Source organism: Ambystoma mexicanum, chromosome 9, assembly GCF_040938575.1.
Source record: "Ambystoma mexicanum isolate Mex_15411 chromosome 9, UKY_AmexF1_1, whole genome shotgun sequence".
NCBI lineage: Eukaryota > Metazoa > Chordata > Amphibia > Caudata > Ambystomatidae > Ambystoma > Ambystoma mexicanum.
In genome coordinates, this window is record NC_090931.1 from 1,487,856,635 (window position 1) to 1,487,927,383 (window position 70,749).

The window sequence follows — 70,749 nt, forward strand, 5'->3', positions numbered from 1 at the left end:
CCCATTAGCATTGGCCCTGCCCACCAGAGGTGTGTGAGCCGTGTCAGCGTGGCCTCTGAACCCCAGCCACCCATTAGCATTGGCCCTGCACACCAGAGGTGGGTGAGCAGTGTCAGCGTGGCCTCTGAAGCCCAGCCACCCATTAGCATTGGCCCTGCACACCAGGGGTGGGTGAGCAGTGTCAGCGTGGCGTCTGAAGCCCAGCCAACATTAGCATTGGCCCTGCAAACCAGGGGTGGGTGAGCAGTGTCAGTGTGGCCTCTGAAGCCCAGCCACCCATTAGCATTGGCCCTGCACACCAGGGGTGGGTGAGCAGTGTCAGTGTGGACTCTGAAGCCCAGCCACCCATTAGCATTGGCCCTGCACACCAGAGGGTGGTGAGCAGTGTCAGCATGGCCTCTGAACCCCACCCACCATTAGCATTGGCTCTGCACAGCAGGGGTGGGTGAGCAGTGTCAGTGTGGACTCTGAGCCCCAGCCACCATTAGCATTGGCCCTGCACACCAGGGGTGGGTGAGCAGTGTCAGCGTGGACTCTGAAGCTCAGCCACCATTAGCATTGGCCCTGCACACCAGAGGTGTGTGAGCACTGTCAGCGTGGCCTCTGAACCCCAGCCACCCATTAGCATTGGCCCTGCACACCAGAGGTGTGTGAGCAGTGTCAGCGTGGCCTCTGAACCCCAGCCACCCATTAGCATTGGCCCTGCACACCAGAGGTGGGTGAGCAGTGTCAGCGTGGCCTCTGAAGCCCAGCCACCCATTAGCATTGGCCCTGCACACCAGGGGTCGGTGAGCAGTGTCAGCGTGGCCTCTGAAGGCCAGCCACCCATTAGCATTGGCCCTGCAAACCAGAGGGTGGTCAGCAGTGTCAGCATGGCCTCTGAACCCCAGCCACCAGCATTGGCCCTGCACACCAGGGGTGGGTGAGCAGTGTCAGTGAGCAGTGTCAGCATGGCCTCTGAACCCCAGCCACCCGTTAGCATTGGCCCTGCACACCAGAGGTGTGTGAGCAGTGTCAGCATGGCCTCTGAACCCCAGCCACCCATTAGCATTGGCCCTGCACACCAGGGGTGGGTGAGCAGTGTCAGTATGGCCTCTGAAGCCCAGCCACCCATTAGCATTTGCCCTGCACACCAGAGGTGTGTGAGCAGTGTCAGCATGGCCTCTGAACCCTAGCCACCCATTAGCATTGGCCATGCACACCAGGGGTGGGTGAGCAGTGTCAGCGTGGACTCTGAAGCCCAGCCACCCATTAGCATTGGCCCTGCACACCAGAGGGTGGTGAGCAGTGTCAGCATGGCCTCTGAACCCCAGCCACCATTAGCATTGGCCCTGCACACCAGGGGTGAGTGAGCAGTGTCAGCGTGGACGCTGAAGCCCAGCCACCATTAGCATTGGCCCTGCACACCAGAGGTGTGTGAGCAGTGTCAGCGTGGCCTCTGAACCCCAGCCACCCATTAGCATTGGCCCTGCCCACCAGAGGTGTGTGAGCAGTGTCAGCGTGGCCTCTGAACCCCAGCCACCCATTAGCATTGGCACTGCACACCAGAGGTGGGTGAGCAGTGTCAGCGTGGCCTCTGAAGCCCAGCCACCCATTAGCATTGGCCCTGCACACCAGGGGTGGGTGAGCAGTGTCAGCATGGCCTCTGAAGCCCAGCCAACATTAGCATTGGCCCTGCAAACCAGGGGTGGGTGAGCAGTGTCAGTGTGGCCTCTGAAGCCCAGCCACCCATTAGCATTGGCCCTGCACACCAGGGGTGGGTGAGCAGTGTCAGTGAGCAGTGTCAGCATGGCCTCTGAACCCCAGCCACCCGTTAGCATTGGCCCTGCACACCAGAGGTGTGTGAGCAGTGTCAGCATGGCCTCTGAACCCCAGCCACCCATTAGCATTGGCCCTGCACACCAGGGGTGGGTGAGCAGTGTCAGTATGGCCTCTGAAGCCCAGCCACCCATTAGCATTTGCCCTGCACACCAGAGGTGTGTGAGCAGTGTCAGCATGGCCTCTGAACCGTAGCCACCCATTAGCATTGGCCATGCACACCAGGGGTGGGTGAGCAGTGTCAGCGTGGACTCTGAAGCCCAGCCACCCATTAGCATTGGCCCTGCACACCAGAGGGTGGTGAGCAGTGTCAGCATGGCCTCTGAACCCCAGCCACCATTAGCATTGGCCCTGCACACCAGGGGTGAGTGAGCAGTGTCAGCGTGGACGCTGAAGCCCAGCCACCATTAGCATTGGCCCTGCACACCAGAGGTGTGTGAGCAGTGTCAGCGTGGCCTCTGAACCCCAGCCACCCATTAGCATTGGCCATGCACACCAGGGGTGGGTGAGCAGTGTCAGCGTGGACTCTGAAGCCCAGCCACCCATTAGCATTGGCCCTGCACACCAGAGGGTGGTGAGCAGTGTCAGCATGGCCTCTGAACCCCAGCCACCATTAGCATTGGCCCTGCACACCAGGGGTGGGTGAGCAGTGTCAGCGTGGACGCTGAAGCCCAGCCACCATTAGCATTGGCCCTGCACACCAGAGGTGTGTGAGCAGTGTCAGCGTGGACGCTGAAGCCCAGCCACCATTAGCATTGGCCCTGCACACCAGAGGTGTGTGAGCAGTGTCAGCGTGGCCTCTGAACCCCAGCCACCCATTAGCATTGGCCCTGCCCACCAGAGGTGTGTGAGCCGTGTCAGCGTGGCCTCTGAAGCCCAGCCACCCATTAGCATTGGCCCTGCACACCAGGGGTGGGTGAGCAGTGTCAGCGTGGCCTCTGAACCCCAGCCACCCATTAGCATTGGCCCTGCACACCAGGGGTGGGTGAGCAGTGTCAGCGTGGACTCTGAAGCCCAGCCACCCATTAGCATTGGCCCTGCACACCAGAGGATGGTGAGCAGTGTCAGTATGGCCTCTGAACCCCAGCCACCATTAGCATTGGCCCTGCACACCAGGGGTGGGTGAGCAGTGTCAGTGTGGACTCTGAGCCCCAGCCACCCATTAACAGTGGCCCTGCACACCAGAGGTGTGTGAGCAGTGTCAGCATGGCCTCCGAACCCCAGCCACCATTAGCATTGGCCCTGCACACCAGGGGTGGGTGAGCAGTGTCAGTGTGGACTCTGAGCCCCAGCAACTCATTAGAATTGGCCCTGCGCACCAGAGGTGTGTAAGCAGTGTCAGCATGGCCTCTGAACCCCAGCCACCCATTAGCATTGGCCCTGCACACCAGAGGTGTGTGAGCAGTGTCAGCATCGCCCCTGAACCCCACCCACCATTAGCATTGGCCCTGCACACCAGAGGCTGGTGAGCAGTGTCAGCATGGCCTCTGAACCCCAGCCACCCATTAGCATTGGCCCTGCACACCAGGGGTGGGTGAGCAGTGTTAGTGTGGACTCTGAAGCCCAGCCACCCATTAGCATTGGCCCTGCACACCAGAGGGTGGTGAGCAGTGTCAGCATGGCCTCTGAACCCCAGCCACCATTAGCATTGGCCCTGCACACCAGGGGTGGGTGAGCATGTCAGTGTGGACTCTGAAGCCCAGCCACCATTAGCATAGGCCCTGCACACCAGAGGTGTGTGAGCAGTGTCAGCATGGCCTCTGAACCCCAACCACCCATTAGCATTGACCCTGCACACCAGAAGTGTGTGAGCAGTGTCAGTATAGCCTCTGAACCCCAGCCACCCATTAGCATTGGCCGTGCACACCAGAGGTGTGTGAGCAGTGTCAGCATGGCCTCTGAACCCCAGCCACCCATTAGCATTGGCCCTGCACACCAGGGGTGGGTGAGCAGTGTCAGTATGGCCTCTGAAGCCCAGCCAACATTAGCATTGGCCCTGCACACCAGGGGTGGGTGAGCAGTGTCAGTATGGCCTCTGAAGCCCAGCTACCCATTAGCATTGGCCCTGCAGACCAGGGGTGGGTGAGTAGTGTCAGTGTGGACTCTGAAGCCCAGCCACCCATTAGCATTGGCCCTGCAAACCAGAGGGTGGTCAGCAGTGTCAGCATGGCCTCTGAACCCCAGCCACCATTAGCATTGGCCCTGCACACCAGGGGTGGGTGAGCAGTGTCAGTGAGCAGTGTCAGCATGGCCTCTGAACCCCAGCCACCCGTTAGCATTGGCCCTGCACACCAGAGGTGTATGAGCAGTGTCAGCATGGCCTCTGAACCCCAGCCACCCATTAGCATTGGCCCTGCACACCAGGGGTGGATGAGCAGTGTCAGTATGGCCTCTGAAGCCCAGCCACCCATTAGCATTTGCCCTGCACACCAGAGGTGTGTGAGCAGTGTCAGCATGGCCTCTGAACCCTAGCCACCCATTAGCATTGGCCATGCACACCAGGGGTGGGTGAGCAGTGTCAGCGTGGACTCTGAAGCCCAGCCACCCATTAGCATTGGCCCTGCACACCAGAGGGTGGTGAGCAGTGTCAGCATGGCCTCTGAACCCCAGCCACCATTAGCATTGGCCCTGCACACCAGGGGTGGGTGAGCAGTGTCAGCGTGGACTCTGAAGCCCAGCCACCATTAGCATTGGCCCTGCACACCAGAGGTGTGTGAGCAGTGTCAGCGTGGCCTCTGAACCCCAGTCACCCATTAGCATTGGCCTTGCCCACCAGAGGTGTGTGAGCAGTGTCAGCGTGGCCTCTGAACCCCAGCCACCCATTAGCATTGGCCCTGCACACCAGAGGTGGGTGAGCAGTGTCAGCGTGGCCTCTGAAGCCCAGCCACCCATTAGCATTGGCCCTGCACACCAGGGGTGGGTGAGCAGTGTCAGCATGGCCTCTGAAGCCCAGCCAACATTAGCATTGGCCCTGCAAACCAGGGGTGGGTGAGCAGTGTCAGCATGGCCTCTGAAGCTCAGCCACCCATTAGCATTGGCCCTGCACACCAGAGGTGTGTGAGCAGTGTCAGCATGGCCTCTGAAGCCGAGCCAACATTAGCATTGGCCCTGCAAACCAGGGGTGGGTGAGCAGTGTCAGTATGGCCTCTGAAGCCCAGCCACCCATTAGCATTGGCCCTGCACACCAGGGGTGGGTGAGTAGTGTCAGTGTGGACTCTGAAGCCCAGCCACACATTAGCATTGGCCATGCACACCAGGGGTGGGTGAGCAGTGTCAGCGTGGACTCTGAAGCCCAGCCACCCATTAGCATTGGCCCTGCACACCAGAGGGTGGTGAGCAGTGTCAGCATGGCCTCTGAACCCCAGCCACCATTAGCATTGGCCCTGCACACCAGGGGTGGGTGAGCAGTGTCAGCGTGGACGCTGAAGCCCAGCCACCATTAGCATTGGCCCTGCACACCAGAGGTGTGTGAGCAGTGTCAGCGTGGCCTCTGAACCCCAGCCACCCATTAGCATTGGCCCTGCCCACCAGAGGTGTGTGAGCCGTGTCAGCGTGGCCTCTGAACCCCAGCCACCCATTAGCATTGGCCCTGCACACCAGAGGTGGGTGAGCAGTGTCAGCGTGGCCTCTGAAGCCCAGCCACCCATTAGCATTGGCCCTGCACACCAGGGGTGGGTGAGCAGTGTCAGCGTGGCGTCTGAAGCCCAGCCAACATTAGCATTGGCCCTGCAAACCAGGGGTGGGTGAGCAGTGTCAGTGTGGCCTCTGAAGCCCAGCCACCCATTAGCATTGGCCCTGCACACCAGGGGTGGGTGAGCAGTGTCAGTGTGGACTCTGAAGCCCAGCCACCCATTAGCATTGGCCCTGCACACCAGAGGGTGGTGAGCAGTGTCAGCATGGCCTCTGAACCCCACCCACCATTAGCATTGGCTCTGCACAGCAGGGGTGGGTGAGCAGTGTCAGTGTGGACTCTGAGCCCCAGCCACCATTAGCATTGGCCCTGCACACCAGGGGTGGGTGAGCAGTGTCAGCGTGGACTCTGAAGCTCAGCCACCATTAGCATTGGCCCTGCACACCAGAGGTGTGTGAGCACTGTCAGCGTGGCCTCTGAACCCCAGCCACCCATTAGCATTGGCCCTGCACACCAGAGGTGTGTGAGCAGTGTCAGCGTGGCCTCTGAACCCCAGCCACCCATTAGCATTGGCCCTGCACACCAGAGGTGGGTGAGCAGTGTCAGCGTGGCCTCTGAAGCCCAGCCACCCATTAGCATTGGCCCTGCACACCAGGGGTCGGTGAGCAGTGTCAGCGTGGCCTCTGAAGGCCAGCCACCCATTAGCATTGGCCCTGCAAACCAGAGGGTGGTCAGCAGTGTCAGCATGGCCTCTGAACCCCAGCCACCAGCATTGGCCCTGCACACCAGGGGTGGGTGAGCAGTGTCAGTGAGCAGTGTCAGCATGGCCTCTGAACCCCAGCCACCCGTTAGCATTGGCCCTGCACACCAGAGGTGTGTGAGCAGTGTCAGCATGGCCTCTGAACCCCAGCCACCCATTAGCATTGGCCCTGCACACCAGGGGTGGGTGAGCAGTGTCAGTATGGCCTCTGAAGCCCAGCCACCCATTAGCATTTGCCCTGCACACCAGAGGTGTGTGAGCAGTGTCAGCATGGCCTCTGAACCCTAGCCACCCATTAGCATTGGCCATGCACACCAGGGGTGGGTGAGCAGTGTCAGCGTGGACTCTGAAGCCCAGCCACCCATTAGCATTGGCCCTGCACACCAGAGGGTGGTGAGCAGTGTCAGCATGGCCTCTGAACCCCAGCCACCATTAGCATTGGCCCTGCACACCAGGGGTGAGTGAGCAGTGTCAGCGTGGACGCTGAAGCCCAGCCACCATTAGCATTGGCCCTGCACACCAGAGGTGTGTGAGCAGTGTCAGCGTGGCCTCTGAACCCCAGCCACCCATTAGCATTGGCCCTGCCCACCAGAGGTGTGTGAGCAGTGTCAGCGTGGCCTCTGAACCCCAGCCACCCATTAGCATTGGCACTGCACACCAGAGGTGGGTGAGCAGTGTCAGCGTGGCCTCTGAAGCCCAGCCACCCATTAGCATTGGCCCTGCACACCAGGGGTGGGTGAGCAGTGTCAGCATGGCCTCTGAAGCCCAGCCAACATTAGCATTGGCCCTGCAAACCAGGGGTGGGTGAGCAGTGTCAGTGTGGCCTCTGAAGCCCAGCCACCCATTAGCATTGGCCCTGCACACCAGGGGTGGGTGAGCAGTGTCAGTGAGCAGTGTCAGCATGGCCTCTGAACCCCAGCCACCCGTTAGCATTGGCCCTGCACACCAGAGGTGTGTGAGCAGTGTCAGCATGGCCTCTGAACCCCAGCCACCCATTAGCATTGGCCCTGCACACCAGGGGTGGGTGAGCAGTGTCAGTATGGCCTCTGAAGCCCAGCCACCCATTAGCATTTGCCCTGCACACCAGAGGTGTGTGAGCAGTGTCAGCATGGCCTCTGAACCGTAGCCACCCATTAGCATTGGCCATGCACACCAGGGGTGGGTGAGCAGTGTCAGCGTGGACTCTGAAGCCCAGCCACCCATTAGCATTGGCCCTGCACACCAGAGGGTGGTGAGCAGTGTCAGCATGGCCTCTGAACCCCAGCCACCATTAGCATTGGCCCTGCACACCAGGGGTGAGTGAGCAGTGTCAGCGTGGACGCTGAAGCCCAGCCACCATTAGCATTGGCCCTGCACACCAGAGGTGTGTGAGCAGTGTCAGCGTGGCCTCTGAACCCCAGCCACCCATTAGCATTGGCCCTGCCCACCAGAGGTGTGTGAGCAGTGTCAGCGTGGCCTCTGAACCCCAGCCACCCATTAGCATTGGCACTGCACACCAGAGGTGGGTGAGCAGTGTCAGCGTGGCCTCTGAAGCCCAGCCACCCATTAGCATTGGCCCTGCACACCAGGGGTGGGTGAGCAGTGTCAGCATGGCCTCTGAAGCCCAGCCAACATTAGCATTGGCCCTGCAAACCAGGGGTGGGTGAGCAGTGTCAGCGTGGCCTCTGAAGCCCAGCCACCATTAGCATTGGCCCTGCACACCAGGGGTGAGTGAGCAGTGTCAGCGTGGACGCTGAAGCCCAGCCACCATTAGCATTGGCCCTGCACACCAGAGGTGTGTGAGCAGTGTCAGCGTGGCCTCTGAACCCCAGCCACCCATTAGCATTGGCCCTGCACACCAGAGGTGTGTGAGCAGTGTCAGCGTGGCCTCTGAACCCCAGCCACCCATTAGCATTGGCCATGCACACCAGGGGTGGGTGAGCAGTGTCAGCGTGGACTCTGAAGCCCAGCCACCCATTAGCATTGGCCCTGCACACCAGAGGGTGGTGAGCAGTGTCAGCATGGCCTCTGAACCCCAGCCACCATTAGCATTGGCCCTGCACACCAGGGGTGAGTGAGCAGTGTCAGCGTGGACGCTGAAGCCCAGCCACCATTAGCATTGGCCCTGCACACCAGAGGTGTGTGAGCAGTGTCAGCGTGGCCTCTGAACCCCAGCCACCCATTAGCATTGGCACTGCACACCAGAGGTGGGTGAGCAGTGTCAGCGTGGCCTCTGAAGCCCAGCCACCCATTAGCATTGGCCCTGCACACCAGGGGTGGGTGAGCAGTGTCAGCATGGCCTCTGAAGCCCAGCCAACATTAGCATTGGCCCTGCAAACCAGGGGTGGGTGAGCAGTGTCAGTGTGGCCTCTGAAGCCCAGCCACCCATTAGCATTGGCCCTGCACACCAGGGGTGGGTGAGCAGTGTCAGTGAGCAGTGTCAGCATGGCCTCTGAACCCCAGCCACCCGTTAGCATTGGCCCTGCACACCAGAGGTGTGTGAGCAGTGTCAGCATGGCCTCTGAACCCCAGCCACCCATTAGCATTGGCCCTGCACACCAGGGGTGGGTGAGCAGTGTCAGTATGGCCTCTGAAGCCCAGCCACCCATTAGCATTTGCCCTGCACACCAGAGGTGTGTGAGCAGTGTCAGCATGGCCTCTGAACCGTAGCCACCCATTAGCATTGGCCATGCACACCAGGGGTGGGTGAGCAGTGTCAGCGTGGACTCTGAAGCCCAGCCACCCATTAGCATTGGCCCTGCACACCAGAGGGTGGTGAGCAGTGTCAGCATGGCCTCTGAACCCCAGCCACCATTAGCATTGGCCCTGCACACCAGGGGTGAGTGAGCAGTGTCAGCGTGGACGCTGAAGCCCAGCCACCATTAGCATTGGCCCTGCACACCAGAGGTGTGTGAGCAGTGTCAGCGTGGCCTCTGAACCCCAGCCACCCATTAGCATTGGCCCTGCCCACCAGAGGTGTGTGAGCAGTGTCAGCGTGGCCTCTGAACCCCAGCCACCCATTAGCATTGGCACTGCACACCAGAGGTGGGTGAGCAGTGTCAGCGTGGCCTCTGAAGCCCAGCCACCCATTAGCATTGGCCCTGCACACCAGGGGTGTGTGAGCAGTGTCAGCATGGCCTCTGAAGCCCAGCCAACATTAGCATTGGCCCTGCAAACCAGGGGTGGGTGAGCAGTGTCAGCGTGGCCTCTGAAGCCCAGCCACCCATTAGCATTGGCCCTGCACACCAGGGGTGGGTGAGCAGTGTCAGTGTGGACTCTGAAGCCCAGCCACCCATTAGCATTGGCCCTGCACACCAGAGGGTGGTGAGCAGTGTCAGCGTGGCCTCTGAACCCCAGCCACCATTAGCATTGGCCCTGCACACCAGAGGTGTGTGAGCACTGTCAGCGTGGCCTCTGAACCCCAGCCACCCATTAGCATTGGCCCTGCACACCAGAGGTGTGTGAGCAGTGTCAGCGTGGCCTCTGAACCCCAGCCACCCATTAGCATTGGCCCTGCACACCAGAGGTGTGTGAGCAGTGTCAGCGTGGCCTCTGAACCCCAGCCACCCATTAGCATTGGCCCTGCACACCAGGGGTCGGTGAGCAGTGTCAGCGTGGCCTCTGAAGCCCAGCCACCCATTAGCATTGGCCCTGCAAACCAGAGGGTGGTCAGGAGTGTCAGCATGGCCTCTGAACCCCAGCCATCATTAGCATTGGCCCTGCACACCAGGGGTGGGTGAGCAGTGTCAGTGAGCAGTGTCAGCATGGCCTCTGAACCCCAGCCACCCGTTAGCATTGGCCCTGCACACCAGAGGTGTGTGAGCAGTGTCAGCATGGCCTCTGAACCCCAGCCACCCATTAGCATTGGCCCTGCACACCAGGGGTGGGTGAGCAGTGTCAGTATGGCCTCTGAAGCCCAGCCACCCATTAGCATTTGCCCTGCACACCAGAGGTGTGTGAGCAGTGTCAGCATGGCCTCTGAACCCTAGCCACCCATTAGCATTGGCCATGCACACCAGGGGTGGGTGAGCAGTGTCAGCGTGGACTCTGAAGCCCAGCCACCCATTAGCATTGGCCCTGCACACCAGAGGGTGGTGAGCAGTGTCAGCGTGGACTCTGAAGCCCAGCCACCATTAGCATTGGCCCTGCACACCAGAGACGTGTGAGCAGTGTCAGCGTGGCCTCTGAACCCCAGCCACCCATTAGCATTGGCCCTGCCCACCAGAGGTGTGTGAGCAGTGTCAGCGTGGCCTCTGAACCCCAGCCACCCATTAGCATTGGCCCTGCACACCAGAGGTGGGTGAGCAGTGTCAGCGTGGCCTCTGAAGCCCAGCCACCCATTAGCATTGGCCCTGCACACCAGGGGTGGGTGAGCAGTGTCAGCATGGCCTCTGAAGCCCAGCCAACATTAGCATTGGCCCTGCAAACCAGGGGTGGGTGAGCAGTGTCAGTATGGCCTCTGAAGCCCAGCCACCCATTAGCATTGGCCCTGCACACCAGGGGTGGGTGAGTAGTGTCAGTGTGGACTCTGAAGCCCAGCCACCCATTAGCATTGGCCCTGCACACCAGAGGGTGGTGAGCAGTGTCAGCATGGCCTCTGAACCCCAGCCACCATTAGCATTGGCCCTGCACAGCAGGGGTGGGTGAGCAGTGTCAGTGTGGACTCTGAGCCCCAGCCACCCATTAACAGTGGCCCTGCACACCAGAGGTGTGTGAGCAGTGTCAGCATGGCCTCTGAACCCCAGCCACCATTAGCATTGGCCCTGCACACCAGGGGTGGGTGAGCAGTGTCAGTGTGGACTCTGAGCCCCAGCCACCCATTAGAATTGGCCCTGCACACCACAGGTGTGTAAGCAGTGTCAGCATGGCCTCTGAACCCCAGCCACCCATTAGCATTGGCCCTGCACACCAGAGGTGTGTGAGCAGTGTCAGCATCGCCTCTGAACCCCACCCACCATTAGCAATGGCCCTGCACACCAGAGGCTGGTGAGCATTGTCAGCATGGCCTCTGAAACCCAGCCACTATTAGCATTGGCCCTGCACACCAGGGGTGGGTGAGCAGTGTCAGCGTGGACTCTGAAGCTCAGCCACCATTAGCATTGGCCCTGCACACCAGAGGTGTGTGAGCACTGTCAGCATGGCCTCTGAACCCCAGCCACCCATTAGCATTGGCCCTGCACACCAGAGGTGTGTGAGCAGTGTCAGCGTGGCCTCTGAACCCCAGCCACCCATTTGCATTGGCCCTGCACGCCAGAGGTGGGTGAGCAGTGTCAGCGTGGCCTCTGAAGCCCAGCCACCCATTAGCATTGGCCCTGCACACCAGGGGTGGGTGAGCAGTGTCAGCGTGGCCTCTGAAGCCCAGCCACCCATTAGCCTTGGCCCTGAACACCAGAGGGTGGTCAGCAGTGTCAGCATGGCCTCTGAACCCCAGCCACCATTAGCATTGGCCCTGCACACCAGGGGTGGGTGAGCAGTGTCAGTGTGGACTCTGAAGCCCAGCCACCCATTAGCATTGGCCCTGCACACCAGAGGGTGGTGAGCAGTGTCAGCGTGGCCTCTGAACCCCAGCCACCATTAGCATTGGCCCTGCACAGCAGGGGTGGGTGAGCAGTGTCAGCATGGCCTCTGAAGCCCAGCCAACATTAGCATTGGCCCTGCAAACCAGGGGTGGGTGAGCAGTGTCAGTATGGCCTCTGAAGCCCAGCCACCCATTAGCATTGGCCCTGCACACCAGGGGTGGGTGAGTAGTGTCAGTGTGGACTCTGAAGCCCAGCCACCCATTAGCATTGGCCCTGCACACCAGAGGGTGGTGAGCAGTGTCAGCATGGCCTCTGAACCCCAGCCACCATTAGCATTGGCCCTGCACAGCAGGGGTGGGTGAGCAGTGTCAGTGTGGACTCTGAGCCCCAGCCACCCATTAACAGTGGCCCTGCACACCAGAGGTGTGTGAGCAGTGTCAGCATGGCCTCTGAACCCCAGCCACCATTAGCATTGGCCCTGCACACCAGGGGTGGGTGAGCAGTGTCAGTGTGGACTCTGAGCCCCAGCCACCCATTATAATTGGCCCTGCACACCACAGGTGTGTAAGCAGTGTCAGCATGGCCTCTGAACCCCAGCCACCCATTAGCATTGGCCCTGCACACCAGAGGTGTGTGAGCAGTGTCAGCATCGCCTCTGAACCCCACCCACCATTAGCAATGGCCCTGCAACCAGAGGCTGGTGAGCAGTGTCAGCATGGCCTCTGAAACCCAGCCACTATTAGCATTGGCCCTGCACACCAGGGGTGGGTGAGCAGTGTCAGCGTGGACTCTGAAGCTCAGCCACCATTAGCATTGGCCCTGCACACCAGAGGTGTGTGAGCACTGTCAGCATGGCCTCTGAACCCCAGCCACCCATTAGCATTGGCCCTGCACACCAGAGGTGTGTGAGCAGTGTCAGCGTGGCCTCTGAACCCCAGCCACCCATTTGCATTGGCCCTGCACACCAGAAGTGGGTGAGCAGTGTCAGCGTGGCCTCTGAAGCCCAGCCACCCATTAGCATTGGCCCTGCACACCAGGGGTGGGTGAGCAGTGTCAGCGTGGCCTCTGAAGCCCAGCCACCCATTAGCCTTGGCCCTGAACACCAGAGGGTGGTCAGCAGTGTCAGCATGGCCTCTGAACCCCAGCCACCATTAGCATTGGCCCTGCACACCAGGGGTGGGTGAGCAGTGTCAGTGTGGACTCTGAAGCCCAGCCACCCATTAGCATTGGCCCTGCACACCAGAGGGTGGTGAGCAGTGTCAGCGTGGCCTCTAAACCCCAGCCACCATTAGCATTGGCCCTGCACAGTGAGCCGTGTCAGTGTGGACTCTGAGCCCCAGCCACCCATTAACAGTGGCCCTGCACACCAGAGGTGTGTGAGCAGTGTCAGCGTGGCCTCTGAACCCCAGCCACCATTAGCATTGGCCCTGCACACCAGAGGTGTGTGAGCACTGTCAGCGTGGCCTCTGAACCCCAGCCACCCATTAGCATTGGCCCCGCACACCAGAGGTGTGTGAGCAGTGTCAGCGTGGCCTCTGAACCCCAGCCACCCATTAGCATTGGCCCTGCACACCAGAGGTGTGTGAGCAGTGTCAGCGTGGCCTCTGAACCCCAGCCACCCATTAGCATTGGCCCTGCACACCAGAGGCGTGTGAGCAGTGTCAGAATGGCCTCTGAACCCCAGCCACCATTAGCATTGGCCCTGCAAACCAGGGGTGGGTGAGCAGTGTCAGTGTGGACTCTGAACCCCAGCCACCCATTAGCATTGGCCCTGCAAACCAGAGGGTGGTGAGCAGTGTTAGCATGGCCTCTGAACCCCAGCCACCCATTAGCATTGGCCCTGCACACCAGGGGTCGGTGAGCAGTGTCAGCGTGGCCTCTGAAGCCCAGCCACCCATTAGCATTGGCCCTGCACACCAGAGGGTGGTCAGCAGTGTCAGCATGGCCTCTGAACCCCAGCCACCATTAGCATTGGCCCTGCACACCAGGGGTGGGTGAGCAGTGTCAGTGTGGACTCTGAAGCCCAGCCATTATTAGCATTGGCCCTGCACACCAGAGGTGTGTGAGCAGTGTCAGCATGGCCTCTGAACCCCAGCCACCATTAGCATTGGCCCTGCACACCAGAGGTGTGTGAGCAGTGTCAGCGTGGCCTCTGAACCCCAGCCACCATTAGCATTGGCCCTGCACACCAGAGGTGTGTGAGCAGTGTCAGCGTGGCCTCTGAACCCCAGCCATCCATTAGCATTGGCCCTGCCCACCAGAGGTGTGTGAGCAGTGTCAGCGTGGCCTCTGAACCCCAGCCACCCATTAGCATTGGCCTTGCACACCAGAGGTGGGTGAGCAGTGTCAGCGTGGCCTCTGAAGCCCAGCCACCCATTAGCATTGGCCCTGCACACCAGGGGTGGGTGAGCAGTGTCAGCATGGCCTCTGAAGCCCAGCCAACATTAGCATTGGCCCTGCAAACCAGGGGTGGGTGAGCAGTGTCAGCATGGCCTCTGAAGACCAGCCACCCATTAGCATTGGCCCTGCACACCAGGGGTGGGTGAGTAGTGTCAGTGTGGACTCTGAAGCCCAGCCACCCATTAGCATTGGCCCTGCACACCAGAGGGTGGTGAGCAGTGTCAGCGTGGCCTCTGAACCCCAGCCACCATTAGCATTGGCCCTGCACAGCAGGGGTTGGTGAGCAGTGTCAGTGTGGACTCTGAGCCCCAGCCACCCATTAACAGTGGCCCTGCACACCAGAGGTGTGTGAGCAGTGTCAGCATGGCCTCTGAAGCCGAGCCAACATTAGCATTGGCCCTGCAAACCAGGGGTGGGTGAGCAGTGTCAGTATGGCCTCTGAAGCCCAGCCACCCATTAGCACTGGCCCTGCACACCAGGGGTGGGTGAGTAGTGTCAGTGTGGACTCTGAAGCCCAGCCACCCATTAGCATTGGCCTTGCACACCAGAGGGTGGTGAGCAGTGTCAGCATGGCCTCTGAACTCCACCCACCATTAGCATTGGCTCTGCACAGCAGGGGTGGGTGAGCAGTGTCAGTGTGGACTCTGAGCCCTAGCCACCATTAGCATTGGCCCTGCACACCAGGGGTGGGTGAGCAGTGTCAGCGTGGACTCTGAAGCTCAGCCACCATTAGCATTGGCCCTGCACACCAGAGGTGTGTGAGCACTGTCAGCGTGGCCTCTGAACCCCAGCCACCCATTAGCATTGGCCCTGCACAACAGAGGTGTGTGAGCAGTGTCAGCGTGGCCTCTGAACCCCAGCCACCCATTAGCATTGGCCCTGCACACCAGAGGTGGGTGAGCAGTGTCAGCGTGGCCTCTGAAGCCCAGCCACCCATTAGCATTGGCCCTGCACACCAGGGGTCGGTGAGCAGTGTCAGCGTGGCCTCTGAAGCCCAGCCACCCATTAGCATTGGCCCTGCAAACCAGAGGGTGGTCAGCAGTGTCAGCATGGCCTCTGAACCCCAGCCACCATTAGCATTGGCCCTGCACACCAGGGGTGGGTGAGCAGTGTCAGTGAGCAGTGTCAGCATGGCCTCTGAACCCCAGCCACCCGTTAGCATTGGCCCTGCACACCAGAGGTGTGTGAGCAGTGTCAGCATGGCCTCTGAACCCCAGCCACCCATTAGCATTGGCCCTGCACACCAGGGGTGGGTGAGCAGTGTCAGCATGGCCTCTGAACCCCAGCCAGCCGTTAGCATTGGCCCTGCACACCAGAGGTGTGTGAGCAGTGTCAGCATGGCCTCTGAACCCCAGCCACCATTAGCATTGGCCCTGCACACCAGGGGTGGGTGAGCAGTGTCAGCGTGGACGCTGAAGCCCAGCCACCATTAGCATTGGCCCTGCACACCAGAGGTGTGTGAGCAGTGTCAGCGTGGCCTCTGAACCCCAGCCACCCATTAGCATTGGCCCTGCCCACCAGAGGTGTGTGAGCCGTGTCAGCGTGGCCTCTGAACCCCAGCCACCCATTAGCATTGGCTCTGCACACCAGAGGTGGGTGAGCAGTGTCAGCGTGGCATCTGAAGCCCAGCCACCCATTAGCATTGGCCCTGCACACCAGGGGTGGGTGAGCAGTGTCAGCGTGGCCTCTGAAGCCCAGCCAACATTAGCATTGGCCCTGCAAACCAGGGGTGGGTGAGCAGTGTCAGCGTGGCCTCTGAAGCCCAGCCAACATTAGCATTGGCCCTGCAAACCAGGGGCGGGTGAGCAGTGTCAGCGTGGCCTCTGAAGCCCAGCCACCCATTAGCATTGGCCCTGCACACCAGAGGTGGGTGAGCAGTGTCAGCGTGGCCTCTGAAGCCCAGCCACCCATTAGCATTGGCCCTGCACACCAGGGGTGGGTGAGCAGTGTCAGTGTGGACTCTGAAGCCCAGCCACCCATTAGCATTGGCCCTGCACACCAGAGGGTGGTGAGCAGTGTCAGCGTGGCCTCTGAACCCCAGCCACCATTAACATTGGCCCTGCACAGCAGGGGTGGGTGAGCAGTGTCAGCGTGGACTCTGAGCCCCAGCCACCCATTAACAGTGGCCCTGCACACCAGAGGTGTGTGAGCAGTGTCAGCGTGGCCTCTGAACCCCAGCCACCATTAGCATTGGCCCTGCACACCAGAGGTGTGTGAGCACTGTCAGCGTGGCCTCTGAACCCCAGCCACCCATTAGCATTGGCCCTGCACACCAGAGGTGTGTGAGCAGTGTCAGCGTGACCTCTGAACCCCAGCCACCCATTAGCATTGGCCCTGCACACCAGAGGTGTGTGAGCAGTGTCAGCGTGGCCTCTGAACCCCAGCCACCCATTAGCATTGGCCCTGCACACCAGGGGTCGGTGAGCAGTGTCAGCGTGGCCTCTGAAGCCCAGCCACCCATTAGCATTGGCCCTGCAAACCAGAGGGTGGTCAGCAGTGTCAGCATGGCCTCTGAACCCCAGCCACCATTGGCATTGGCCCTGCACACCAGGGGTGGGTGAGCAGTGTCAGTGAGCAGTGTCAGCATGGCCTCTGAACCCCAGCCACCCGTTAGCATTGGCCCTGCACACCAGAGGTGTGTGAGCAGTGTCAGCATGGCCTCTGAACCCCAGCCACCCATTAGCATTGGCCCTGCACACCAGGGGTGGGTGAGCAGTGTCAGTATGGCCTCTGAAGCCCAGCCACCCATTAGCATTTGCCCTGCACACCAGAGGTGTGTGAGCAGTGTCAGCATGGCCTCTGAACCCTAGCCACCCATTAGCATTGGCCATGCACACCAGGGGTGGGTGAGCAGTGTCAGCGTGGACTCTGAAGCCCAGCCACCCATTAGCATTGGCCCTGCACACCAGAGGGTGGTGAGCAGTGTCAGCATGGCCTCTGAACCCCAGCCACCATTAGCATTGGCCCTGCACAGCAGGGGTGGGTGAGCAGTGTCAGCGTGGACTCTGAAGCCCAGCCACCATTAGCATTGGCCCTGCACACCTGAGACGTGTGAGCAGTGTCAGCGTGGCCTCTGAACCCCAGCCACCCATTAGCATTGGCCCTGCCCACCAGAGGTGTGTGAGCAGTGTCAGCGTGGCCTCTGAACCCCAGCCACCCATTAGCATTGGCCCTGCACACCAGAGGTGGGTGAGCAGTGTCAGCGTGGCCTCTGAAGCCCAGCCACCCATTAGCATTGGCCCTGCACACCAGGGGTGGGTGAGCAGTGTCAGCATGGCCTCTGAAGCCCAGCCAACATTAGCATTGGCCCTGCAAACCAGGGGTGGGTGAGCAGTGTCAGTATGGCCTCTGAAGCCCAGCCACCCATTAGCATTGGCCCTGCACACCAGGGGTGGGTGAGTAGTGTCAGTGTGGACTCTGAAGCCCAGCCACCCATTAGCATTGGCCCTGCACACCAGAGGGTGGTGAGCAGTGTCAGCATGGCCTCTGAACCCCAGCCACCATTAGCATTGGCCCTGCACAGCAGGGGTGGGTGAGCAGTGTCAGTGTGGACTCTGAGCCCCAGCCACCCATTAACAGTGGCCCTGCACACCAGAGGTGTGTGAGCAGTGTCAGCGTGGCCTCTGACCCCCAGCCACCATTAGCATTGGCCCTGCACACCAGAGATGTGTGAGCAGTGTCAGCGTGGCCTCTGAACCCCAGCCACCATTAGCATTGGCCTTGCACACCAGAGGTGTGTGAGCAGTGTCAGCGTGGCCTCTGAACCCCAGCCACCATTAGCAATGGCCCTGCACACCAGAGGCGGGTGAGCAGTGTCAGCGTGGCCTCTGAAACCCAGCCACTATTAGCATTGGCCCTGCACACCAGGGGTGGGTGAGCAGTGTCAGCGTGGACGCTGAAGCTCAGCCACCATTAGCATTGGCCCTGCACACCAGAGGTGTGTGAGCACTGTCAGTATGGCCTCTGAAGCCCAGCCACCCATTAGCATTGGCCCTGCACACCAGGGGTGGGTGAGTAGTGTCAGTGTGGACTCTGAAGCCCAGCCACTATTAGCATTGGCCCTGCACACCAGGGGTGGGTGAGCAGTGTCAGCGTGGACTCTGAAGCTCAGCCACCATTAGCATTGGCCCTGCACACCAGAGGTGTGTGAGCACTGTCAGCATGGCCTCTGAACCCCAGCCACCCATTAGCATTGGCCCTGCACACCAGAGGTGTGTGAGCAGTGTCAGCGTGGCCTCTGAACCCCAGCCACCCATGTGCATTGGCCCTGCACACCAGAGGTGGGTGAGCAGTGTCAGCGTGGCCTCTGAAGCCCAGCCACCCATTAGCATTGGCCCTGCACACCAGGGGTGGGTGAGCAGTGTCAGCGTGGCCTCTGAAGCCCAGCCACCCATTAGCCTTGGCCCTGAACACCAGAGGGTGGTCAGCAGTGTCAGCGTGGCCTCTGAACCCCAGCCACCCATTAACAGTGGCCCTGCACACCAGAGGTGTGTGAGCAGTGTCAGCGTGGCCTCTGAACCCCAGCCACCATTAGCATTGGCCCTGCACACCAGAGATGTGTGAGCAGTGTCAGCGTGGCCTCTGAACCCCAGCCACCATTAGCATTGGCCCTGCACAGCAGGGGTGGGTGAGCAGTGTCAGTGTGGACTCTGAGCCCCAGCCACCCATTAACAGTGGCCCTGCACACCAGAGGTGTGTGAGCAGTGTCAGCGTGGCCTCTGACCCCCAGCCACCATTAGCATTGGCCCTGCACACCAGAGATGTGTGAGCAGTGTCAGCGTGGCCTCTGAACCACAGCCACCATTAGCATTGGCCTTGCACACCAGAGGTGTGTGAGCAGTGTCAGCGTGGCCTCTGAACCCCAGCCACCATTAGCAATGGCCCTGCACACCAGAGGCGGGTGAGCAGTGTCAGCGTGGCCTCTGAAACCCAGCCACTATTAGCATTGGCCCTGCACACCAGGGGTGGGTGAGCAGTGTCAGCGTGGACGCTGAAGCTCAGCCACCATTAGCATTGGCCCTGCACACCAGAGGTGTGTGAGCACTGTCAGTATGGCCTCTGAAGCCCAGCCACCCATTAGCATTGGCCCTGCACACCAGGGGTGGGTGAGTAGTGTCAGTGTGGACTCTGAAGCCCAGCCACTATTAGCATTGGCCCTGCACACCAGGGGTGGGTGAGCAGTGTCAGCGTGGACTCTGAAGCTCAGCCACCATTAGCATTGGCCCTGCACACCAGAGGTGTGTGAGCACTGTCAGCATGGCCTCTGAACCCCAGCCACCCATTAGCATTGGCCCTGCACACCAGAGGTGTGTGAGCAGTGTCAGCGTGGCCTCTGAACCCCAGCCACCCATGTGCATTGGCCCTGCACACCAGAGGTGGGTGAGCAGTGTCAGCGTGGCCTCTGAAGCCCAGCCACCCATTAGCATTGGCCCTGCACACCAGGGGTGGGTGAGCAGTGTCAGCGTGGCCTCTGAAGCCCAGCCACCCATTAGCCTTGGCCCTGAACACCAGAGGGTGGTCAGCAGTGTCAGCGTGGCCTCTGAACCCCAGCCACCCATTAACAGTGGCCCTGCACACCAGAGGTGTGTGAGCAGTGTCAGCGTGGCCTCTGAACCCCAGCCACCATTAGCATTGGCCCTGCACACCAGAGATGTGTGAGCAGTGTCAGCGTGGCCTCTGAACCCCAGCCACCATTAGCATTGGCCCTGCACACCAGAGGTGTGTGAGCAGTGTCAGCGTGGCCTCTGAACCCCAGCCACCATTAGCAATGGCCCTGCACACCAGAGGCTGGTGAGCAGTGTCAGCATGGCCTCTGAAACCCAGCCACTATTAGCATTGGCCCTGCACACCAGGGGTGGGTGAGCAGTGTCAGCGTGGACTCTGAAGCTCAGCCACCATTAGCATTGGCCCTGCACACCAGAGGTGTGTGAGCACTGTCAGTATGGCCTCTGAAGCCCAGCCACCCATTAGCATTGGCCCTGCACACCAGGGGTGGGTGAGTAGTGTCAGTGTGGACTCTGAAGCCCAGCCACTATTAGCATTGGCCCTGCACACCAGGGGTGGGTGAGCAGTGTCAGCGTGGACTCTGAAGCTCAGCCACCATTAGCATTGGCCCTGCACACCAGAGGTGTGTGAGCACTGTCAGCATGGCCTCTGAACCCCAGCCACCCATTAGCATTGGCCCTGCACACCAGAGGTGTGTGAGCAGTGTCAGCGTGGCCTCTGAACCCCAGCCACCCATGTGCATTGGCCCTGCACACCAGAGGTGGGTGAGCAGTGTCAGCGTGGCCTCTGAAGCCCAGCCACCCATTAGCATTGGCCCTGCACACCAGGGGTGGGTGAGCAGTGTCAGCGTGGCCTCTGAAGCCCAGCCACCCATTAGCCTTGGCCCTGAACACCAGAGGGTGGTCAGCAGTGTCAGCGTGGCCTCTGAACCCCAGCCACCCATTTGCATTGGCCCTGCACACCAGAGGTGGGTGAGCAGTGTCAGCGTGGCCTCTGAAGCCCAGCCACCCATTAGCATTGGCCCTGCACACCAGGGGTGGGTGAGCAGTGTCAGCGTGGACTCTGAAGCTCAGCCACCATTAGCATTGGCCCTGCACACCAGAGGTGTGTGAGCACTGTCAGTATGGCCTCTGAAGCCCAGCCACCCATTAGCAATGGCCCTGCACACCAGGGGTGGGGTGAGTAGTGTCAGTGTGGACTCTGAAGCCCAGCCACTATTAGCATTGGCCCTGCACACCAGGGGTGGGTGAGCAGTGTCAGCGTGTACTCTGAAGCTCAGCCACCATTAGCATTGGCCCTGCACACCAGAGGTGTGTGAGCACTGTCAGCATGGCCTCTGAACCCCAGCCACCCATTAGCATTGGCCCTGCCCACCAGAGGTGTGTGAGCAGTGTCAGCGTGGCCTCTGAACCCCAGCCACCCATTAGCATTGGCCCTGCACACCAGAGGTGGGTGAGCAGTGTCAGCGTGGCCTCTGAAGCCCAGCCACCCATTAGCATTGGCCCTGCACACCAGGGGTGGGTGAGCAGTGTCAGCGTGGCCTCTGAAGCCCAGCCACCCATTAGCCTTGGCCCTGAACACCAGAGGGTGGTCAGCAGTGTCAGCGTGGCCTCTGAACCCCAGCCACCCATTTGCATTGGCCCTGCACACCAGAGGTGGGTGAGCAGTGTCAGCGTGGCCTCTGAAGCCCAGCCACCCATTAGCATTGGCCCTGCACACCAGGGGTGGGTGAGCAGTGTCAGCATGGCCTCTGAAGCCCAGCCAACATTAGCATTGGCCCTGCAAACCAGGGGTGGGTGAGCAGTGTCAGTATGGCCTCTGAAGCCCAGCCACCCATTAGCATTGGCCCTGCACACCAGGGGTGGGTGAGTAGTGTCAGTGTGGACTCTGAAGCCCAGCCACCCATTAGCATTGGCCCTGCACACCAGAGGGTGGTGAGCAGTGTCAGCATGGCCTCTGAACCCCAGCCACCATTAGCATTGGCCCTGCACAGCAGGGGTGGGTGAGCAGTGTCATTGTGGACTCTGAGCCCCAGCCACCCATTAACAGTGGCCCTGCACACCAGAGGTGTGTGAGCAGTGTCAGCATGGCCTCTGAACCCCAGCCACCATTAGCATTGGCCCTGCACACCAGGGGTGGGTGAGCAGTGTCAGTGTGGACTCTGAGCCCCAGCCACCCATTAGAATTGGCCCTGCACACCACAGATGTGTAAGCAGTGTCAGCATGGCCTCTGAACCCCACCCACCATTAGCAATGGCCCTGCACACCAGAGGCTGGTGAGCAGTGTCAGCATGGCCTCTGAAACCCAGCCACTATTAGCATTGGCCCTGCACACCAGGGGTGGGTGAGCAGTGTCAGCGTGGACTCTGAAGCTCAGCCACCATTAGCATTGGCCCTGCACACCAGAGGTGTGTGAGCACTGTCAGTATGGCCTCTGAAGCCCAGCCACCCATTAGCATTGGCCCTGCACACCAGGGGTGGGTGAGTAGTGTCAGTGTGGACTCTGAAGCCCAGCCACTATTAGCATTGGCCCTGCACACCAGGGGTGGGTGAGCAGTGTCAGCGTGGACTCTGAAGCTCAGCCACCATTAGCATTGGCCCTGCACACCAGAGGTGTGTGAGCACTGTCAGCATGGCCTCTGAACCCCAGCCACCCATTAGCATTGGCCCTGCACACCAGAGGTGTGTGAGCAGTGTCAGCGTGGCCTCTGAACCCCAGCCACCCATTTGCATTGGCCCTGCACACCAGAGGTGGGTGAGCAGTGTCAGCGTGGCCTCTGAAGCCCAGCCACCCATTAGCATTGGCCCTGCACACCAGGGGTGGGTGAGCAGTGTCAGCGTGGCCTCTGAAGCCCAGCCACCCATTAGCCTTGGCCCTGAACACCAGAGGGTGGTCAGCAGTGTCAGCGTGGCCTCTGAACCCCAGCCACCCATTTGCATTGGCCCTGCACACCAGAGGTGGGTGAGCAGTGTCAGCGTGGCCTCTGAAGCCCAGCCACCCATTAGCATTGGCCCTGCACACCAGGGGTGGGTGAGCAGTGTCAGCGTGGACTCTGAAGCTCAGCCACCATTAGCATTGGCCCTGCACAGCAGAGGTGTGTGAGCACTGTCAGTATGGCCTCTGAAGCCCAGCCACCCATTAGCAATGGCCCTGCACACCAGGGGTGGGGTGAGTAGTGTCAGTGTGGACTCTGAAGCCCAGCCACTATTAGCATTGGCCCTGCACACCAGGGGTGGGTGAGCAGTGTCAGCGTGGACTCTGAAGCTCAGCCACCATTAGCATTGGCCCTGCACACCAGAGGTGTGTGAGCACTGTCAGCATGGCCTCTGAACCCCAGCCACCCATTAGCATTGGCCCTGCACACCAGAGGTGTGTGAGCAGTGTCAGCGTGGCCTCTGAACCCCAGCCACCCATTTGCATTGGCCCTGCACACCAGAGGTGGGTGAGCAGTGTCAGCGTGGCCTCTGAAGCCCAGCCACCCATTAGCATTGGCCCTGCACACCAGGGGTGGGTGAGCAGTGTCAGCGTGGCCTCTGAAGCCCAGCCACCCATTAGCCTTGGCCCTGAACACCAGAGGGTGGTCAGCAGTGTCAGCATGGCCTCTGAACCCCAGCCACCATTAGCATTGGCCCTGCACACCAGGGGTGGGTGAGCAGTGTCAGTGTGGACTCTGAAGCCCAGCCACCCATTAGCATTGGCCCTGCACACCAGAGGGTGGTGAGCAGTGTCAGCGTGGCCTCTGAACCCCAGCCACCATTAGCATTGGCCCTGCATAGCAGAGGTGTGTGAGCAGTGTCAGCGTGGCCTCTGAACCCCAGCCACCATTAGCATTGGCCCTGCACACCAGAGGTGTGTGAGCACTGTCAGCGTGGCCTCTGAACCCCAGCCACCCATTAGCATTGGCCCTGCACACCAGAGGTGTGTGAGCAGTGTCAGCGTGGCCTCTGAACCCCAGCCACCCATTAGCATTGGCCCTGCACACCAGAGGTGTGTGAGCAGTGTCAGCGTGGCCTCTGAACCCCAGCCACCCATTAGTATTGGCCCTGCACACCAGGGGTCGGTGAGCAGTGTCAGCGTGGCCTCTGAAGCCCAGCCACCCATTAGCATTGGCCCTGCAAACCAGAGGGTGGTCAGCAGTGTCAGCATGGCCTCTGAACCCCAGCCACCATTAGCATTGGCCCTGCACACCAGGGGTGGGTGAGCAGTGTCAGTGAGCAGTGTCAGCATGGCCTCTGAACCCCAGCCACCCGTTAGCATTGGCCCTGCACACCAGAGGTGTGTGAGCAGTGTCAGCATGGCCTCTGAACCCCAGCCACCCATTAGCATTGGCCCTGCACACCAGGGGTGGGTGAGCAGTGTCAGTATGGCCTCTGAAGCCCAGCCACCCATTAGCATTTGCCCTGCACACCAGAGGTGTGTGAGCAGTGTCAGCATGGCCTCTGAACCCTAGCCACCCATTAGCATTGGCCATGCACACCAGGGGTGGGTGAGCAGTGTCAGCGTGGACTCTGAAGCCCAGCCACCCATTAGCATTGGCCCTGCACACCAGAGGGTGGTGAGCAGTGTCAGCATGGCCTCTGAACCCCAGCCACCATTAGCATTGGCCCTGCACACCAGGGGTGGGTGAGCAGTGTCAGCGTGGACTCTGAAGCCCAGCCACCATTAGCATTGGCCCTGCACACCAGAGGCGTGTGAGCAGTGTCAGCGTGGCCTCTGAACCCCAGCCACCCATTAGCATTGGCCCTGCCCACCAGAGGTGTGTGAGCAGTGTCAGCGTGGCCTCTGAACCCCAGCCACCCATTAGCATTGGCCCTGCACACCAGAGGTGGGTGAGCAGTGTCAGCGTGGCCTCTGAAGCCCAGCCACCCATTAGCATTGGCCCTGCACACCAGGGGTGGGTGAGCAGTGTCAGCATGGCCTCTGAAGCCCAGACAACATTAGCATTGGCCCTGCAAACCAGGGGTGGGTGAGCAGTGTCAGTATGGCCTCTGAAGCCCAGCCACCCATTAGCATTGGCCCTGCACACCAGGGGTGGGTGAGTAGTGTCAGTGTGGACTCTGAAGCCCAGCCACCCATTAGCAATGGCCCTGCACACCAGAGGGTGGTGAGCAGTGTCAGCATGGCCTCTGAACCCCAGCCACCATTTGCATTGGCCCTGCACAGCAGGGGTGGGTGAGCAGTGTCAGTGTGGACTCTGAGCCCCAGCCACCCATTAACAGTGGCCCTGCACACCAGAGGTGTGTGAGCAGTGTCAGCATGGCCTCTGAACCCCAGCCACCATTAGCATTGGCCCTGCACACCAGGGGTGGGTGAGCAGTGTCAGTGTGGACTCTGAGCCCCAGCCACCCATTAGAATTGGCCCTGCACACCACAGGTGTGTAAGCAGTGTCAGCATGGCCTCTGAACCCCAGCCACCCATTAGCATTGGCCCTGCACACCAGAGGTGTGTGAGCAGTGTCAGCATCGCCTCTGAACCCCACCCACCATTAGCAATGGCCCTGCACACCAGAGGCTGGTGAGCAGTGTCAGCATGGCCTCTGAAACCCAGCCACTATTAGCATTGGCCCTGCACACCAGGGGTGGGTGAGCAGTGTCAGCGTGGACTCTGAAGCTCAGCCACCATTAGCATTGGCCCTGCACACCAGAGGTGTGTGAGCACTGTCAGCATGGCCTCTGAACCCCAGCCACCCATTAGCATTGGCCCTGCAAACCAGAGGGTGGTCAGCAGTGTCAGCATGGCCTCTGAACCCCAGCCACCATTAGCATTGGCCCTGCACACCAGGGGTGGGTGAGCAGTGTCAGTGAGCAGTGTCAGCATGGCCTCCGAACCCCAGCCACCCGTTAGCATTGGCCCTGCACACCAGAGGTGTGTGAGCAGTGTCAGCATGGCCTCTGAACCCCAGCTACCCATTAGCATTGGCCCTGCACACCAGGGGTGGGTGAGCAGTGTCAGTATGGCCTCTGAAGCCCAGCCACCCATTAGCATTTGCCCTGCACACCAGAGGTGTGTGAGCAGTGTCAGCATGGCCTCTGAACCCTAGCCACCCATTAGCATTGGCCATGCACACCAGGGGTGGGTGAGCAGTGTCAGCGTGGACTCTGAAGCCCAGCCACCCATTAGCATTGGCCCTGCACACCAGAGGGTGGTGAGCGGTGTCAGCATGGCCTCTGAACCCCAGCCACCATTAGCATTGGCCCTGCACACCAGGGGTGGGTGAGCAGTGTCAGCGTGGACTCTGAAGCCCAGCCACCATTAGCATTGGCCCTGCACACCAGAGGCATGTGAGCAGTGTCAGCGTGGCCTCTGAACCCCAGCCACCCATTAGCATTGGCCCTGCCCACCAGAGGTGTGTGAGCAGTGTCAGCGTGGCCTCTGAACCCCAGCCACCCATTAGCATTGGCCCTGCACACCAGAGGTGGGTGAGCAGTGTCAGCGTGGCCTCTGAAGCCCAGCCACCCATTAGCATTGGCCCTGCACACCAGGGGTGGGTGAGCAGTGTCAGCATGGCCTCTGAAGCCCAGACAACATTAGCATTGGCCCTGCAAACCAGGGGTGGGTGAGCAGTGTCAGTATGGCCTCTGAAGCCCAGCCACTATTAGCATTGGCCCTGCACACCAGGGGTGGGTGAGCAGTGTCAGCGTGTACTCTGAAGCTCAGCCACCATTAGCATTGGCCCTGCACACCAGAGGTGTGTGAGCACTGTCAGCATGGCCTCTGAACCCCAGCCACCCATTAGCATTGGCCCTGCCCACCAGAGGTGTGTGAGCAGTGTCAGCGTGGCCTCTGAACCCCAGCCACCCATTAGCATTGGCCCTGCACACCAGAGGTGGGTGAGCAGTGTCAGCGTGGCCTCTGAAGCCCAGCCACCCATTAGCATTGGCCCTGCACACCAGGGGTGGGTGAGCAGTGTCAGCGTGGCCTCTGAAGCCCAGCCACCCATTAGCCTTGGCCCTGAACACCAGAGGGTGGTCAGCAGTGTCAGCGTGGCCTCTGAACCCCAGCCACCCATTTGCATTGGCCCTGCACACCAGAGGTGGGTGAGCAGTGTCAGCGTGGCCTCTGAAGCCCAGCCACCCATTAGCATTGGCCCTGCACACCAGGGGTGGGTGAGCAGTGTCAGCATGGCCTCTGAAGCCCAGCCAACATTAGCATTGGCCCTGCAAACCAGGGGTGGGTGAGCAGTGTCAGTATGGCCTCTGAAGCCCAGCCACCCATTAGCATTGGCCCTGCACACCAGGGGTGGGTGAGTAGTGTCAGTGTGGACTCTGAAGCCCAGCCACCCATTAGCATTGGCCCTGCACACCAGAGGGTGGTGAGCAGTGTCAGCATGGCCTCTGAACCCCAGCCACCATTAGCATTGGCCCTGCACAGCAGGGGTGGGTGAGCAGTGTCAGTGTGGACTCTGAGCCCCAGCCACCCATTAACAGTGGCCCTGCACACCAGAGGTGTGTGAGCAGTGTCAGCATGGCCTCTGAACCCCAGCCACCATTAGCATTGGCCCTGCACACCAGGGGTGGGTGAGCAGTGTCAGTGTGGACTCTGAGCCCCAGCCACCCATTAGAATTGGCCCTGCACACCACAGATGTGTAAGCAGTGTCAGCATGGCCTCTGAACCCCACCCACCATTAGCAATGGCCCTGCACACCAGAGGCTGGTGAGCAGTGTCAGCATGGCCTCTGAAACCCAGCCACTATTAGCATTGGCCCTGCACACCAGGGGTGGGTGAGCAGTGTCAGCGTGGACTCTGAAGCTCAGCCACCATTAGCATTGGCCCTGCACACCAGAGGTGTGTGAGCACTGTCAGTATGGCCTCTGAAGCCCAGCCACCCATTAGCATTGGCCCTGCACACCAGGGGTGGGTGAGTAGTGTCAGTGTGGACTCTGAAGCCCAGCCACTATTAGCATTGGCCCTGCACACCAGGGGTGGGTGAGCAGTGTCAGCGTGGACTCTGAAGCTCAGCCACCATTAGCATTGGCCCTGCACACCAGAGGTGTGTGAGCACTGTCAGCATGGCCTCTGAACCCCAGCCACCCATTAGCATTGGCCCTGCACACCAGAGGTGTGTGAGCAGTGTCAGCGTGGCCTCTGAACCCCAGCCACCCATTTGCATTGGCCCTGCACACCAGAGGTGGGTGAGCAGTGTCAGCGTGGCCTCTGAAGCCCAGCCACCCATTAGCATTGGCCCTGCACACCAGGGGTGGGTGAGCAGTGTCAGCGTGGCCTCTGAAGCCCAGCCACCCATTAGCCTTGGCCCTGAACACCAGAGGGTGGTCAGCAGTGTCAGCGTGGCCTCTGAACCCCAGCCACCCATTTGCATTGGCCCTGCACACCAGAGGTGGGTGAGCAGTGTCAGCGTGGCCTCTGAAGCCCAGCCACCCATTAGCATTGGCCCTGCACACCAGGGGTGGGTGAGCAGTGTCAGCATGGCCTCTGAAGCCCAGCCAACATTAGCATTGGCCCTGCAAACCAGGGGTGGGTGAGCAGTGTCAGTATGGCCTCTGAAGCCCAGCCACCCATTAGCATTGGCCCTGCACACCAGGGGTGGGTGAGTAGTGTCAGTGTGGACTCTGAAGCCCAGCCACCCATTAGCATTGGCCCTGCACACCAGAGGGTGGTGAGCAGTGTCAGCATGGCCTCTGAACCCCAGCCACCATTAGCATTGGCCCTGCACAGCAGGGGTGGGTGAGCAGTGTCAGTGTGGACTCTGAGCCCCAGCCACCCATTAACAGTGGCCCTGCACACCAGAGGTGTGTGAGCAGTGTCAGCATGGCCTCTGAACCCCAGCCACCATTAGCATTGGCCCTGCACACCAGGGGTGGGTGAGCAGTGTCAGTGTGGACTCTGAGCCCCAGCCACCCATTAGAATTGGCCCTGCACACCACAGATGTGTAAGCAGTGTCAGCATGGCCTCTGAACCCCACCCACCATTAGCAATGGCCCTGCACACCAGAGGCTGGTGAGCAGTGTCAGCATGGCCTCTGAAACCCAGCCACTATTAGCATTGGCCCTGCACACCAGGGGTGGGTGAGCAGTGTCAGCGTGGACTCTGAAGCTCAGCCACCATTAGCATTGGCCCTGCACACCAGAGGTGTGTGAGCACTGTCAGTATGGCCTCTGAAGCCCAGCCACCCATTAGCATTGGCCCTGCACACCAGGGGTGGGTGAGTAGTGTCAGTGTGGACTCTGAAGCCCAGCCACTATTAGCATTGGCCCTGCACACCAGGGGTGGGTGAGCAGTGTCAGCGTGGACTCTGAAGCTCAGCCACCATTAGCATTGGCCCTGCACACCAGAGGTGTGTGAGCACTGTCAGCATGGCCTCTGAACCCCAGCCACCCATTAGCATTGGCCCTGCACACCAGAGGTGTGTGAGCAGTGTCAGCGTGGCCTCTGAACCCCAGCCACCCATTTGCATTGGCCCTGCACACCAGAGGTGGGTGAGCAGTGTCAGCGTGGCCTCTGAAGCCCAGCCACCCATTAGCATTGGCCCTGCACACCAGGGGTGGGTGAGCAGTGTCAGCGTGGCCTCTGAAGCCCAGCCACCCATTAGCCTTGGCCCTGAACACCAGAGGGTGGTCAGCAGTGTCAGCGTGGCCTCTGAACCCCAGCCACCCATTTGCATTGGCCCTGCACACCAGAGGTGGGTGAGCAGTGTCAGCGTGGCCTCTGAAGCCCAGCCACCCATTAGCATTGGCCCTGCACACCAGGGGTGGGTGAGCAGTGTCAGCGTGGACTCTGAAGCTCAGCCACCATTAGCATTGGCCCTGCACAGCAGAGGTGTGTGAGCACTGTCAGTATGGCCTCTGAAGCCCAGCCACCCATTAGCAATGGCCCTGCACACCAGGGGTGGGGTGAGTAGTGTCAGTGTGGACTCTGAAGCCCAGCCACTATTAGCATTGGCCCTGCACACCAGGGGTGGGTGAGCAGTGTCAGCGTGGACTCTGAAGCTCAGCCACCATTAGCATTGGCCCTGCACACCAGAGGTGTGTGAGCACTGTCAGCATGGCCTCTGAACCCCAGCCACCCATTAGCATTGGCCCTGCACACCAGAGGTGTGTGAGCAGTGTCAGCGTGGCCTCTGAACCCCAGCCACCCATTTGCATTGGCCCTGCACACCAGAGGTGGGTGAGCAGTGTCAGCGTGGCCTCTGAAGCCCAGCCACCCATTAGCATTGGCCCTGCACACCAGGGGTGGGTGAGCAGTGTCAGCGTGGCCTCTGAAGCCCAGCCACCCATTAGCCTTGGCCCTGAACACCAGAGGGTGGTCAGCAGTGTCAGCATGGCCTCTGAACCCCAGCCACCATTAGCATTGGCCCTGCACACCAGGGGTGGGTGAGCAGTGTCAGTGTGGACTCTGAAGCCCAGCCACCCATTAGCATTGGCCCTGCACACCAGAGGGTGGTGAGCAGTGTCAGCGTGGCCTCTGAACCCCAGCCACCATTAGCATTGGCCCTGCACAGCAGAGGTGTGTGAGCAGTGTCAGCGTGGCCTCTGAACCCCAGCCACCATTAGCATTGGCCCTGCACACCAGAGGTGTGTGAGCACTGTCAGCGTGGCCTCTGAACCCCAGCCACCCATTAGCATTGGCCCTGCACACCAGAGGTGTGTGAGCAGTGTCAGCGTGGCCTCTGAACCCCAGCCACCCATTAGCATTGGCCCTGCACACCAGAGGTGTGTGAGCAGTGTCAGCGTGGCCTCTGAACCCCAGCCACCCATTAGCATTGGCCCTGCACACCAGGGGTCGGTGAGCAGTGTCAGCGTGGCCTCTGAAGCCCAGCCACCCATTAGCATTGGCCCTGCAAACCAGAGGGTGGTCAGCAGTGTCAGCATGGCCTCTGAACCCCAGCCACCATTAGCATTGGCCCTGCACACCAGGGGTGGGTGAGCAGTGTCAGTGAGCAGTGTCAGCATGGCCTCTGAACCCCAGCCACCCGTTAGCATTGGCCCTGCACACCAGAGGTGTGTGAGCAGTGTCAGCATGGCCTCTGAACCCCAGCTACCCATTAGCATTGGCCCTGCACACCAGGGGTGGGTGAGCAGTGTCAGTATGGCCTCTGAAGCCCAGCCACCCATTAGCATTTGCCCTGCACACCAGAGGTGTGTGAGCAGTGTCAGCATGGCCTCTGAACCCTAGCCACCCATTAGCATTGGCCATGCACACCAGGGGTGGGTGAGCAGTGTCAGCGTGGACTCTGAACCCCAGCCACCATTAGCATTGGCCCTGCACACCAGAGGCGTGTGAGCAGTGTCAGCGTGGCCTCTGAACCCCAGCCACCCATTAGCATTGGCCCTGCCCACCAGAGGTGTGTGAGCAGTGTCAGCGTGGCCTCTGAACCCCAGCCACCCATTAGCATTGGCCCTGCACACCAGAGGTGGGTGAGCAGTGTCAGCGTGGCCTCTGAAGCCCAGCCACCCATTAGCATTGGCCCTGCACACCAGGGGTGGGTGAGCAGTGTCAGCATGGCCTCTGAAGCCCAGACAACATTAGCATTGGCCCTGCAAACCAGGGGTGGGTGAGCAGTGTCAGTATGGCCTCTGAAGCCCAGCCACCCATTAGCATTGGCCCTGCACACCAGGGGTGGGTGAGTAGTGTCAGTGTGGACTCTGAAGCCCAGCCACCCATTAGCAATGGCCCTGCACACCAGAGGGTGGTGAGCAGTGTCAGCATGGCCTCTGAACCCCAGCCACCATTTGCATTGGCCCTGCACAGCAGGGCTGGGTGAGCAGTGTCAGTGTGGACTCTGAGCCCCAGCCACCCATTAACAGTGGCCCTGCACACCAGAGGTGTGTGAGCAGTGTCAGCATGGCCTCTGAACCCCAGCCACCATTAGCATTGGCCCTGCACACCAGGGGTGGGTGAGCAGTGTCAGTGTGGACTCTGAGCCCCAGCCACCCATTAGAATTGGCCCTGCACACCACAGGTGTGTAAGCAGTGTCAGCATGGCCTCTGAACCCCAGCCACCCATTAGCATTGGCCCTGCACACCAGAGGTGTGTGAGCAGTGTCAGCATCGCCTCTGAACCCCACCCACCATTAGCAATGGCCCTGCACACCAGAGGCTGGTGAGCAGTGTCAGCATGGCCTCTGAAACCCAGCCACTATTAGCATTGGCCCTGCACACCAGGGGTGGGTGAGCAGTGTCAGCGTGGACTCTGAAGCTCAGCCACCATTAGCATTGGCCCTGCACACCAGAGGTGTGTGAGCACTGTCAGCATGGCCTCTGAACCCCAGCCACCCATTAGCATTGGCCCTGCAAACCAGAGGGTGGTCAGCAGTGTCAGCATGGCCTCTGAACCCCAGCCACCATTAGCATTGGCCCTGCACACCAGGGGTGGGTGAGCAGTGTCAGTGAGCAGTGTCAGCATGGCCTCCGAACCCCAGCCACCCGTTAGCATTGGCCCTGCACACCAGAGGTGTGTGAGCAGTGTCAGCATGGCCTCTGAACCCCAGCCACCCATTAGCATTGGCCCTGCACACCAGGGGTGGGTGAGCAGTGTCAGTATGGCCTCTGAAGCCCAGCCACCCATTAGCATTTGCCCTGCACACCAGAGGTGTGTGAGCAGTGTCAGCATGGCCTCTGAACCCTAGCCACCCATTAGCATTGGCCATGCACACCAGGGGTGGGTGAGCAGTGTCAGCGTGGACTCTGAAGCCCAGCCACCCATTAGCATTGGCCCTGCACACCAGAGGGTGGTGAGCGGTGTCAGCATGGCCTCTGAACCCCAGCCACCATTAGCATTGGCCCTGCACACCAGGGGTGGGTGAGCAGTGTCAGCGTGGACTCTGAAGCCCAGCCACCATTAGCATTGGCCCTGCACACCAGAGGCATGTGAGCAGTGTCAGCGTGGCCTCTGAACCCCAGCCACCCATTAGCATTGGCCCTGCCCACCAGAGGTGTGTGAGCAGTGTCAGCGTGGCCTCTGAACCCCAGCCACCCATTAGCATTGGCCCTGCACACCAGAGGTGGGTGAGCAGTGTCAGCGTGGCCTCTGAAGCCCAGCCACCCATTAGCATTGGCCCTGCACACCAGGGGTGGGTGAGCAGTGTCAGCATGGCCTCTGAAGCCCAGACAACATTAGCATTGGCCCTGCAAACCAGGGGTGGGTGAGCAGTGTCAGTATGGCCTCTGAAGCCCAGCCACCCATTAGCATTGGCCCTGCACACCAGGGGTGGGTGAGTAGTGTCAGTGTGGACTCTGAAGCCCAGCCACCCATTAGCATTGGCCCTGCACACCAGAGGGTGGTGAGCAGTGTCAGCATGGCCTCTGAACCCCAGCCACCATTAGCATTGGCCCTGCACAGCAGGGGTGGGTGAGCAGTGTCAGTGTGGACTCTGAGCCCCAGCCACCCATTAACAGTGGCCCTGCACACCAGAGGTGTGTGAGCAGTGTCAGCATGGCCTCTGAACCCCAGCCACCATTAGCATTGGCCCTGCACACCAGGGGTGGGTGAGCAGTGTCAGTGTGGACTCTGAGCCCCAGCCACCCATTAGAATTGGCCCTGCACACCACAGGTGTGTAAGCAGTGTCAGCATGGCCTCTGAACCCCAGCCACCCATTAGCATTGGCCCTGCACACCAGAGGTGTGTGAGCAGTGTCAGCATGGCCTCTGAACCCCAGCCACCCATTAGCATTGGCCCTGCACACCAGGGGTGGGTGAGCAGTGTCAGTATGGCCTCTGAAGCCCAGCCACCCATTAGCATTTGCCCTGCACACCAGAGGTGTGTGAGCAGTGTCAGCATGGCCTCTGAACCCCAGCCACCATTAGCATTGGCCCTGCACACCAGGGGTGGGTGAGCAGTGTCAGCGTGGACTCTGAAGCCCAGCCACCATTAGCATTGGCCCTGCACACCAGAGACGTGTGAGCAGTGTCAGCGTGGACTCTGAAGCCCAGCCACCCATTAGCATTGGCCCTGCACACCAGAGGGTGATGAGCAGTGTCAGCATGGCCTCTGAACCCCAGCCACCATTAGCATTGGCCCTGCACACCAGGGGTGGGTGAGCAGTGTCAGCGTGGACTCTGAAGCCCAGCCACCATTAGCATTGGCCCTGCACACCAGAGACGTGTGAGCAGTGTCAGCGTGGCCTCTGAACCCCAGCCACCCATTAGCATTGGCCCTGCCCACCAGAGGTGTGTGAGCAGTGTCAGCGTGGCCTCTGAACCCCAGCCACCCATTAGCATTGGCCCTGCACACCAGAGGTGGGTGAGCAGTGTCAGCGTGGCCTCTGAAGCCCAGCCACCCATTAGCATTGGCCCTGCACACCAGGGGTGGGTGAGCAGTGTCAGCATGGCCTCTGAAGCCCAGCCAACATTAGCATTGGCCCTGCAAACCAGGGGTGGGTGAGCAGTGTCAGTATGGCCTCTGAAGCCCAGCCACCCATTAGCATTGGCCCTGCACACCAGGGGTGGGTGAGTAGTGTCAGTGTGGACTCTGAAGCCCAGCCACCCATTAGCATTGGCCCTGCACACCAGAGGGTGGTGAGCAGTGTCAGCATGGCCTCTGAACCCCAGCCACCATTAGCATTGGCCCTGCACAGCAGGGGTGGGTGAGCAGTGTCAGTGTGGACTCTGAGCCCCAGCCACCCATTAACAGTGGCCCTGCACACCAGAGGTGTGTGAGCAGTGTCAGCATGGCCTCTGAACCCCAGCCACCATTAGCATTGGCCCTGCACACCAGGGGTGGGTGAGCAGTGTCAGTGTGGACTCTGAGCCCCAGCCACCCATTAGCATTGGCCCTGCACACCAGAGGTGTGTGAGCAGTGTCAGCATCGCCTCTGAACCCCACCCACCATTAGCAATGGCCCTGCACACCAGAGGCTGGTGAGCAGTGTCAGCATGGCCTCTGAAACCCAGCCACTATTAGCATTGGCCCTGCACACCAGGGGTGGGTGAGCAGTGTCAGCGTGCACTCTGAAGCTCAGCCACCATTAGCATTGGCCCTGCACACCAGAGGTGTGTGAGCACTGTCAGCATGGCCTCTGAACCCCAGCCACCCATTAGCATTGGCCCTGCACACCAGAGGTGTGTGAGCAGTGTCAGCGTGGCCTCTGAACCCCATCCACCCATTTGCATTGGCCCTGCACACCAGAGGTGGGTGAGCAGTGTCAGCGTGGCCTCTGAAGCCCAGCCACCCATTAGCATTGGCCCTGCACACCAGGGGTGGGTGAGCAGTGTCAGCGTGGCCTCTGAAGCCCAGCCACCCATTAGCATTGGCCCTGCACACCAGAGGGTGGTGAGCAGTGTCAGCGTGGCCTCTGAACCCCAGCCACCATTAGCATTGGCCCTGCACAGCAGGGGTGGGTGAGCAGTGTCAGCATGGCCTCTGAAGCCCAGCCAACATTAACATTGGCCCTGCAAACCAGGGGTGGGTGAGCAGTGTCAGTATGGCCTCTGAAGCCCAGCCACCCATTAGCATTGGCCCTGCACACCAGGGGTGGGTGAGTAGTGTCAGTGTGGACTCTGAAGCCCAGCCACCCATTAGCATTGGCCCTGCACACCAGAGGGTGGTGAGCAGTGTCAGCATGGCCTCTGAACCCCAGCCACCATTAGCATTGGCCCTGCACAGCAGGGGTGGGTGAGCAGTGTCAGTGTGGACTCTGAGCCCCAGCCACCCATTAACAGTGGCCCTGCACACCAGAGGTGTGTGAGCAGTGTCAGCATGGCCTCTGAACCCCAGCCACCATTAGCATTGGCCCTGCACACCAGGGGTGGGTGAGCAGTGTCAGTGTGGACTCTGAGCCCCAGCCACCCATTAGAATTGGCCCTGCACACCACAGGTGTGTAAGCAGTGTCAGCATGGCCTCTGAACCCCAGCCACCCATTAGCATTGGCCCTGCACACCAGAGGTGTGTGAGCAGTGTCAGCATCGCCTCTGAACCCCACCCACCATTAGCAATGGCCCTGCAACCAGAGGCTGGTGAGCAGTGTCAGCATGGCCTCTGAAACCCAGCCACTATTAGCATTGGCCCTGCACACCAGGGGTGGGTGAGCAGTGTCAGCGTGGACTCTGAAGCTCAGCCACCATTAGCATTGGCCCTGCACACCAGAGGTGTGTGAGCACTGTCAGCATGGCCTCTGAACCCCAGCCACCCATTAGCATTGGCCCTGCACACCAGAGGTGTGTGAGCAGTGTCAGCGTGGCCTCTGAACCCCAGCCACCCATTTGCATTGGCCCTGCACACCAGAGGTGGGTGAGCAGTGTCAGCGTGGCCTCTGAAGCCCAGCCACCCATTAGCATTGGCCCTGCACACCAGGGGTGGGTGAGCAGTGTCAGCGTGGCCTCTGAAGCCCAGCCACCCATTAGCCTTGGCCCTGAACACCAGAGGGTGGTCAGCAGTGTCAGCATGGCCTCTGAACCCCAGCCACCATTAGCATTGGCCCTGCACACCAGGGGTGGGTGAGCAGTGTCAGTGTGGACTCTGAAGCCCAGCCACCCATTAGCATTGGCCCTGCACACCAGAGGGTGGTGAGCAGTGTCAGCGTGGCCTCTGAACCCCAGCCACCATTAGCATTGGCCCTGCACAGCAGGGGTGGGTGAGCAGTGTCAGCGTGGACTCTGAGCCCCAGCCACCCATTAACAGTGGCCCTGCACACCAGAGGTGGGTGAGCAGTGTCAGCGTGGCCTCTGAACCCCAGCCACCATTAGCATTGGCCCTGCACACCAGAGGTGTGTGAGCACTGTCAGCGTGGCCTCTGAACCCCAGCCACCCATTAGCATTGGCCCTGCACACCAGAGGTGTGTGAGCAGTGTCAGCGTGGCCTCTGAACCCCAGCCACCCATTAGCATTGGCCCTGCACACCAGAGGTGTGTGAGCAGTGTCAGCGTGGCCTCTGAACCCCAGCCACCCATTAGCATTGGCCCTGCACACCAGAGGCGTGTGAGCAGTGTCAGAATGGCCTCTGAACCCCAGCCACCCATTAGCATTGGCCCTGCACACCAGGGGTCGGTGAGCAGTGTCAGCGTGGCCTCTGAAGCCCAGCCACCCATTAGCATTGGCCCTGCACACCAGAGGGTGGTCAGCAGTGTCAGCATGGCCTCTGAACCCCAGCCACCATTAGCATTGGCCCTGCACACCAGGGGTGGGTGAGCAGTGTCAGCGTGGACTCTGAAGCCCAGCCATTATTAGCATTGGCCCTGCACACCAGAGGTGTGTGAGCAGTGTCAGCATGGCCTCTGAACCCCAGCCACCATTAGCATTGGCCCTGCACACCAGAGGTGTGTGAGCAGTGTCAGCGTGGCCTCTGAACCCCAGCCACCATTAGCATTGGCCCTGCACACCAGAGGTGTGTGAGCAGTGTCAGCGTGGCCTCTGAACCCCAGCCACCCATTAGCATTGGCCCTGCCCACCAGAGGTGTGTGAGCAGTGTCAGCGTGGCCTCTGAACCCCAGCCACCCATTAGCATTGGCCTTGCACACCAGAGGTGGGTGAGCAGTGTCAGCGTGGCCTCTGAAGCCCAGCCACCCATTAGCATTGGCCCTGCACACCAGGGGTGGGTGAGCAGTGTCAGCATGGCCTCTGAAGCCCAGCCAACATTAGCATTGGCCCTGCAAACCAGGGGTGGGTGAGCAGTGTCAGCATGGCCTCTGAAGACCAGCCACCCATTAGCATTGGCCCTGCACACCAGGGGTGGGTGAGTAGTGTCAGTGTGGACTCTGAAGCCCAGCCACCCATTAGCATTGGCCCTGCACACCAGAGGGTGGTGAGCAGTGTCAGCGTGGCCTCTGAACCCCAGCCACCATTAGCATTGGCCCTGCACAGCAGGGGTGGGTGAGCAGTGTCAGTGTGGACTCTGAGCCCCAGCCACCCATTAACAGTGGCCCTGCACACCAGAGGTGTGTGAGCAGTGTCAGCATGGCCTCTGAAGCCGAGCCAACATTAGCATTGGCCCTGCAAACCAGGGGTGGGTGAGCAGTGTCAGTATGGCCTCTGAAGCCCAGCCACCCATTAGCACTGGCCCTGCACACCAGGGGTGGGTGAGTAGTGTCAGTGTGGACTCTGAAGCCCAGCCACCCATTAGCATTGGCCTTGCACACCAGAGGGTGGTGAGCAGTGTCAGCATGGCCTCTGAACTCCACCCACCATTAGCATTGGCTCTGCACAGCAGGGGTGGGTGAGCAGTGTCAGTGTGGACTCTGAGCCCTAGCCACCATTAGCATTGGCCCTGCACAACAGGGGTGGGTGAGCAGTGTCAGCGTGGACTCTGAAGCTCAGCCACCATTAGCATTGGCCCTGCACACCAGAGGTGTGTGAGCACTGTCAGCGTGGCCTCTGAACCCCAGCCACCCATTAGCATTGGCCCTGCACAACAGAGGTGTGTGAGCAGTGTCAGCGTGGCCTCTGAACCCCAGCCACCCATTAGCATTGGCCCTGCACACCAGAGGTGGGTGAGCAGTGTCAGCGTGGCCTCTGAAGCCCAGCCACCCATTAGCATTGGCCCTACACACCAGGGGTCGGTGAGCAGTGTCAGCGTGGCCTCTGAAGCCCAGCCACCCATTAGCATTGGCCCTGCAAACCAGAGGGTGGTCAGCAGTGTCAGCATGGCCTCTGAACCCCAGCCACCATTAGCATTGGCCCTGCACACCAGGGGTGGGTGAGCAGTGTCAGTGAGCAGTGTCAGCATGGCCTCTGAACCCCAGCCACCCGTTAGCATTGGCCCTGCACACCAGAGGTGTGTGAGCAGTGTCAGCATGGCCTCTGAACCCCAGCCACCCATTAGCATTGGCCCTGCACACCAGGGGTGGGTGAGCAGTGTCAGCATGGCCTCTGAAGCCCAGCCACCCATTAGCATTTGCCCTGCACACCAGAGGTGTGTGAGCAGTGTCAGCGTGGCCTCTGAACCCTAGCCACCCATTAGCATTGGCCATGCACACCAGGGGTGGGTGAGCAGTGTCAGCGTGGACTCTGAAGCCCAGCCACCCATTAGCATTGGCCCTGCACACCAGAGGGTGGTGAGCAGTGTCAGCATGGCCTCTGAACCCCAGCCACCATTAGCATTGGCCCTGCACACCAGGGGTGGGTGAGCAGTGTCAGCGTGGACGCTGAACCCCAGCCACCATTAGCATTGGCCCTGCACACCAGAGGTGTGTGAGCAGTGTCAGCGTGGACGCTGAAGCCCAGCCACCATTAGCATTGGCCCTGCACACCAGAGGTGTGTGAGCAGTGTCAGCGTGGCCTCTGAACCCCAGCCACCCATTAGCATTGGCCCTGCCCACCAGAGGTGTGTGAGCCGTGTCAGCGTGGCCTCTGAACCCCAGCCACCCATTAGCATTGGCTCTGCACACCAGAGGTGGGTGAGCAGTGTCAGCGTGGCATCTGAAGCCCAGCCACCCATTAGCATTGGCCCTGCACACCAGGGGTGGGTGAGCAGTGTCAGCGTGTCCTCTGAAGCCCAGCCAACATTAGCCTTGGCCCTGCAAACCAGGGGTGGGTGAGCAGTGTCAGTGTGGCCTCTGAAGCCCAGCCACCCATTAGCATTGGCCCTGCACACCAGAGGTGGGTGAGCAGTGTCAGCGTGGCCTCTGAAGCCCAGCCACCCATTAGCATTGGCCCTGCACACCAGGGGTGGGTGAGCAGTGTCAGTGTGGACTCTGAAGCCCAGCCACCCATTAGCATTGGCCCTGCACACCAGAGGGTGGTGAGCAGTGTCAGCGTGGCCTCTGAACCCCAGCCACCATTAACATTGGCCCTGCACAGCAGGGGTGGGTGAGCAGTGTCAGTGTGGACTCTGAGCCCCAGCCACCCATTAACAGTGGCCCTGCACACCAGAGGTGTGTGAGCAGTGTCAGCATGGCCTCTGAACCCCAGCCACCATTAGCATTGGCCCTGCACACCAGAGGTGTGTGAGCACTGTCAGCGTGGCCTCTGAACCCCAGCCACCCATTAGCATTGGCCCTGCACACCAGAGGTGTGTGAGCAGTGTCAGCGTGACCTCTGAACCCCAGCCACCCATTAGCATTGGCCCTGCACACCAGAGGTGTGTGAGCAGTGTCAGCGTGGCCTCTGAACCCCAGCCACCCATTAGCATTGGCCCTGCACACCAGGGGTCGGTGAGCAGTGTCAGCGTGGCCTCTGAAGCCCAGCCACCCATTAGCATTGGCCCTGCAAACCAGAGGGTGGTCAGCAGTGTCAGCATGGCCTCTGAACCCCAGCCACCATTGGCATTGGCCCTGCACACCAGGGGTGGGTGAGCAGTGTCAGTGAGCAGTGTCAGCATGGCCTCTGAACCCCAGCCAGCCGTTAGCATTGGCCCTGCACACCAGAGGTGTGTGAGCAGTGTCAGCATGGCCTCTGAACCCCAGCCACCCATTAGCATTGGCCCTGCACACCAGGGGTGGGTGAGCAGTGTCAGTATGGCCTCTGAAGCCCAGCCACCCATTAGCATTTGCCCTGCACACCAGAGGTGTGTGAGCAGTGTCAGCATGGCCTCTGAACCCTCGCCACCCATTAGCATTGGCCATGCACACCAGGGGTGGGTGAGCAGTGTCAGCGTGGACTCTGAAGCCCAGCCACCCATTAGCATTGGCCCTGCACACCAGAGGGTGGTGAGCAGTGTCAGCATGGCCTCTGAACCCCAGCCACCATTAGCATTGGCCCTGCACACCAGGGGTGGGTGAGCAGTGTCAGCGTGGACTCTGAAGCCCAGCCACCATTAGCATTGGCCCTGCACACCTGAGACGTGTGAGCAGTGTCAGCGTGGCCTCTGAACCCCAGCCACCCATTAGCATTGGCCCTGCCCACCAGAGGTGTGTGAGCAGTGTCAGCGTGGCCTCTGAACCCCAGCCACCCATTAGCATTGGCCCTGCACACCAGAGGTGGGTGAGCAGTGTCAGCGTGGCCTCTGAAGCCCAGCCACCCATTAGCATTGGCCCTGCACACCAGGGGGGGGTGAGCAGTGTCAGCATGGCCTCTGAAGCCCAGCCAACATTAGCATTGGCCCTGCAAACCAGGGGTGGGTGAGCAGTGTCAGTATGGCCTCTGAAGCCCAGCCACCCATTAGCATTGGCCCTGCACACCAGGGGTGGGTGAGTAGTGTCAGTGTGGACTCTGAAGCCCAGCCACCCATTAGCATTGGCCCTGCACACCAGAGGGTGGTGAGCAGTGTCAGCATGGCCTCTGAACCCCAGCCACCATTAGCATTGGCCCTGCACAGCAGGGGTGGGTGAGCAGTGTCAGTGTGGACTCTGAGCCCCAGCCACCCATTAACAGTGGCCCTGCACACCAGAGGTGTGTGAGCAGTGTCAGCATGGCCTCTGAACCCCAGCCACCATTAGCATTGGCCCTGCACACCAGGGGTGGGTGAGCAGTGTCAGTGTGGACTCTGAGCCCCAGCCACCCATTAGAATTGGCCCTGCACACCACAGATGTGTAAGCAGTGTCAGCATGGCCTCTGAACCCCACCCACCATTAGCAATGGCCCTGCACACCAGAGGCTGGTGAGCAGTGTCAGCATGGCCTCTGAAACCCAGCCACTATTAGCATTGGCCCTGCACACCAGGGGTGGGTGAGCAGTGTCAGCGTGGACTCTGAAGCTCAGCCACCATTAGCATTGGCCCTGCACACCAGAGGTGTGTGAGCACTGTCAGTATGGCCTCTGAAGCCCAGCCACCCATTAGCATTGGCCCTGCACACCAGGGGTGGGTGAGTAGTGTCAGTGTGGACTCTGAAGCCCAGCCACTATTAGCATTGGCCCTGCACACCAGGGGTGGGTGAGCAGTGTCAGCGTGGACTCTGAAGCTCAGCCACCATTAGCATTGGCCCTGCACACCAGAGGTGTGTGAGCACTGTCAGCATGGCCTCTGAACCCCAGCCACCCATTAGCATTGGCCCTGCACACCAGAGGTGTGTGAGCAGTGTCAGCGTGGCCTCTGAACCCCAGCCACCCATTTGCATTGGCCCTGCACACCAGAGGTGGGTGAGCAGTGTCAGCGTGGCCTCTGAAGCCCAGCCACCCATTAGCATTGGCCCTGCACACCAGGGGTGGGTGAGCAGTGTCAGCGTGGCCTCTGAAGCCCAGCCACCCATTAGCCTTGGCCCTGAACACCAGAGGGTGGTCAGCAGTGTCAGCGTGGCCTCTGAACCCCAGCCACCCATTTGCATTGGCCCTGCACACCAGAGGTGGGTGAGCAGTGTCAGCGTGGCCTCTGAAGCCCAGCCACCCATTAGCATTGGCCCTGCACACCAGGGGTGGGTGAGCAGTGTCAGCGTGGACTCTGAAGCTCAGCCACCATTAGCATTGGCCCTGCACAGCAGAGGTGTGTGAGCACTGTCAGTATGGCCTCTGAAGCCCAGCCACCCATTAGCAATGGCCCTGCACACCAGGGGTGGGGTGAGTAGTGTCAGTGTGGACTCTGAAGCCCAGCCACTATTAGCATTGGCCCTGCACACCAGGGGTGGGTGAGCAGTGTCAGCGTGGACTCTGAAGCTCAGCCACCATTAGCATTGGCCCTGCACACCAGAGGTGTGTGAGCACTGTCAGCATGGCCTCTGAACCCCAGCCACCCATTAGCATTGGCCCTGCACACCAGAGGTGTGTGAGCAGTGTCAGCGTGGCCTCTGAACCCCAGCCACCCATTTGCATTGGCCCTGCACACCAGAGGTGGGTGAGCAGTGTCAGCGTGGCCTCTGAAGCCCAGCCACCCATTAGCATTGGCCCTGCACACCAGGGGTGGGTGAGCAGTGTCAGCGTGGCCTCTGAAGCCCAGCCACCCATTAGCCTTGGCCCTGAACACCAGAGGGTGGTCAGCAGTGTCAGCATGGCCTCTGAACCCCAGCCACCATTAGCATTGGCCCTGCACACCAGGGGTGGGTGAGCAGTGTCAGTGTGGACTCTGAAGCCCAGCCACCCATTAGCATTGGCCCTGCACACCAGAGGGTGGTGAGCAGTGTCAGCGTGGCCTCTGAACCCCAGCCACCATTAGCATTGGCCCTGCATAGCAGAGGTGTGTGAGCAGTGTCAGCGTGGCCTCTGAACCCCAGCCACCATTAGCATTGGCCCTGCACACCAGAGGTGTGTGAGCACTGTCAGCGTGGCCTCTGAACCCCAGCCACCCATTAGCATTGGCCCTGCACACCAGAGGTGTGTGAGCAGTGTCAGCGTGGCCTCTGAACCCCAGCCACCCATTAGCATTGGCCCTGCACACCAGAGGTGTGTGAGCAGTGTCAGCGTGGCCTCTGAACCCCAGCCACCCATTAGCATTGGCCCTGCACACCAGGGGTCGGTGAGCAGTGTCAGCGTGGCCTCTGAAGCCCAGCCACCCATTAGCATTGGCCCTGCAAACCAGAGGGTGGTCAGCAGTGTCAGCATGGCCTCTGAACCCCAGCCACCATTAGCATTGGCCCTGCACACCAGGGGTGGGTGAGCAGTGTCAGTGAGCAGTGTCAGCATGGCCTCTGAACCCCAGCCACCCGTTAGCATTGGCCCTGCACACCAGAGGTGTGTGAGCAGTGTCAGCATGGCCTCTGAACCCCAGCCACCCATTAGCATTGGCCCTGCACACCAGGGGTGGGTGAGCAGTGTCAGTATGGCCTCTGAAGCCCAGCCACCCATTAGCATTTGCCCTGCACACCAGAGGTGTGTGAGCAGTGTCAGCATGGCCTCTGAACCCTAGCCACCCATTAGCATTGGCCATGCACACCAGGGGTGGGTGAGCAGTGTCAGCGTGGACTCTGAAGCCCAGCCACCCATTAGCATTGGCCCTGCACACCAGAGGGTGGTGAGCAGTGTCAGCATGGCCTCTGAACCCCAGCCACCATTAGCATTGGCCCTGCACACCAGGGGTGGGTGAGCAGTGTCAGCGTGGACTCTGAAGCCCAGCCACCATTAGCATTGGCCCTGCACACCAGAGGTGGGTGAGCAGTGTCAGCGTGGCCTCTGAAGCCCAGCCACCCATTAGCATTGGCCCTGCACACCAGGGGTGGGTGAGCAGTGTCAGCATGGCCTCTGAAGCCCAGACAACATTAGCATTGGCCCTGCAAACCAGGGGTGGGTGAGCAGTGTCAGTATGGCCTCTGAAGCCCAGCCACCCATTAGCATTGGCCCTGCACACCAGGGGTGGGTGAGTAGTGTCAGTGTGGACTCTGAAGCCCAGCCACCCATTAGCAATGGCCCTGCACACCAGAGGGTGGTGAGCAGTGTCAGCATGGCCTCTGAACCCCAGCCACCATTTGCATTGGCCCTGCACAGCAGGGGTGGGTGAGCAGTGTCAGTGTGGACTCTGAGCCCCAGCCACCCATTAACAGTGGCCCTGCACACCAGAGGTGTGTGAGCAGTGTCAGCATGGCCTCTGAACCCCAGCCACCATTAGCATTGGCCCTGCACACCAGGGGTGGGTGAGCAGTGTCAGTGTGGACTCTGAGCCCCAGCCACCCATTAGAATTGGCCCTGCACACCACAGGTGTGTAAGCAGTGTCAGCATGGCCTCTGAACCCCAGCCACCCATTAGCATTGGCCCTGCACACCAGAGGTGTGTGAGCAGTGTCAGCATCGCCTCTGAACCCCACCCACCATTAGCAATGGCCCTGCACACCAGAGGCTGGTGAGCAGTGTCAGCATGGCCTCTGAAACCCAGCCACTATTAGCATTGGCCCTGCACACCAGGGGTGGGTGAGCAGTGTCAGCGTGGACTCTGAAGCTCAGCCACCATTAGCATTGGCCCTGCACACCAGAGGTGTGTGAGCACTGTCAGCATGGCCTCTGAACCCCAGCCACCCATTAGCATTGGCCCTGCAAACCAGAGGGTGGTCAGCAGTGTCAGCATGGCCTCTGAACCCCAGCCACCATTAGCATTGGCCCTGCACACCAGGGGTGGGTGAGCAGTGTCAGTGAGCAGTGTCAGCATGGCCTCCGAACCCCAGCCACCCGTTAGCATTGGCCCTGCACACCAGAGGTGTGTGAGCAGTGTCAGCATGGCCTCTGAACCCCAGCCACCCATTAGCATTGGCCCTGCACACCAGGGGTGGGTGAGCAGTGTCAGTATGGCCTCTGAAGCCCAGCCACCCATTAGCATTTGCCCTGCACACCAGAGGTGTGTGAGCAGTGTCAGCATGGCCTCTGAACCCTAGCCACCCATTAGCATTGGCCATGCACACCAGGGGTGGGTGAGCAGTGTCAGCGTGGACTCTGAAGCCCAGCCACCCATTAGCATTGGCCCTGCACACCAGAGGGTGGTGAGCGGTGTCAGCATGGCCTCTGAACCCCAGCCACCATTAGCATTGGCCCTGCACACCAGGGGTGGGTGAGCAGTGTCAGCGTGGACTCTGAAGCCCAGCCACCATTAGCATTGGCCCTGCACACCAGAGGCATGTGAGCAGTGTCAGCGTGGCCTCTGAACCCCAGCCACCCATTAGCATTGGCCCTGCCCACCAGAGGTGTGTGAGCAGTGTCAGCGTGGCCTCTGAACCCCAGCCACCCATTAGCATTGGCCCTGCACACCAGAGGTGGGTGAGCAGTGTCAGCGTGGCCTCTGAAGCCCAGCCACCCATTAGCATTGGCCCTGCACACCAGGGGTGGGTGAGCAGTGTCAGCATGGCCTCTGAAGCCCAGACAACATTAGCATTGGCCCTGCAAACCAGGGGTGGGTGAGCAGTGTCAGTATGGCCTCTGAAGCCCAGCCACTATTAGCATTGGCCCTGCACACCAGGGGTGGGTGAGCAGTGTCAGCGTGTACTCTGAAGCTCAGCCACCATTAGCATTGGCCCTGCACACCAGAGGTGTGTGAGCACTGTCAGCATGGCCTCTGAACCCCAGCCACCCATTAGCATTGGCCCTGCCCACCAGAGGTGTGTGAGCAGTGTCAGCGTGGCCTCTGAACCCCAGCCACCCATTAGCATTGGCCCTGCACACCAGAGGTGGGTGAGCAGTGTCAGCGTGGCCTCTGAAGCCCAGCCACCCATTAGCATTGGCCCTGCACACCAGGGGTGGGTGAGCAGTGTCAGCGTGGCCTCTGAAGCCCAGCCACCCATTAGCCTTGGCCCTGAACACCAGAGGGTGGTCAGCAGTGTCAGCGTGGCCTCTGAACCCCAGCCACCCATTTGCATTGGCCCTGCACACCAGAGGTGGGTGAGCAGTGTCAGCGTGGCCTCTGAAGCCCAGCCACCCATTAGCATTGGCCCTGCACACCAGGGGTGGGTGAGCAGTGTCAGCATGGCCTCTGAAGCCCAGCCAACATTAGCATTGGCCCTGCAAACCAGGGGTGGGTGAGCAGTGTCAGTATGGCCTCTGAAGCCCAGCCACCCATTAGCATTGGCCCTGCACACCAGGGGTGGGTGAGTAGTGTCAGTGTGGACTCTGAAGCCCAGCCACCCATTAGCATTGGCCCTGCACACCAGAGGGTGGTGAGCAGTGTCAGCATGGCCTCTGAACCCCAGCCACCATTAGCATTGGCCCTGCACAGCAGGGGTGGGTGAGCAGTGTCAGTGTGGACTCTGAGCACCAGCCACCCATTAACAGTGGCCCTGCACACCAGAGGTGTGTGAGCAGTGTCAGCATGGCCTCTGAACCCCAGCCACCATTAGCATTGGCCCTGCACACCAGGGGTGGGTGAGCAGTGTCAGTGTGGACTCTGAGCCCCAGCCACCCATTAGAATTGGCCCTGCACACCACAGATGTGTAAGCAGTGTCAGCATGGCCTCTGAACCCCACCCACCATTAGCAATGGCCCTGCACACCAGAGGCTGGTGAGCAGTGTCAGCATGGCCTCTGAAACCCAGCCACTATTAGCATTGGCCCTGCACACCAGGGGTGGGTGAGCAGTGTCAGCGTGGACTCTGAAGCTCAGCCACCATTAGCATTGGCCCTGCACACCAGAGGTGTGTGAGCACTGTCAGTATGGCCTCTGAAGCCCAGCCACCCATTAGCATTGGCCCTGCACACCAGGGGTGGGTGAGTAGTGTCAGTGTGGACTCTGAAGCCCAGCCACTATTAGCATTGGCCCTGCACACCAGGGGTGGGTGAGCAGTGTCAGCGTGGACTCTGAAGCTCAGCCACCATTAGCATTGGCCCTGCACACCAGAGGTGTGTGAGCACTGTCAGCATGGCCTCTGAACCCCAGCCACCCATTAGCATTGGCCCTGCACACCAGAGGTGTGTGAGCAGTGTCAGCGTGGCCTCTGAACCCCAGCCACCCATTTGCATTGGCCCTGCACACCAGAGGTGGGTGAGCAGTGTCAGCGTGGCCTCTGAAGCCCAGCCACCCATTAGCATTGGCCCTGCACACCAGGGGTGGGTGAGCAGTGTCAGCGTGGCCTCTGAAGCCCAGCCACCCATTAGCCTTGGCCCTGAACACCAGAGGGTGGTCAGCAGTGTCAGCGTGGCCTCTGAACCCCAGCCACCCATTTGCATTGGCCCTGCACACCAGAGGTGGGTGAGCAGTGTCAGCGTGGCCTCTGAAGCCCAGCCACCCATTAGCATTGGCCCTGCACACCAGGGGTGGGTGAGCAGTGTCAGCATGGCCTCTGAAGCCCAGCCAACATTAGCATTGGCCCTGCAAACCAGGGGTGGGTGAGCAGTGTCAGTATGGCCTCTGAAGCCCAGCCACCCATTAGCATTGGCCCTGCACACCAGGGGTGGGTGAGTAGTGTCAGTGTGGACTCTGAAGCCCAGCCACCCATTAGCATTGGCCCTGCACACCAGAGGGTGGTGAGCAGTGTCAGCATGGCCTCTGAACCCCAGCCACCATTAGCATTGGCCCTGCACAGCAGGGGTGGGTGAGCAGTGTCAGTGTGGACTCTGAGCCCCAGCCACCCATTAACAGTGGCCCTGCACACCAGAGGTGTGTGAGCAGTGTCAGCATGGCCTCTGAACCCCAGCCACCATTAGCATTGGCCCTGCACACCAGGGGTGGGTGAGCAGTGTCAGTGTGGACTCTGAGCCCCAGCCACCCATTAGAATTGGCCCTGCACACCACAGATGTGTAAGCAGTGTCAGCATGGCCTCTGAACCCCACCCACCATTAGCAATGGCCCTGCACACCAGAGGCTGGTGAGCAGTGTCAGCATGGCCTCTGAAACCCAGCCACTATTAGCATTGGCCCTGCACACCAGGGGTGGGTGAGCAGTGTCAGCGTGGACTCTGAAGCTCAGCCACCATTAGCATTGGCCCTGCACACCAGAGGTGTGTGAGCACTGTCAGTATGGCCTCTGAAGCCCAGCCACCCATTAGCATTGGCCCTGCACACCAGGGGTGGGTGAGTAGTGTCAGTGTGGACTCTGAAGCCCAGCCACTATTAGCATTGGCCCTGCACACCAGGGGTGGGTGAGCAGTGTCAGCGTGGACTCTGAAGCTCAGCCACCATTAGCATTGGCCCTGCACACCAGAGGTGTGTGAGCACTGTCAGCATGGCCTCTGAACCCCAGCCACCCATTAGCATTGGCCCTGCACACCAGAGGTGTGTGAGCAGTGTCAGCGTGGCCTCTGAACCCCAGCCACCCATTTGCATTGGCCCTGCACACCAGAGGTGGGTGAGCAGTGTCAGCGTGGCCTCTGAAGCCCAGCCACCCATTAGCATTGGCCCTGCACACCAGGGGTGGGTGAGCAGTGTCAGCGTGGCCTCTGAAGCCCAGCCACCCATTAGCCTTGGCCCTGAACACCAGAGGGTGGTCAGCAGTGTCAGCGTGGCCTCTGAACCCCAGCCACCCATTTGCATTGGCCCTGCACACCAGAGGTGGGTGAGCAGTGTCAGCGTGGCCTCTGAAGCCCAGCCACCCATTAGCATTGGCCCTGCACACCAGGGGTGGGTGAGCAGTGTCAGCGTGGACTCTGAAGCTCAGCCACCATTAGCATTGGCCCTGCACAGCAGAGGTGTGTGAGCACTGTCAGTATGGCCTCTGAAGCCCAGCCACCCATTAGCAATGGCCCTGCACACCAGGGGTGGGGTGAGTAGTGTCAGTGTGGACTCTGAAGCCCAGCCACTATTAGCATTGGCCCTGCACACCAGGGGTGGGTGAGCAGTGTCAGCGTGGACTCTGAAGCTCAGCCACCATTAGCATTGGCCCTGCACACCAGAGGTGTGTGAGCACTGTCAGCATGGCCTCTGAACCCCAGCCACCCATTAGCATTGGCCCTGCACACCAGAGGTGTGTGAGCAGTGTCAGCGTGGCCTCTGAACCCCAGCCACCCATTTGCATTGGCCCTGCACACCAGAGGTGGGTGAGCAGTGTCAGCGTGGCCTCTGAAGCCCAGCCACCCATTAGCATTGGCCCTGCACACCAGGGGTGGGTGAGCAGTGTCAGCGTGGCCTCTGAAGCCCAGCCACCCATTAGCCTTGGCCCTGAACACCAGAGGGTGGTCAGCAGTGTCAGCATGGCCTCTGAACCCCAGCCACCATTAGCATTGGCCCTGCACACCAGGGGTGGGTGAGCAGTGTCAGTGTGGACTCTGAAGCCCAGCCACCCATTAGCATTGGCCCTGCACACCAGAGGGTGGTGAGCAGTGTCAGCGTGGCCTCTGAACCCCAGCCACCATTAGCATTGGCCCTGCACAGCAGAGGTGTGTGAGCAGTGTCAGCGTGGCCTCTGAACCCCAGCCACCATTAGCATTGGCCCTGCACACCAGAGGTGTGTGAGCACTGTCAGCGTGGCCTCTGAACCCCAGCCACCCATTAGCATTGGCCCTGCACACCAGAGGTGTGTGAGCAGTGTCAGCGTGGCCTCTGAACCCCAGCCACCCATTAGCATTGGCCCTGCACACCAGAGGTGTGTGAGCAGTGTCAGCGTGGCCTCTGAACCCCAGCCACCCATTAGCATTGGCCCTGCACACCAGGGGTCGGTGAGCAGTGTCAGCGTGGCCTCTGAAGCCCAGCCACCCATTAGCATTGGCCCTGCAAACCAGAGGGTGGTCAGCAGTGTCAGCATGGCCTCTGAACCCCAGCCACCATTAGCATTGGCCCTGCACACCAGGGGTGGGTGAGCAGTGTCAGTGAGCAGTGTCAGCATGGCCTCTGAACCCCAGCCACCCGTTAGCATTGGCCCTGCACACCAGAGGTGTGTGAGCAGTGTCAGCATGGCCTCTGAACCCCAGCTACCCATTAGCATTGGCCCTGCACACCAGGGGTGGGTGAGCAGTGTCAGTATGGCCTCTGAAGCCCAGCCACCCATTAGCATTTGCCCTGCACACCAGAGGTGTGTGAGCAGTGTCAGCATGGCCTCTGAACCCTAGCCACCCATTAGCATTGGCCATGCACACCAGGGGTGGGTGAGCAGTGTCAGCGTGGACTCTGAAGCCCAGCCACCCATTAGCATTGGCCCTGCACACCAGAGGGTGGTGAGCAGTGTCAGCATGGCCTCTGAACCCCAGCCACCATTAGCATTGGCCCTGCACACCAGGGGTGGGTGAGCAGTGTCAGCGTGGACTCTGAAGCCCAGCCACCATTAGCATTGGCCCTGCACACCAGAGGCGTGTGAGCAGTGTCAGCGTGGCCTCTGAACCCCAGCCACCCATTAGCATTGGCCCTGCCCACCAGAGGTGTGTGAGCAGTGTCAGCGTGGCCTCTGAACCCCAGCCACCCATTAGCATTGGCCCTGCACACCAGAGGTGGGTGAGCAGTGTCAGCGTGGCCTCTGAAGCCCAGCCACCCATTAGCATTGGCCCTGCACACCAGGGGTGGGTGAGCAGTGTCAGCATGGCCTCTGAAGCCCAGACAACATTAGCATTGGCCCTGCAAACCAGGGGTGAGTGAGCAGTGTCAGTATGGCCTCTGAAGCCCAGCCACCCATTAGCATTGGCCCTGCACACCAGGGGTGGGTGAGTAGTGTCAGTGTGGACTCTGAAGCCCAGCCACCCATTAGCAATGGCCCTGCACACCAGAGGGTGGTGAGCAGTGTCAGCATGGCCTCTGAACCCCAGCCACCATTTGCATTGGCCCTGCACAGCAGGGGTGGGTGAGCAGTGTCAGTGTGGACTCTGAGCCCCAGCCACCCATTAACAGTGGCCCTGCACACCAGAGGTGTGTGAGCAGTGTCAGCATGGCCTCTGAACCCCAGCCACCATTAGCATTGGCCCTGCACACCAGGGGTGGGTGAGCAGTGTCAGTGTGGACTCTGAGCCCCAGCCACCCATTAGAATTGGCCCTGCACACCACAGGTGTGTAAGCAGTGTCAGCATGGCCTCTGAACCCCAGCCACCCATTAGCATTGGCCCTGCACACCAGAGGTGTGTGAGCAGTGTCAGCATCGCCTCTGAACCCCACCCACCATTAGCAATGGCCCTGCACACCAGAGGCTGGTGAGCAGTGTCAGCATGGCCTCTGAAACCCAGCCACTATTAGCATTGGCCCTGCACACCAGGGGTGGGTGAGCAGTGTCAGCGTGGACTCTGAAGCTCAGCCACCATTAGCATTGGCCCTGCACACCAGAGGTGTGTGAGCACTGTCAGCATGGCCTCTGAACCCCAGCCACCCATTAGCATTGGCCCTGCAAACCAGAGGGTGGTCAGCAGTGTCAGCATGGCCTCTGAACCCCAGCCACCATTAGCATTGGCCCTGCACACCAGGGGTGGGTGAGCAGTGTCAGTGAGCAGTGTCAGCATGGCCTCCGAACCCCAGCCACCCGTTAGCATTGGCCCTGCACACCAGAGGTGTGTGAGCAGTGTCAGCATGGCCTCTGAACCCCAGCCACCCATTAGCATTGGCCCTGCACACCAGGGGTGGGTGAGCAGTGTCAGTATGGCCTCTGAAGCCCAGCCACCCATTAGCATTTGCCCTGCACACCAGAGGTGTGTGAGCAGTGTCAGCATGGCCTCTGAACCCTAGCCACCCATTAGCATTGGCCATGCACACCAGGGGTGGGTGAGCAGTGTCAGCGTGGACTCTGAAGCCCAGCCACCCATTAGCATTGGCCCTGCACACCAGAGGGTGGTGAGCGGTGTCAGCATGGCCTCTGAACCCCAGCCACCATTAGCATTGGCCCTGCACACCAGGGGTGGGTGAGCAGTGTCAGCGTGGACTCTGAAGCCCAGCCACCATTAGCATTGGCCCTGCACACCAGAGGCATGTGAGCAGTGTCAGCGTGGCCTCTGAACCCCAGCCACCCATTAGCATTGGCCCTGCCCACCAGAGGTGTGTGAGCAGTGTCAGCGTGGCCTCTGAACCCCAGCCACCCATTAGCATTGGCCCTGCACACCAGAGGTGGGTGAGCAGTGTCAGCGTGGCCTCTGAAGCCCAGCCACCCATTAGCATTGGCCCTGCACACCAGGGGTGGGTGAGCAGTGTCAGCATGGCCTCTGAAGCCCAGACAACATTAGCATTGGCCCTGCAAACCAGGGGTGGGTGAGCAGTGTCAGTATGGCCTCTGAAGCCCAGCCACCCATTAGCATTGGCCCTGCACACCAGGGGTGGGTGAGTAGTGTCAGTGTGGACTCTGAAGCCCAGCCACCCATTAGCATTGGCCCTGCACACCAGAGGGTGGTGAGCAATGTCAGCATGGCCTCTGAACCCCAGCCACCATTAGCATTGGCCCTGCACAGCAGGGGTGGGTGAGCAGTGTCAGTGTGGACTCTGAGCCCCAGCCACCCATTAACAGTGGCCCTGCACACCAGAGGTGTGTGAGCAGTGTCAGCATGGCCTCTGAACCCCAGCCACCATTAGCATTGGCCCTGCACACCAGGGGTGGGTGAGCAGTGTCAGTGTGGACTGTGAGCCCCAGCCACCCATTAGAATTGGCCCTGCACACCACAGGTGTGTAAGCAGTGTCAGCATGGCCTCTGAACCCCAGCCACCCATTAGCATTGGCCCTGCACACCAGAGGTGTGTGAGCAGTGTCAGCATGGCCTCTGAACCCCAGCCACCCATTAGCATTGGCCCTGCACACCAGGGGTGGGTGAGCAGTGTCAGTATGGCCTCTGAAGCCCAGCCACCCATTAGCATTTGCCCTGCACACCAGAGGTGTGTGAGCAGTGTCAGCATGGCCTCTGAACCCCAGCCACCATTAGCATTGGCCCTGCACACCAGGGGTGGGTGAGCAGTGTCAGCGTGGACTCTGAAGCCCAGCCACCATTAGCATTGGCCCTGCACACCAGAGACGTGTGAGCAGTGTCAGCGTGGACTCTGAAGCCCAGCCACCCATTAGCATTGGCCCTGCACACCAGAGGGTGATGAGCACTGTCAGCGTGGCCTCTGAACCCCAGCCACCCATTAGCATTGGCCCTGCACACCAGAGGTGTGTGAGCAGTGTCAGCGTGGCCTCTGAACCCCAGCCACCCATTAGCATTGGCCCTGCACACCAGAGGTGTGTGAGCAGTGTCAGCGTGGCCTCTGAACCCCAGCCACCCATTAGCATTGGCCCTGCACACCAGGGGTCGGTGAGCAGTGTCAGCGTGGCCTCTGAAGCCCAGCCACCCATTAGCATTGGCCCTGCAAACCAGAGGGTGGTCAGCAGTGTCAGCATGGCCTCTGAACCCCAGCCACCATTAGCATTGGCCCTGCACACCAGGGGTGGGTGAGCAGTGTCAGTGAGCAGTGTCAGCATGGCCTCTGAACCCCAGCCACCCGTTAGCATTGGCCCTGCACACCAGAGGTGTGTGAGCAGTGTCAGCATGGCCTCTGAACCCCAGCTACCCATTAGCATTGGCCCTGCACACCAGGGGTGGGTGAGCAGTGTCAGTATGGCCTCTGAAGCCCAGCCACCCATTAGCATTTGCCCTGCACACCAGAGGTGTGTGAGCAGTGTCAGCATGGCCTCTGAACCCTAGCCACCCATTAGCATTGGCCATGCACACCAGGGGTGGGTGAGCAGTGTCAGCGTGGACTCTGAAGCCCAGCCACCCATTAGCATTGGCCCTGCACACCAGAGGGTGGTGAGCAGTGTCAGCATGGCCTCTGAACCCCAGCCACCATTAGCATTGGCCCTGCACACCAGGGGTGGGTGAGCAGTGTCAGCGTGGACTCTGAAGCCCAGCCACCATTAGCATTGGCCCTGCACACCAGAGGCGTGTGAGCAGTGTCAGCGTGGCCTCTGAACCCCAGCCACCCATTAGCATTGGCCCTGCCCACCAGAGGTGTGTGAGCAGTGTCAGCGTGGCCTCTGAACCCCAGCCACCCATTAGCATTGGCCCTGCACACCAGAGGTGGGTGAGCAGTGTCAGCGTGGCCTCTGAAGCCCAGCCACCCATTAGCATTGGCCCTGCACACCAGGGGTGGGTGAGCAGTGTCAGCATGGCCTCTGAAGCCCAGACAACATTAGCATTGGCCCTGCAAACCAGGGGTGGGTGAGCAGTGTCAGTATGGCCTCTGAAGCCCAGCCACCCATTAGCATTGGCCCTGCACACCAGGGGTGGGTGAGTAGTGTCAGTGTGGACTCTGAAGCCCAGCCACCCATTAGCAATGGCCCTGCACACCAGAGGGTGGTGAGCAGTGTCAGCATGGCCTCTGAACCCCAGCCACCATTTGCATTGGCCCTGCACAGCAGGGGTGGGTGAGCAGTGTCAGTGTGGACTCTGAGCCCCAGCCACCCATTAACAGTGGCCCTGCACACCAGAGGTGTGTGAGCAGTGTCAGCATGGCCTCTGAACCCCAGCCACCATTAGCATTGGCCCTGCACACCAGGGGTGGGTGAGCAGTGTCAGTGTGGACTCTGAGCCCCAGCCACCCATTAGAATTGGCCCTGCACACCACAGGTGTGTAAGCAGTGTCAGCATGGCCTCTGAACCCCAGCCACCCATTAGCATTGGCCCTGCACACCAGAGGTGTGTGAGCAGTGTCAGCATCGCCTCTGAACCCCACCCACCATTAGCAATGGCCCTGCACACCAGAGGCTGGTGAGCAGTGTCAGCATGGCCTCTGAAACCCAGCCACTATTAGCATTGGCCCTGCACACCAGGGGTGGGTGAGCAGTGTCAGCGTGGACTCTGAAGCTCAGCCACCATTAGCATTGGCCCTGCACACCAGAGGTATGTGAGCACTGTCAGCATGGCCTCTGAACCCCAGCCACCCATTAGCATTGGCCCTGCAAACCAGAGGGTGGTCAGCAGTGTCAGCATGGCCTCTGAACCCCAGCCACCATTAGCATTGGCCCTGCACACCAGGGGTGGGTGAGCAGTGTCAGTGAGCAGTGTCAGCATGGCCTCCGAACCCCAGCCACCCGTTAGCATTGGCCCTGCACACCAGAGGTGTGTGAGCAGTGTCAGCATGGCCTCTGAACCCCAGCCACCCATTAGCATTGGCCCTGCACACCAGGGGTGGGTGAGCAGTGTCAGTATGGCCTCTGAAGCCCAGCCACCCATTAGCATTTGCCCTGCACACCAGAGGTGTGTGAGCAGTGTCAGCATGGCCTCTGAACCCTAGCCACCCATTAGCATTGGCCATGCACACCAGGGGTGGGTGAGCAGTGTCAGCGTGGACTCTGAAGCCCAGCCACCCATTAGCATTGGCCCTGCACACCAGAGGGTGGTGAGCGGTGTCAGCATGGCCTCTGAACCCCAGCCACCATTAGCATTGGCCCTGCACACCAGGGGTGGGTGAGCAGTGTCAGCGTGGACTCTGAAGCCCAGCCACCATTAGCATTGGCCCTGCACACCAGAGGCATGTGAGCAGTGTCAGCGTGGCCTCTGAACCCCAGCCACCCATTAGCATTGGCCCTGCCCACCAGAGGTGTGTGAGCAGTGTCAGCGTGGCCTCTGAACCCCAGCCACCCATTAGCATTGGCCCTGCACACCAGAGGTGGGTGAGCAGTGTCAGCGTGGCCTCTGAAGCCCAGCCACCCATTAGCATTGGCCCTGCACACCAGGGGTGGGTGAGCAGTGTCAGCATGGCCTCTGAAGCCCAGACAACATTAGCATTGGCCCTGCAAACCAGGGGTGGGTGAGCAGTGTCAGTATGGCCTCTGAAGCCCAGCCACCCATTAGCATTGGCCCTGCACACCAGGGGTGGGTGAGTAGTGTCAGTGTGGACTCTGAAGCCCAGCCACCCATTAGCATTGGCCCTGCACACCAGAGGGTGGTGAGCAGTGTCAGCATGGCCTCTGAACCCCAGCCACCATTAGCATTGGCCCTGCACAGCAGGGGTGGGTGAGCAGTGTCAGTGTGGACTCTGAGCCCCAGCCACCCATTAACAGTGGCCCTGCACACCAGAGGTGTGTGAGCAGTGTCAGCATGGCCTCTGAACCCCAGCCACCATTAGCATTGGCCCTGCACACCAGGGGTGGGTGAGCAGTGTCAGTGTGGACTGTGAGCCCCAGCCACCCATTAGAATTGGCCCTGCACACCACAGGTGTGTAAGCAGTGTCAGCATGGCCTCTGAACCCCAGCCACCCATTAGCATTGGCCCTGCACACCAGAGGTGTGTGAGCAGTGTCAGCATGGCCTCTGAACCCCAGCCACCCATTAGCATTGGCCCTGCACACCAGGGGTGGGTGAGCAGTGTCAGTATGGCCTCTGAAGCCCAGCCACCCATTAGCATTTGCCCTGCACACCAGAGGTGTGTGAGCAGTGTCAGCATGGCCTCTGAACCCCAGCCACCATTAGCATTGGCCCTGCACACCAGGGGTGGGTGAGCAGTGTCAGCGTGGACTCTGAAGCCCAGCCACCATTAGCATTGGCCCTGCACACCAGAGACGTGTGAGCAGTGTCAGCGTGGACTCTGAAGCCCAGCCACCCATTAGCATTGGCCCTGCACACCAGAGGGTGATGAGCAGTGTCAGCATGGCCTCTGAACCCCAGCCACCATTAGCATTGGCCCTGCACACCAGGGGTGGGTGAGCAGTGTCAGCGTGGACTCTGAAGCCCAGCCACCATTAGCATTGGCCCTGCACACCAGAGACGTGTGAGCAGTGTCAGCGTGGCCTCTGAACCCCAGCCACCCATTAGCATTGGCCCTGCCCACCAGAGGTGTGTGAGCAGTGTCAGTATGGCCTCTGAAGCCCAGCCACCCATTAGCATTGGCCCTGCACACCAGGGGTGGGTGAGTAGTGTCAGTGTGGACTCTGAAGCCCAGCCACCCATTAGCATTGGCCCTGCACACCAGAGGGTGGTGAGCAGTGTCAGCATGGCCTCTGAACCCCAGCCACCATTAGCATTGGCCCTGCACAGCAGGGGTGGGTGAGCAGTGTCAGTGTGGACTCTGAGCCCCAGCCACCCATTAACAGTGGCCCTGCACACCAGAGGTGTGTGAGCAGTGTCAGCATGGCCTCTGAACCCCAGCCACCATTAGCATTGGCCCTGCACACCAGGGGTGGGTGAGCAGTGTCAGTGTGGACTGTGAGCCCCAGCCACCCATTAGAATTGGCCCTGCACACCACAGGTGTGTAAGCAGTGTCAGCATGGCCTCTGAACCCCAGCCACCCATTAGCATTGGCCCTGCACACCAGAGGTGTGTGAGCAGTGTCAGCATGGCCTCTGAACCCCAGCCACCCATTAGCATTGGCCCTGCACACCAGGGGTGGGTGAGCAGTGTCAGTATGGCCTCTGAAGCCCAGCCACCCATTAGCATTTGCCCTGCACACCAGAGGTGTGTGAGCAGTGTCAGCATGGCCTCTGAACCCCAGCCACCATTAGCATTGGCCCTGCACACCAGGGGTGGGTGAGCAGTGTCAGCGTGGACTCTGAAGCCCAGCCACCATTAGCATTGGCCCTGCACACCAGAGACGTGTGAGCAGTGTCAGCGTGGACTCTGAAGCCCAGCCACCCATTAGCATTGGCCCTGCACACCAGAGGGTGATGAGCAGTGTCAGCATGGCCTCTGAACCCCAGCCACCATTAGCATTGGCCCTGCACACCAGGGGTGGGTGAGCAGTGTCAGCGTGGACTCTGAAGCCCAGCCACCATTAGCATTGGCCCTGCACACCAGAGACGTGTGAGCAGTGTCAGCGTGGCCTCTGAACCCCAGCCACCCATTAGCATTGGCCCTGCCCACCAGAGGTGTGTGAGCAGTGTCAGCGTGGCCTCTGAACCCCAGCCACCCATTAGCATTGGCCCTGCACACCAGAGGTGGGTGAGCAGTGTCAGCGTGGCCTCTGAAGCCCAGCCACCCATTAGCATTGGCCCTGCACACCAGGGGTGGGTGAGCAGTGTCAGCATGGCCTCTGAAGCCCAGCCAACATTAGCATTGGCCCTGCAAACCAGGGGTGGGTGAGCAGTGTCAGTATGGCCTCTGAAGCCCAGCCACCCATTAGCATTGGCCCTGCACACCAGGGGTGGGTGAGTAGTGTCAGTGTGGACTCTGAAGCCCAGCCACCCATTAGCATTGGCCCTGCACACCAGAGGGTGGTGAGCAGTGTCAGCATGGCCTCTGAACCCCAGCCACCATTAGCATTGGCCCTGCACAGCAGGGGTGGGTGAGCAGTGTCAGTGTGGACTCTGAGCCCCAGCCACACATTAACAGTGGCCCTGCACACCAGAGGTGTGTGAGCAGTGTCAGCATGGCCTCTGAACCCCAGCCACCATTAGCATTGGCCCTGCACACCAGGGGTGGGTGAGCAGTGTCAGTGTGGACTCTGAGCCCCAGCCACCCATTAGCATTGGCCCTGCACACCAGAGGTGTGTGAGCAGTGTCAGCATCACCTCTGAACCCCACCCACCATTAGCAATGGCCCTGCACACCAGAGGCTGGTGAGCAGTGTCAGCATGGCCTCTGAAACCCAGCCACTATTAGCATTGGCCCTGCACACCAGGGGTGGGTGAGCAGTGTCAGCGTGCACTCTGAAGCTCAGCCACCATTAGCATTGGCCCTGCACACCAGAGGTGTGTGAGCACTGTCAGCATGGCCTCTGAACCCCAGCCACCCATTAGCATTGGCCCTGCACACCAGAGGTGTGTGAGCAGTGTCAGCGTGGCCTCTGAACCCCATCCACCCATTTGCATTGGCCCTGCACACCAGAGGTGGGTGAGCAGTGTCAGCGTGGCCTCTGAAGCCCAGCCACCCATTAGCATTGGCCCTGCACACCAGGGGTGGGTGAGCAGTGTCAGCGTGGCCTCTGAAGCCCAGCCACCCATTAGCCTTGGCCCTGAACACCAGAGGGTGGTCAGCAGTGTCAGCATGGCCTCTGAACCCCAGCCACCATTAGCATTGGCCCTGCACACCAGGGGTGGGTGAGCAGTGTCAGTGTGGACTCTGAAGCCCAGCCACCCATTAGCATTGGCCCTGCACACCAGAGGGTGGTGAGCAGTGTCAGCGTGGCCTCTGAACCCCAGCCACCATTAGCATTGGCCCTGCACAGCAGGGGTGGGTGAGCAGTGTCAGCATGGCCTCTGAAGCCCAGCCAACATTAACATTGGCCCTGCAAACCAGGGGTGGGTGAGCAGTGTCAGTATGGCCTCTGAAGCCCAGCCACCCATTAGCATTGGCCCTGCACACCAGGGGTGGGTGAGTAGTGTCAGTGTGGACTCTGAAGCCCATCCACCCATTAGCATTGGCCCTGCACACCAGAGGGTGGTGAGCAGTGTCAGCATGGCCTCTGAACCCCAGCCACCATTAGCATTGGCCCTGCACAGCAGGGGTGGGTGAGCAGTGTCAGTGTGGACTCTGAGCCCCAGCCACCCATTAACAGTGGCCCTGCACACCAGAGGTGTGTGAGCAGTGTCAGCATGGCCTCTGAACCCCAGCCACCATTAGCATTGGCCCTGCACACCAGGGGTGGGTGAGCAGTGTCAGTGTGGACTCTGAGCCCCAGCCACCCATTAGAATTGGCCCTGCACACCACAGGTGTGTAAGCAGTGTCAGCATGGCCTCTGAACCCCAGCCACCCATTAGCATTGGCCCTGCACACCAGAGGTGTGTGAGCAGTGTCAGCATCGCCTCTGAACCCCACCCACCATTAGCAATGGCCCTGCAACCAGAGGCTGGTGAGCAGTGTCAGCATGGCCTCTGAAACCCAGCCACTATTAGCATTGGCCCTGCACACCAGGGGTGGGTGAGCAGTGTCAGCGTGGACTCTGAAGCTCAGCCACCATTAGCATTGGCCCTGCACACCAGAGGTGTGTGAGCACTGTCAGCATGGCCTCTGAACCCCAGCCACCCATTAGCATTGGCCCTGCACACCAGAGGTGTGTGAGCAGTGTCAGCGTGGCCTCTGAACCCCAGCCACCCATTTGCATTGGCCCTGCACACCAGAGGTGGGTGAGCAGTGTCAGCGTGGCCTCTGAAGCCCAGCCACCCATTAGCATTGGCCCTGCACACCAGGGGTGGGTGAGCAGTGTCAGCGTGGCCTCTGAAGCCCAGCCACCCATTAGCCTTGGCCCTGAACACCAGAGGGTGGTCAGCAGTGTCAGCATGGCCTCTGAACCCCAGCCACCATTAGCATTGGCCCTGCACACCAGGGGTGGGTGAGCAGTGTCAGTGTGGACTCTGAAGCCCAGCCACCCATTAGCATTGGCCCTGCACACCAGAGGGTGGTGAGCAGTGTCAGCGTGGCCTCTGAACCCCAGCCACCATTAGCATTGGCCCTGCACAGCAGGGGTGGGTGAGCAGTGTCAGCGTGGACTCTGAGCCCCAGCCACCCATTAACAGTGGCCATGCACACCAGAGGTGGGTGAGCAGTGTCAGCGTGGCCTCTGAACCCCAGCCACCATTAGCATTGGCCCTGCACACCAGAGGTGTGTGAGCACTGTCAGCGTGGCCTCTGAACCCCAGCCACCCATTAGCATTGGCCCTGCACACCAGAGGTGTGTGAGCAGTGTCAGCGTGGCCTCTGAACCCCAGCCACCCATTAGCATTGGCCCTGCACACCAGAGGTGTGTGAGCAGTGTCAGCGTGGCCTCTGAACCCCAGCCACCCATTAGCATTGGCCCTGCACACCAGAGGCGTGTGAGCAGTGTCAGAATGGCCTCTGAACCCCAGCCACCATTAGCATTGGCCCTGCAAACCAGGGGTGGGTGAGCAGTGTCAGTGTGGACTCTGAACCCCAGCCACCCATTTGCATTGGCCCTGCACACCAGAGGGTGGTGAGCAGTGTTAGCATGGCCTCTGAACCCCAGCCACCCATTAGCATTGGCCCTGCACACCAGGGGTCGGTGAGCAGTGTCAGCGTGGCCTCTGAAGCCCAGCCACCCATTAGCATTGGCCCTGCACACCAGAGGGTGGTCAGCAGTGTCAGCATGGCCTCTGAACCCCAGCCACCATTAGCATTGGCCCTGCACACCAGGGGTGGGTGAGCAGTGTCAGCGTGGACTCTGAAGCCCAGCCATTATTAGCATTGGCCCTGCACACCAGAGGTGTGTGAGCAGTGTCAGCATGGCCTCTGAACCCCAGTAGCATTGGCCCTGCACACCAGAGGTGTGTGAGCAGTGTCAGCGTGGCCTCTGAACCCCAGCCACCATTAGCATTGGCCCTGCACACCAGAGGTGTGTGAGCAGTGTCAGCGTGGCCTCTGAACCCCAGCCACCCATTAGCATTGGCCCTGCCCACCAGAGGTGTGTGAGCAGTGTCAGCGTGGCCTCTGAACCCCAGCCACCCATTAGCATTGGCCTTGCACACCAGAGGTGGGTGAGCAGTGTCAGCGTGGCCTCTAAAGCCCAGCCACCCATTAGCATTGGCCCTGCACACCAGGGGTGGGTGAGCAGTGTCAGCATGGCCTCTGAAGCCCAGCCAACATTAGCATTGGCCCTGCAAACCAGGGGTGGGTGAGCAGTGTCAGCATGGCCTCTGAAGACCAGCCACCCATTAGCATTGGCCCTGCACACCAGGGGTGGGTGAGTAGTTTCAGTGTGGACTCTGAAGCCCAGCCACCCATTAGCATTGGCCCTGCACACCAGAGGGTGGTGAGCAGTGTCAGCGTGGCCTCTGAACCCCAGCCACCATTAGCATTGGCCCTGCACAGCAGGGGTGGGTGAGCAGTGTCAGTGTGGACTCTGAGCCCCAGCCACCCATTAACAGTGGCCCTGCACACCAGAGGTGTGTGAGCAGTGTCAGCATGGCCTCTGAAGCCGAGCCAACATTAGCATTGGCCCTGCAAACCAGGGGTGGGTGAGCAGTGTCAGTATGGCCTCTGAAGCCCAGCCACCCATTAGCACTGGCCCTGCACACCAGGGGTGGGTGAGTAGTGTCAGTGTGGACTCTGAAGCCCAGCCACCCATTAGCATTGGCCTTGCACACCAGAGGGTGGTGAGCAGTGTCAGCATGGCCTCTGAACTCCACCCACCATTAGCATTGGCTCTGCACAGCAGGGGTGGGTGAGCAGTGTCAGTGTGGACTCTGAGCCCTAGCCACCATTAGCATTGGCCCTGAACAACAGGGGTGGGTGAGCAGTGTCAGCGTGGACTCTGAAGCTCAGCCACCATTAGCATTGGCCCTGCACACCAGAGGTGTGTGAGCACTGTCAGCGTGGCCTCTGAACCCCAGCCACCCATTAGCATTGGCCCTGCACAACAGAGGTGTGTGAGCAGTGTCAGCGTGGCCTCTGAACCCCAGCCACCCATTAGCATTGGCCCTGCACACCAGAGGTGGGTGAGCAGTGTCAGCGTGGCCTCTGAAGCCCAGCCACCCATTAGCATTGGCCCTACACACCAGGGGTCGGTGAGCAGTGTCAGCGTGGCCTCTGAAGCCCAGCCACCCATTAGCATTGGCCCTGCAAACCAGAGGGTGGTCAGCAGTGTCAGCATGGCCTCTGAACCCCAGCCACCATTAGCATTGGCCGTGCACACCAGGGGTGGGTGAGCAGTGTCAGTGAGCAGTGTCAGCATGGCCTCTGAACCCCAGCCACCCGTTAGCATTGGCCCTGCACACCAGAGGTGTGTGAGCAGTGTCAGCATGGCCTCTGAACCCCAGCCACCCATTAGCATTGGCCCTGCACACCAGGGGTGGGTGAGCAGTGTCAGCATGGCCTCTGAAGCCCAGCCACCCATTAGCATTTGCCCTGCACACCAGAGGTGTGTGAGCAGTGTCAGCGTGGCCTCTGAACCCTAGCCACCCATTAGCATTGGCCATGCACACCAGGGGTGGGTGAGCAGTGTCAGCGTGGACTCTGAAGCCCAGCCACCCATTAGCATTGGCCCTGCACACCAGAGGGTGGTGAGCAGTGTCAGCATGGCCTCTGAACCCCAGCCACCATTAGCATTGGCCCTGCACACCAGGGGTGGGTGAGCAGTGTCAGCGTGGACGCTGAACCCCAGCCACCATTAGCATTGGCCCTGCACACCAGAGGTGTGTGAGCAGTGTCAGCGTGGACGCTGAAGCCCAGCCACCATTAGCATTGGCCCTGCACACCAGAGGTGTGTGAGCAGTGTCAGCGTGGCCTCTGAACCCCAGCCACCCATTAGCATTGGCCCTGCCCACCAGAGGTGTGTGAGCCGTGTCAGCGTGGCCTCTGAACCCCAGCCACCCATTAGCATTGGCTCTGCACACCAGAGGTGGGTGAGCAGTGTCAGCGTGGCATCTGAAGCCCAGCCACCCATTAGCATTGGCCCTGCACACCAGGGGTGGGTGAGCAGTGTCAGCGTGTCCTCTGAAGCCCAGCCAACATTAGCCTTGGCCCTGCAAACCAGGGGTGGGTGAGCAGTGTCAGTGTGGCCTCTGAAGCCCAGCCACCCATTAGCATTGGCCCTGCACACCAGAGGTGGGTGAGCAGTGTCAGCGTGGCCTCTGAAGCCCAGCCACCCATTAGCATTGGCCCTGCACACCAGGGGTGGGTGAGCAGTGTCAGTGTGGACTCTGAAGCCCAGCCACCCATTAGCATTGGCCCTGCACACCAGAGGGTGGTGAGCAGTGTCAGCGTGGCCTCTGAACCCCAGCCACCATTAACATTGGCCCTGCACAGCAGGGGTGGGTGAGCAGTGTCAGTGTGGACTCTGAGCCCCAGCCACCCATTAACAGTGGCCCTGCACACCAGAGGTGTGTGAGCAGTGTCAGCATGGCCTCTGAACCCCAGCCACCATTAGCATTGGCCCTGCACACCAGAGGTGTGTGAGCACTGTCAGCGTGGCCTCTGAACCCCAGCCACCCATTAGCATTGGCCCTGCACACCAGAGGTGTGTGAGCAGTGTCAGCGTGACCTCTGAACCCCAGCCACCCATTAGCATTGGCCCTGCACACCAGAGGTGTGTGAGCAGTGTCAGCGTGGCCTCTGAACCCCAGCCACCCATTAGCATTGGCCCTGCACACCAGGGGTCGGTGAGCAGTGTCAGCGTGGCCTCTGAAGCCCAGCCACCCATTAGCATTGGCCCTGCAAACCAGAGGGTGGTCAGCAGTGTCAGCATGGCCTCTGAACCCCAGCCACCATTGGCATTGGCCCTGCACACCAGGGGTGGGTGAGCAGTGTCAGTGAGCAGTGTCAGCATGGCCTCTGAACCCCAGCCAGCCGTTAGCATTGGCCCTGCACACCAGAGGTGTGTGAGCAGTGTCAGCATGGCCTCTGAACCCCAGCCACCCATTAGCATTGGCCCTGCACACCAGGGGTGGGTGAGCAGTGTCAGTATGGCCTCTGAAGCCCAGCCACCCATTAGCATTTGCCCTGCACACCAGAGGTGTGTGAGCAGTGTCAGCATGGCCTCTGAACCCTCGCCACCCATTAGCATTGGCCATGCACACCAGGGGTGGGTGAGCAGTGTCAGCGTGGACTCTGAAGCCCAGCCACCCATTAGCATTGGCCCTGCACACCAGAGGGTGGTGAGCAGTGTCAGCATGGCCTCTGAACCCCAGCCACCATTAGCATTGGCCCTGCACACCAGGGGTGGGTGAGCAGTGTCAGCGTGGACTCTGAAGCCCAGCCACCATTAGCATTGGCCCTGCACACCTGAGACGTGTGAGCAGTGTCAGCGTGGCCTCTGAACCCCAGCCACCCATTAGCATTGGCCCTGCCCACCAGAGGTGTGTGAGCAGTGTCAGCGTGGCCTCTGAACCCCAGCCACCCATTAGCATTGGCCCTGCACACCAGAGGTGGGTGAGCAGTGTCAGCGTGGCCTCTGAAGCCCAGCCACCCATTAGCATTGGCCCTGCACACCAGGGGGGGGTGAGCAGTGTCAGCATGGCCTCTGAAGCCCAGCCAACATTAGCATTGGCCCTGCAAACCAGGGGTGGGTGAGCAGTGTCAGTATGGCCTCTGAAGCCCAGCCACCCATTAGCATTGGCCCTGCACACCAGGGGTGGGTGAGTAGTGTCAGTGTGGACTCTGAAGCCCAGCCACCCATTAGCATTGGCCCTGCACACCAGAGGGTGGTGAGCAGTGTCAGCATGGCCTCTGAACCCCAGCCACCATTAGCATTGGCCCTGCACAGCAGGGGTGGGTGAGCAGTGTCAGTGTGGACTCTGAGCCCCAGCCACCCATTAACAGTGGCCCTGCACACCAGAGGTGGGTGAGCAGTGTCAGCATGGCCTCTGAAGCCCAGCCAACATTAGCATTGGCCCTGCAAACCAGGGGTGGGTGAGCAGTGTCAGCATGGCCTCTGAAGACCAGCCACCCATTAGCATTGGCCCTGCACACCAGGGGTGGGTGAGTAGTGTCAGTGTGGACTCTGAAGCCCAGCCACCTATTAGCATTGGCCCTGCACACCAGAGGGTGGTGAGCAGTGTCAGCGTGGCCTCTGAACCCCAGCCACCATTAGCATTGGCCCTGCACAGCAGGGGTGGGTGAGCAGTGTCAGTGTGGACTCTGAGCCCCAGCCACCCATTAACAGTGGCCCTGCACACCAGAGGTGTGTGGGCAGTGTTAGCATGGCCTCTGAAGCCGAGCCAACATTAGCATTGGCCCTGCAAACCAGGGGTGGGTGAGCAGTGTCAGTATGGCCTCTGAAGCCCAGCCACCCATTAGCACTGGCCCTGCACACCAGGGGTGGGTGAGTAGTGTCAGTGTGGACTCTGAAGCCCAGCCACCCATTAGCATTGGCCTTGCACACCAGAGGGTGGTGAGCAGTGTCAGCATGGCCTCTGAACTCCACCCACCATTAGCATTGGCTCTGCACAGCAGGGGTGGGTGAGCAGTGTCAGTGTGGACTCTGAGCCCTAGCCACCATTAGCATTGGCCCTGCACAACAGGGGTGGGTGAGCAGTGTCAGCGTGGACTCTGAAGCTCAGCCACCATTAGCATTGGCCCTGCACACCAGAGGTGTGTGAGCACTGTCAGCGTGGCCTCTGAACCCCAGCCACCCATTAGCATTGGCCCTGCACAACAGAGGTGTGTGAGCAGTGTCAGCGTGGCCTCTGAACCCCAGCCACCCATTAGCATTGGCCCTGCACACCAGAGGTGGGTGAGCAGTGTCAGCGTGGCCTCTGAAGCCCAGCCACCCATTAGCATTGGCCCTACACACCAGGGGTCGGTGAGCTGTGTCAGCGTGGCCTCTGAAGCCCAGCCACCCATTAGCATTGGCCCTGCAAACCAGAGGGTGGTCAGCAGTGTCAGCATGGCCTCTGAACCCCAGCCACCATTAGCATTGGCCCTGCACACCAGGGGTGGGTGAGCAGTGTCAGTGAGCAGTGTCAGCATGGCCTCTGAACCCCAGCCACCCGTTAGCATTGGCCCTGCACACCAGAGGTGTGTGAGCAGTGTCAGCATGGCCTCTGAACCCCAGCCACCCATTAGCATTGGCCCTGCACACCAGGGGTGGGTGAGCAGTGTCAGCATGGCCTCTGAAGCCCAGCCACCCATTAGCATTTGCCCTGCACACCAGAGGTGTGTGAGCAGTGTCAGCGTGGCCTCTGAACCCTAGCCACCCATTAGCATTGGCCATGCACACCAGGGGTGGGTGAGCAGTGTCAGCGTGGACTCTGAAGCCCAGCCACCCATTAGCATTGGCCCTGCACACCAGAGGGTGGTGAGCAGTGTCAGCATGGCCTCTGAACCCCAGCCACCATTAGCATTGGCCCTGCACACCAGGGGTGGGTGAGCAGTGTCAGCGTGGACGCTGAACCCCAGCCACCATTAGCATTGGCCCTGCACACCAGAGGTGTGTGAGCAGTGTCAGCGTGGACGCTGAAGCCCAGCCACCATTAGCATTGGCCCTGCACACCAGAGGTGTGTGAGCAGTGTCAGCGTGGCCTCTGAACCCCAGCCACCCATTAGCATTGGCCCTGCCCACCAGAGGTGTGTGAGCCGTGTCAGCGTGGCCTCTGAACCCCAGCCACCCATTAGCATTGGCTCTGCACACCAGAGGTGGGTGAGCAGTGTCAGCGTGGCATCTGAAGCCCAGCCACCCATTAGCATTGGCCCTGCACACCAGGGGTGGGTGAGCAGTGTCAGCGTGTCCTCTGAAGCCCAGCCAACATTAGCCTTGGCCCTGCAAACCAGGGGTGGGTGAGCAGTGTCAGTGTGGCCTCTGAAGCCCAGCCACCCATTAGCATTGGCCCTGCACACCAGAGGTGGGTGAGCAGTGTCAGCGTGGCCTCTGAAGCCCAGCCACCCATTAGCATTGGCCCTGCACACCAGGGGTGGGTGAGCAGTGTCAGTGTGGACTCTGAAGCCCAGCCACCCATTAGCATTGGCCCTGCACACCAGAGGGTGGTGAGCAGTGTCAGCGTGGCCTCTGAACCCCAGCCACCATTAACATTGGCCCTGCACAGCAGGGGTGGGTGAGCAGTGTCAGTGTGGACTCTGAGCCCCAGCCACCCATTAACAGTGGCCCTGCACACCAGAGGTGTGTGAGCAGTGTCAGCATGGCCTCTGAACCCCAGCCACCATTAGCATTGGCCCTGCACACCAGAGGTGTGTGAGCACTGTCAGCGTGGCCTCTGAACCCCAGTCACCCATTAGCATTGGCCCTGCACACCAGAGGTGTGTGAGCAGTGTCAGCGTGACCTCTGAACCCCAGCCACCCATTAGCATTGGCCCTGCACACCAGAGGTGTGTGAGCAGTGTCAGCGTGGCCTCTGAACCCCAGCCACCCATTAGCATTGGCCCTGCACACCAGGGGTCGGTGAGCAGTGTCAGCGTGGCCTCTGAAGCCCAGCCACCCATTAGCATTGGCCCTGCAAACCAGAGGGTGGTCAGCAGTGTCAGCATGGCCTCTGAACCCCAGCCACCATTGGCATTGGCCCTGCACACCAGGGGTGGGTGAGCAGTGTCAGTGAGCAGTGTCAGCATGGCCTCTGAACCCCAGCCACCCGTTAGCATTGGCCCTGCACACCAGAGGTGTGTGAGCAGTGTCAGCATGGCCTCTGAACCCCAGCCACCCATTAGCATTGGCCCTGCACACCAGGGGTGGGTGAGCAGTGTCAGTATGGCCTCTGAAGCCCAGCCACCCATTAGCATTTGCCCTGCACACCAGAGGTGTGTGAGCAGTGTCAGCATGGCCTCTGAACCCTCGCCACCCATTAGCATTGGCCATGCACACCAGGGGTGGGTGAGCAGTGTCAGCGTGGACTCTGAAGCCCAGCCACCCATTAGCATTGGCCCTGCACACCAGAGGGTGGTGAGCAGTGTCAGCATGGCCTCTGAACCCCAGCCACCATTAGCATTGGCCCTGCACACCAGGGGTGGGTGAGCAGTGTCAGCGTGGACTCTGAAGCCCAGCCACCATTAGCATTGGCCCTGCACACCTGAGACGTGTGAGCAGTGTCAGCGTGGCCTCTGAACCCCAGCCACCCATTAGCATTGGCCCTGCCCACCAGAGGTGTGTGAGCAGTGTCAGCGTGGCCTCTGAACCCCAGCCACCCATTAGCATTGGCCCTGCACACCAGAGGTGGGTGAGCAGTGTCAGCGTGGCCTCTGAAGCCCAGCCACCCATTAGCATTGGCCCTGCACACCAGGGGTGGGTGAGCAGTGTCAGCATGGCCTCTGAAGCCCAGCCAACATTAGCATTGGCCCTGCAAACCAGGGGTGGGTGAGCAGTGTCAGTATGGCCTCTGAAGCCCAGCCACCCATTAGCATTGGCCCTGCACTCCAGGGGTGGGTGAGTAGTGTCAGTGTGGACTCTGAAGCCCAGCCACCCATTAGCATTGGCCCTGCACACCAGAGGGTGGTGAGCAGTGTCAGCATGGCCTCTGAACCCCAGCCACCATTAGCATTGGCCCTGCACAGCAGGGGTGGGTGAGCAGTGTCAGTGTGGACTCTGAGCCCCAGCCACCCATTAACAGTGGCCCTGCACACCAGAGGTGTGTGAGCAGTGTCAGCGTGGCCTCTGAACCCCAGCCACCATTAGCATTGGCCCTGCACACCAGAGGTGTGTGAGCAGTGTCAGCGTGGCCTCTGAACCCCAGCCACCCATTAGCATTGGCCCTGCCCACCAGAGGTGTGTGAGCAGTGTCAGCGTGGCCTCTGAACCCCAGCCACCCATTAGCATTGGCCCTGCACACCAGAGGTGGGTGAGCAGTGTCAGCGTGGCCTCTGAAGCCCAGCCACCCATTAGCATTGGCCCTGCACACCAGGGGTGGGTGAGCAGTGTCAGCATGGCCTCTGAAGCCCAGCCAACATTAGCATTGGCCCTGCAAACCAGGGGTGGGTGAGCAGTGTCAGCATGGCCTCTGAAGACCAGCCACCCATTAGCATTGGCCCTGCACACCAGGGGTGGGTGAGTAGTGTCAGTGTGGACTCTGAAGCCCAGCCACCCATTAGCATTGGCCCTGCACACCAGAGGGTGGTGAGCAGTGTCAGCGTGGCCTCTGAACCCCAGCCACCATTAGCATTGGCCCTGCACACCAGAGGTGTGTGAGCAGTGTCAGCATGGCCTCTGAAGCCGAGCCAACATTAGCATTGGCCCTGCAAACCAGGGGTGGGTGAGCAGTGTCAGTATGGCCTCTGAAGCCCAGCCACCCATTAGCACTGGCCCTGCACACCAGGGGTGGGTGAGTAGTGTCAGTGTGGACTCTGAAGCCCAGCCACCCATTAGCATTGGCCTTGCACACCAGAGGGTGGTGAGCAGTGTCAGCATGGCCTCTGAACTCCACCCACCATTAGCATTGGCTCTGCACAGCAGGGGTGGGTGAGCAGTGTCAGTGTGGACTCTGAGCCCTAGCCACCATTAGCATTGGCCCTGCACACCAGGGGTGGGTGAGCAGTGTCAGCGTGGACTCTGAAGCTCAGCCACCATTAGCATTGGCCCTGCACACCAGAGGTGTGTGAGCACTGTCAGCGTGGCCTCTGAACCCCAGCCACCCATTAGCATTGGCCCTGCACAACAGAGGTGTGTGAGCAGTGTCAGCGTGGCCTCTGAACCCCAGCCACCCATTAGCATTGGCCCTGCACACCAGAGGTGGGTGAGCAGTGTCAGCGTGGCCTCTGAAGCCCAGCCACCCATTAGCATTGGGCCTGCACACCAGGGGTCGGTGAGCAGTGTCAGCGTGGCCTCTGAAGCCCAGCCACCCATTAGCATTGGCCCTGCAAACCAGAGGGTGGTCAGCAGTGTCAGCATGGCCTCTGAACCCCAGCCACCATTAGCATTGGCCCTGCACACCAGGGGTGGGTGAGCAGTGTCAGTGAGCAGTGTCAGCATGGCCTCTGAACCCCAGCCACCCGTTAGCATTGGCCCTGCACACCAGAGGTGTGTGAGCAGTGTCAGCATGGCCTCTGAACCCCAGCCACCCATTAGCATTGGCCCTGCACACCAGGGGTGGGTGAGCAGTGTCAGTGTGGCCTCTGAAGCCCAGCCACCCATTAGCATTTGCCCTGCACACCAGAGGTGTGTGAGCAGTGTCAGCGTGGCCTCTGAACCCTAGCCACCCATTAGCATTGGCCATGCACACCAGGGGTGGGTGAGCAGTGTCAGCGTGGACTCTGAAGCCCAGCCACCCATTAGCATTGGCCCTGCACACCAGAGGTGTGTGAGCAGTGTCAGCGTGGCCTCTGAACCCCAGCCACCCATTAGCATTGGCCCTGCCCACCAGAGGTGTGTGAGCAGTGTCAGCGTGGCCTCTGAACCGCAGCCACCCATTAGCATTGGCCCTGCACACCAGAGGTGGGTGAGCAGTGTCAGCGTGGCCTCTGAAGCCCAGCCACCCATTAGCATTGGCCCTGCACACCAGGGGTGGGTGAGCAGTGTCAGCATGGCCTCTGAAGCCCAGCCAACATTAGCATTGGCCCTGCAAACCAGGGGTGGGTGAGCAGTGTCAGCGTGGCCTCTGAAGACCAGCCACCCATTAGCATTGGCCCTGCACACCAGGGGTGGGTGAGTAGTGTCAGTGTGGACTCTGAAGCCCAGCCACCCATTAGCATTGGCCCTGCACACCAGAGGGTGGTGAGCAGTGTCAGCGTGGCCTCTGAACCCCAGCCACCATTAGCATTGGCCCTGCACACCAGAGGTGTGTGAGCAGTGTCAGCATGGCCTCTGAAGCCGAGCCAACATTAGCATTGGCCCTGC